Below are 55,971 nucleotides of genomic sequence, written 5' to 3' on the forward strand. Positions count from 1 at the left end.
GCTAAGCCTTGCCTGAATTCCTAACATACAGAAACAATGAGATAATGCAATAGCCAAGGGGTGAAAGCAACTCTTGTGTCCATCAAAGAATGAATGGGTAAACAAAATGTGATATATACATACAATGGAATATTATTATGCAGCCTTAAAGAGGAAGGACTTTTTTTTGTGTGTGTGTGGTACTCGGGCCTCTCACTGTTGTGGCCTCTCCCATTACGGAGCACAGGCTCCGGATGCGCAGGCTCAGTGGCCATGGCTCACGGGCCCAGCCGCTCTGCGACATGTGGGATCTTCCTGGACCGGGGCACGAACCTGTGTCCCCTGCATTGGCAGGCGGACTCTCAACGACTGTGCCACCAGGGAAGCCCAAGAAGGACATTTTGACATATGCTACAACATGGATGAATCTTGATTCAATTATGCTAAGTGAAATAAGTCAGACACACAAAATAAATACAGTATGATTCTAAATACTTATATGAGGTACTCAGAATAGTTAAATTTGTAGAGACAGAAAATATAATGGTAGTTGCCAGGGGCTGGAGGAGGGGGAAAATGGAATGTTGTTGTTTAATAGGACAGAGTTTCCATTTGGGAAGAAGAAAAAGCTCTAGAGGTGAATGGTGGTGATGGTTGCACAACAATGTGAATGTAATTAGTGTCACTGAATTGTACACTTAAAAATGGTTAAGGGGCTTCCCTGGTGGCGCAGTGGTTGAGAGTCCGCCTGCCGATGCAGGGGACACGGGTTTGTGCCCCGGTCCGGGAAGATCCCACATGCCGCGGAGCGGCTGGGCCCGTGAGCCATGGCCGCTGAGCCTGCGCGTCCGGAGCCTGTGCTCCGCAACGGGAGAGGCCACAACAGTGAGAGGCCCGCGTACTGCAAAAAAAAAAAAAAAAAAAAATGGTTAAGGTTTTTCAGTTTTTTGAGCTATTGTAAATGATATTATATTTTAAATTCCAGTGTGCACAGGCTCACTGCTAGCATAATGAAATACAACATTTTTTAATGGTTATCTTATATCCTGAGATCTCCTGACTCATTTTTTAATTGAGTGTGTGTGTGTATCCTGTAAGATTTTCTACATAGATAATCATATCATCTGCAAGTAGGGACAGTTTTATTTCTTTTTTTGTGATTTGTATGCCTTCTACTTCCTTTTCTTGCCTTGTTGCATTGGCTACAATTTCCAGAACTATGTAATATAAGAGCAGCACCACTGGCTATCCTTACCTTGTTCCCAATCTTAGGGGAAAGCATTTAGTCTTTCACCATTAAGTATGTTAGATGTAAGTTCTTGTAAACACTCTATCAAGTTGAAAAAGTCCAAAGTGCTGATGAAAGAAATCATAGAAGACGTAAATAGAGACATATTATGTTCATTAATTGAAAGATTCAACATAATAAAGATGTCAGTTCTCCCACAAATTGAAACATAAGTTTAACACAATTCCTATCAAAATCCCAGTAAAATATTTTGCAGATAGGCAATATTATTCTAAAATTTATATGGAAAAGCAAGGGAACTAGGATAGCTAAAGCAATTTTTTTAATGAAATCAAAAGTAGGAGGAACTCATCTATTTGATTTCATGATAATATATAACTACAATAATCAAGACTCTGTGGTATTATTGGAGAGATAGACATACAGATCAATGGGATAGAATAAAGGAACCAAAAATAGACCCACACAAATATACCCAACTCATTTATTTTACAAAGATGCAAAAACAATTCAATGGAGGAAAGGTAGCCTTTTAAACAAGTGATGGTGGAGTAATTGGACATCCAAAGGCAAGAAAAGAAAGTAGCAAGAAATGGAAGGGGAGGAGGGAGGAAAGAAGGAAAGAAAGAAACCTAGTCTTGCACCTTATACAAAAACTAATTCAAAATGGATCATAGCCAAAAGACTAAGAATATAATTAGAAAATAGGCAAAAGACATGAAGAGACATTTTGCCAAAGAGAATGTACAGGTCGCAACAGCACATGGAAAGGTGCTGTACATCACCAGCCATTAAGGGAGTGAAAATTACAACCACAGTAGTATATCACTACACATCTATCAGAAAGGCTAATGCAATAAACCTGAATCACACATACATTGTTGGTGAGAATGTGTAATGACAGAGCCACTCTGGAAAACTATTTGGCAGTTTCTTAAAAAACTAAAATACAAATACCATATGACTCAGTGATTGTACTCCTGGACATTTGACCCAGATAAATTAAAATTTATGTTCACACAAAAAACCTTATAGGAATGTTTATAACCAATTCCAATGCAAAAGTTTCCATACTATGTGGTTCCATTCATGTGACATTCTTGAAGTGGTAAAATTATAGAAAAGGAGAACAGGTTAGTGGTTCCCAGGGTATAAGGAGGGTACAAGGAGGAGGGAACTAGGTATGGCTATAAAAGGGCAACATGGGGGATCCTCGTGGTGATGGAAATATTCAGTATCTTGACTAGATCAATATCAAGATATTGTGATATTGTGCTATAGTTGTACAAGATGTTACCATTGGTGGAAATTGGGTAAAGGGTAAATGAGATTTCTCTGTATTATATCTTACAATTGCATATGAATCTACAATCATCTCAAAATTAAAGTTTATTTTTTTTAAGATTATATAATGACAAGCAAATGCAATTGCAAACTTGGGCTGGACACTGGATGGAAAATCAAACCAAAGTAACAGCTCTAAAGGATTATTGAGGTAGAACTGAGGAGATTTAAATATGGTTGTATGTTAGATAATATTTATCGTACAAGTTAAACTTCTGAGTGTGATAATAGCGTTGTGTTTATATAGGAACCTATATAACTGTCCTTGTTCTTAGTACACTGAATTATTTAGGGACAATATGATAATATGCAACTAGTTCTCAAGTAATTCCTAAATAAGTTTTTATTAAAAACTCTCAAATAACTAAGGGAGGTGGGGGAAGGAGGGAAAAAGAGATTGAGCAAGCCAGCCAGCCAACATGGAACATTCCTGAAAGATAAGCAAATAGACAAGAGTAATGATGAGGGAAACAGCCCCCATAATCAGTAGTTATGAACTCTGTCCCATACTAAGAATCTTTAATGTCCTATTTGCATAGACAGACACTATCTCCTTTTCTAGTCCTTTAGATAAATGCTGTAAACTTTTTATAAATCTTAAACATTTTACTGATCAGCTACTGTGACCTGTTTCAGTACCTTTAAATAGGCTTTTTCAAGTTTGCCAACTTATGTCTCCAAAGTATACCTTCCCCTCCTGTCTGGATGTCCTGGGGTCTCATCTTCCCCAGTGGAATGTCAGTAAGCTGCTAGGCAATTCCTAAAGGTGGCTTTAGATTGTACTCGTTAAAGTGTTGTGACGTTGATGAATGCAGGGATTGGGGTGTAGTGGTCCCCAGGTCTGAGCAATAAGCACTCTCCTCCTTCCAGAATGTAGTCATATAAATAGCAAGGCCATGTTTAAAAACTTTAAGTTAGTCATTTTTTTTCCTTCACAGTGGTTGCTTCAGGAAAGTAGAACTGAGTTTCAAAAATGTAAGGGGACATTTTTTGTTTTATATTTTTTACCTTCTGTAATGAATATTTTATCTTGTATGTGAGTTTTAATTTGTTTTTAAAGTTATTGGGGTATGTGTGTGTGTTCATTTGTTTTTTAAAATAATACACTAACCTAGAATCCTAAGGAGAATGAGTAAGATACATAGCAAGAACTAGATGGAACAAAAATTGACAGTCTTTCTGGGAACTCATTTGAAACAGAAGTCATAAATATCCATAGCCTTTGACCTACCAATTTCCATTGAAGAAACCCATCTTAAAGTAGTTTGAAATGTGGGCAAAGATTCATCCACAAAAGTTCACTGACACATTATAAAAGCAAATACTATAATAGAAATAATCTGATATTCAAACTTAGAGGAATAGTTAATTTATTATAGATGCAGGCATTTAGATAGGAAGCTGCACATTTTTTAATATTATCTTGAGGCATTTTTAATTAATTAGGAAATGCTTGAGGTAAGAAGTGAGATAAATATAAACTATTTTATGGGCAACAGAACTAAAGCTGATGAATCATTTCCAGTTTCCGACTGTGTTCCAATTTCGAATACTTTGTTTCCTCTTTGGAGTCTGTTATTTGGCACTTTCCTAATTTAGTTTTGAGGAATTTCCTATCAGAAAACAATGCCTTTCTGGTCATGGGCAAAATGATCTCTCGTTTATTGATTTCTAGTGTTGACCCTTTATATCCCTAGTTCACTGGTGCAGAAAACAAAAAATGCAAATGACCCTTAATAAATGCCTTGAGAAGAAATTACCACCACCATCCTCAAGAAACCATTTTGGAAATCTTCCAATGTGCACATGTAGAATCTTCAAAGATCATTATTAGTTTAACAGAATTCTTACATGTTGTACCCCCTACAGAAACTCCTTCAGGAAAGCCTAGAGGATTAACTATCATTCAGAACATGAAAATTACTTTGTTATAAGAAAGTAGTCAGTCCCATGTTATTCATCAAAACAATGTTTTATTTAGAAAATCCAGAAAGAAATATATTCTGTTCTGGCAGAAACTGAGGTGAAAGTATGATATTTTTGGTAGATGAAATGCTGAAATTTCAATTTGAAACTGAAAATTGTTTCGTCTTAACAATCACAAGCCATTAACAACAGCACCATATGAAAAGGGCAAACGTGGGCAAAGGCTTCAGGAACCTGGAATGTGTCCAGGTTCTATGTGATGAAAAACTTAGAGTGACAGCATTAACCCCCAAGCACACACACACCTCCCATTCCCTTTCATAGTAAAGCAGCTTTTAATTTACTTAATTTTGTCATTGTAATAATCCTCATTTAGGCTGTTTCCAACCTATAAAAGAATTGTATATTCTCCCCAAAGCATTTTTATTGAGTTATTTGCAACAAACTACATATTCTATAAAAACAATATTATTAACTGGGACTGGCTTTCCCTCTCCCCACGCTGTCTGCCCCACAAAGGACTATTTGACTCATACTGTATCTGAAAAAATGTTTGCAGTGAAAGAGATACAATTATGGAAAATAATACTGTTGCATAAAAGACACATTATTTCAACTTCAATTGTGGGCAATTCAGGGAAACTAAACATTTATTTATTTAACTGTCTTTTGGGGAAATTATATTATAAAATCTAATGAGGAACACTGGAAATATATCTCCTGTTCTTCCCACCAAGCAAGCTCATACCACAGTTCTGAACACTTCCTCTTTTGTGCCTCAGATTTTCTCTGCTTCCCGCTGCCTCTGTGAGAGTTTCTACACCTGGCAACAAGCAGGAACTCACACACAAGAGACTTTTGAACTGAAGAGCCTTCCTGAATGGTAATCCTCTATTTGTTTCAAAATGTAAATAAGCCAAACGCTTAACTATACATTTTTGATTTTGTGTTCCAGTGCCATGATTAAGGTTTTGGTTTTGTTTTGTTTTTTAAGGATCCTAATGTTCTGAAAGGTTTAACATTCTTCCATTCAAACATCAACCATGCAAAAATCTGACTGAGAAATTCATTCAATATGCAGATGTTGTATAGAAGCAGAGTTAAGCAGGAATGTTGTAATGTTAAAGTATAATTTTCAAAAACTTCAGCACAAGACTGCCACAGAAATCGAGAATGAACACATTCTAAGATTTTATACAGCCCATTAATTAATGAGAGAATTAGTAAGATGATAAAGCTGGTCCAAAGGAAGTTTGGAGAAACAGAGATATTAAAGTCAGTCAAAGGAATGCTGAAATTTACCAGCTTAATAGATACAAATTAGTTAATATCCCATAGTGCATTAACCTCAGGGGGTGTGTTTTTTTACTGGATGGAAATCTATGAGTTAATGTATAACCTCAGTGTCTGGTCTCTAATCAAATAGTAAATAGCAAAGTCAAACAGGAGAATTCTCAGACATAATTAATTATTAGGCAGACATGTTAAACAATGACACTGTTGCCTTCCTCTTACTTTATTTCAGGTTTTGGATGATTTTTCTTCATAGTAATGCTTTTTAAAGTGTTTAGAAGAGACTGTACCAAGAGAAATCATAAGGTATTGTTTACCTTGGTGAAATACTCTGACCCTTAGCTCTGTAAGTTCAAAAGCTGGTGTTTTTTCCACCCAGTGTGCCTATACACTAACTCAGCTCACAGGAAGCAAATCTACAAATCAGACAAAAGCAATTTGTTTTCATTAAAAATATAACTCATGAATAGATCAGATTCTTATATTCTATAGCTGGTACATTCTTTCCCCCAAGGAAAGCAGTAAATTGGGTCCACTTACCATCTCAATGTTGCTTGATGATCTCTAGTGAAACTAGCTAGGAAAATCTAGCTGCAATGCAGTGGAAATGTCCCCACCCTCCTTATTTTCCCAAATGAAGGGTGGAAAAACATCTCCTCCTTTCTCCAAGAGCAGGAAAAATGAGTATGGCCACAGAAAGTCTAGGTTCTTGCTTGGGATTTGGGAAGAGGGTGGAGAGGAATGGTGAGTACTTTTACTCCTTGCCAGTGGGTAGGCTTTACCAAAGAAAACTCTGCTATGGACAATATTGGGAAATTCCATAGATTCCAAGGTAGGTTCCAAAACTAAGCTTCTGCCTCCTAGTGGTTCAGAGTCTGCTCTCAACCTAGATAGTGAAATGAGCCAAAGGCATAATCCCAAATCCTGTTACTAGCGTCTGCAGTCTCCCCAGGAACCTCTTCATATACACTCACATGTCCACACGCCTCACTCATCTTCCTTTATTGCCCATCTCCTTCATTTCTCATCACCCATGCCCTCCTCTGCTCTGAGAACTTTCCCTTATTTTGGTGGAGCGGGGTGGGAGGAGAGAGGGAGAAACGGTGGAGGAGGCTGCCCTGAAACTTATTGTACTCGGAGTATATTCCAAGACCGGAACCCTCTGTTGGGTAACCTTCCTTCCTGTGCTCCTCTGGCTTCACTTACCTACTGTTAGTGACCATGAAATCATTCAATAGGTAAATTGCTTTTGCAACTCAACGATTAATGACATCAGGATGTCTCCAAAACTCCTGCCTTTGAACATGGATAGCTAAGCGGAGATTTTGATCCAGGACACTTCCTCCCCCAAACTGAATGTACATGGGAGATGCCAGACTGGATCTCTTTGACCTTTTCTAGGCTCCATCATATCTAATGCCTCCTCTGACTGACTCAGTCTTTCTTGGTCTGTAAGTTTATCCAAGGTTAACATATTTACTTTCTTGCCCTTCCTGCTTCTGGTGTGAGAAAGTTTCTGACCCTAGAGTGTTTTGTAAGATGATATAGTCCATTGCATACTCTTAGGTTGGCATATGTAAATTTTTTTATGATAAGTTTAAATAATTGTGAAAGATGTAATTCTACCATAGTGTATATTTTACAAGTCTGTACATATTTTTTGACAAAACTCTGCACATTTAGCTCATTCAAGTCTCATTCCATTTATGGGGAAATCTACTACACAACCTAATTAATAAAGCCAGTCCTTATTGACAAACCATTTCAACCAATCAGATTCACTCTCCATCAGTTTTCAATCAAAATAAATCTAATAATATGCATCATGAAAACCATCTCATTTATGAATTTTAACTCTAAAATAGACATATCAGATATCCACATAGATGGGTGGATGGACAAATGGATGGATGTGAAAGAAAGGAAGGAAGGAAGGAAGGAAAGGAGAGAGAGAAATGATAGAGCACTGAGACTTCTTTTGAGTTTGTTACCTAAATAAAATAAGATTGAATCACTTAGAATATTTCTTACTGAATCTGTCCTTGTTCACGAAGAAATTCTCTCTTGCCAGCTATGAATTCTTTAATTGGTTCCTTTGGAACGCTGGAGACAACCTAGCCTAGGAAGTCACATTCTGTCATTTTCACAGCATCCTATTGGTTGTACCCTATTCATTGTGCAAGGAGTTCACATATGGGCATAAATAGCATCTTCAAGGCTGACTGCCAAACATACATGAGGGTTGTTCAATAAATATAGTTTGAACTAAAGAACTGTGTTCTACTTTTATCATTTAAAACTTAGAGAGCTGTCGTTTTTCTAAATGGGGGAAAATCTCTTACCCTCCCACCCCTACCTGGGACAGCCTACAAGGTGAACCTTATTTCAGTTTTCAAATAGAGTGTGAAAAACAGCAACCCAGAAATGATACCATGATGATATTTTTGCCCACTTTGAATACTTATATAGGACACTGGAAAATATTTGAAATTAGTGACATTTCAGGAAACAGAGGTACTGTGGTTGCTGTACATATCAGATAACCCTACTGGTCAGAATATTCAGTTCCTTCCGCCTGTATAGAGCTTCCTAGTTTACAAAGAGTTTTCACATGTATGATCTCATTTGAACTAATAAAGTCTCTGAGAAGGAGACAGGATGGATTTTATTCCAACTTTACAGATGAGGATACTTGACCAGGTCCAATTTTAATAAGAGGCAGAGCCAAGAGGAAAACTTTGTTTTCTGATTCCTAGTCCAGTAGGGGTGTGAACGATCAGAAGAGACTTTAAGGAGGAATTTGCATAGGATAGGCTGGGTTGTGCGGCAGAAAAGACAGCCCTAACATCTCAATGGCTCGAAACAACAGAGATCTGTTTCCTGCTCGTATAAGTCCAATGAAGGTGGATTGACTTTCCAAGGCAACTGCCCTCCATACAGAAACTTAGCGATCCAGCCTCTTACAGCTGCCCCATGGTTGTCACGTGGGGAAGAGGGTCTTTCAATGAAAATCAAAAGCTTTGGTCTTAAAATGACACACACCCCTTCCCCTGAACAGCCTGTGGGTAAGAACTAGTCATATGGCACCATCTGACTGCAAGGGGACAGGGTAGTGTAAGTCTCCTGCGTGCCCAGGGCATGCGTGAGCGCCAACACCCTCTACCAGTATAAACAGGGAAGAATAAATAGGATCTGTAGAAGTGGGAGGAAGCCCCTCAAGGACACGTGTGAAAATGGTGAAATACACACACAACACCTAATCTTTCTGAAAGCCCAGTGCTGGGTTCTCTCACGTACATTTTTATTAGTTGATGCTGACAACAGCCTGGAAGGTAAATATTATCCCCTAGTTCATGGTTTAGGAAACGGAAGTTCGTAGAAGTTACAAAACTTGCCCCAGAGCACATATTAATACGTGGAGGAAAGTCTACCTCCCTTGTTCTTCTTTTTCTCCATCTCTTAGTTTTATATAATGATCTCTTCACCATCACATAGGGGATTTATTTTTACAGGGCCCTGGGAATCAGTGGAAAGGGATGCACAAGAGCTGGCAATTCTACTGGCAATGTTTTATTTATTGAACTGGGTGGTGAGCACACAGATGTGTGTATAATTCTTTTTACATCTTAACTATTTCAAAATACTTTTTAAAAAGGGGGGGCAGAGTGAGTTTGAAAACTTGTGACAGTTTCTTATCTTAAAAACATACGTATTTTTTAACGAATATCAGCAGCCAGAAAGCAGGAAATACAGTATTGTTAACATTTATTGAGCACATACTATGTCCTGGTTTTAAATAATGTATTAACATGTACTAATTTATGTTTCCCTTCCAACAATGCTACCAGTGAGGTAGGTACTATCGTTATCCTTATTTTAATGAGATGAAAAAATTGAAGTCAGATTAAGTAAATTATTTAAAGTCAAATAATTTATAAAGGGGAAAAACTAGATTGGAATGAAGTACTCTGGTTTCAGGACATGTACATATGAAACCCAACACCCTGTAATACCTCCCCCAAGAGGTGAAGGATGAGTCAGATTTGCAGAGGTGGGCCAAAATCTTTCACGCATCTTCTTGTTACAATCCTTAGAGGTTTGCATGCAGTTAAACAGGGAATTAAAAATAGCTTTCTTGTGACGTTGACAGAAAAAGAGATCATGTGTTTGGCAGCAGTTTCAAAGAAATATTTAAATATATGGGTTTGACTGCCTTGGACTGGTTGAAGGGGAAGGACCAGGTGATAAAAGAGGGCTCTACGTATCATGTAAACTTCCTTGGCAAGGAGGGTGGAGTTAGGGAGGGAGTGAAGACTTTTCGAAGGTCAAGTAATCTCGCCGAGTTGGGGTTTTTCTCCTGCTCGGATTGGGAAACTATAAAAACACAGTTTGGGATTACTGCTGTTGCTGCTGCTCACTAGATCACAGTTACTCCGGGACAGATCTCACTTCAGGATTGCTGGGTAAGGAATTCCCAGGTGGGATTCGCACCCAAGTGAGGCGGAAGCGCAGCGGGAGAGCTCTAGATTGACAGCTGGACCTGCCCGCGCCTGCGCCGCAGCGCGCGCCCGTGGAGGACCGCCGCCAGGGGGCGCCCACGCCCGGCTGGGCCGCTCTGTCTCCTCCCCTGCCCGCTCCCGGCCCGTCGCTCCCCGGGGCGAGCAGAGAAGGCGGAAGTAGGGGCGTCCGCGGATGGGGCTCGGGCTCCCGCGGGAGGCAGTAACGGCGGCCTTCAGATCAAGAGACTGGCGTCCTGGCCCCCTCGGCTTGGAGTGCGGTGCCTTTCTCTCCTGGCGTCTTGGCTGAGTGGAGTGCTGCGGCCGGGCGTAGTCGGCGGCCCAGGGGACCGGAGCGGTAAGTCTCCTTCTGACGGCTCCCGGCGGTGGCGGCCTCTCTCCCCACGGGCTGGGATGCCTCCTCCTCTCCTGTTTCTCACTTGGGGACGCCGCCCCTGGCCCCTAGCTTCCCACGGGTTGGGGACGCCGCCTCCTGTCCCCTGGATTCCCACAGGTTGGGGACGCCGCCCCCTGTCCCCTCACCTCTGCTCCGCCGGCCGGTGGGGACCACCTCCCCGGCTCACTCCATCCCCCAGCTGGAATCTCGCGCCAACTGTCTCGGCCCGACTTCCCCCACCCCGCGCATTCCCCTTCCCAGAAAAGGAAATCGCCTCCTGTATTTTCCCGTCGCTCGTATGTTACCGGCTTAAAAAAATCCCTTTTAGGTTCTCAGCGACTCCCTCTGTCACTGTCATGGGAGAGATATTTTTGGGTTCCCTGTTGAACTCGGTAGACGTCCCAGGCAGCAAGTTTTTTTTTTTAAAGAAAAGGTTCAGCTGACACGAATGTTTCCTCCCCCGCCCTTGCACGCGGCAGTTCTAGCGATTGTTCCAGACGCTGGGTTGATAAAGCTGTTCCTAGTATTTGGCTTCAGGGGAACTCCAGCTGAGTTAGGACTGTCTTGAATGTGAACAGAAAGCACCTACAAATTTTAGGAGCTTCATTCAACGTATAGTATTTGCGTGTTTTCTCTGGTTTCTCGGGAGTGTAAATCACTAAATGTCTTGCTACACAGGCATAGAAACAAGAAAAACTTGAAATTCTGAGTGTTGGCCTTGTGAACCTGACCACTGGTATTTTATCCATTCCCCTGTGATTACTAGGGAAGGGAGAAGGGGCTTTTCTGCTGTTGATGTGGGAGTGGGGTGAGGACGCTGTGGCTTCTTTTGTGACTCTAGGAAGGAATGTGTCTCGGGCCCTTGTTACCCATGTGATGATCAGAGTTTCAACCTGCACGCACTATATACATCACAGTATTTAAGAATTGTAACTTGAAGTCTTTTCTGTGACAAATTTGGATACGTGATGCTGATAAATTTTTGGCCACTTAGATTTTGAAAGAAGTTCACATCTTTGCCTCCTGGAGGAGAACAAATCATGCCTAGGCAGGGGAATGTCTCCTCAAATTTGTGTTCAAAAATAAGGCATAGCAGTTGACTCCTTTGCAGCACCTTGGCCACTGCAGCCCTTTTGCAGGTCTTTGCAATTTTAAGAATAGATCTTAAGGATTTGGTAAATAGTTCTTGTTTCTAAAGCTAGTAGCAAATTAAAGGTAATTTCTCAGTGTTTTGTATTATGCGGTTTTACTTTAAAACTTAAAATTGACCAGTTCAGGACATAACTTACTGATTTCTTTAGCTTGGTACGTTTCTCTCATTAGCATCTGTTGATCTTAAAGGAACAAAGTTTTGTGTATCGCCCTACTCCCCCTCCCACAAGATATTTAACAGTATACTCTTTGGAGCATAATATGTAACCCCATACTAATAGGTGAATTTAAGCCATGATTTCTTATAAGGCTATTTTTGATATTCATTTTGCAGTCAAAATAAGTTGGCAGTGGTTACATCCCACAATATTTAATTAAGGCAGTGCTTACTGTACTAGATTCACAATTACAAAGAGGGAATTACAGTCATGAAGCTCTTAATGTATTAAGGAACCATTTAACCTTTGTGCTGTCTCTTCTATTAATTCATATAGAAAGCCACATGAATTCTGAATGTTAGAATAGAAAAGAGGCCAAAGAAATCTTTGAAGGTAAGAATATCTGTTTACTCTTATTTATTTTAGCTTATGTAAAGCCAAGCGTACCTCTGTAGCATCTCATGAAGTGGATACCTAAGGCACCATATGAAGTTAAAAAAAAATACTAATAAAGCATAGTATTTTCTACACGGTTGCCAGATCGTCATCATCTTCCTTTTTAAAAAAATAAATTTATTTATTTATTTTTGGCTGCATTGGGTCTTCGTTGCTGCACGCGGGCTTTCTCTAGTTGTAGCCAGCGGGGGCTACTCTTCATTGCGGTGCACGGACTTCTCATTGCGGTGGCTTCTCTTGTTGCCGAGCACAGGCTCTAGGTGCGCAGGCTTCAGTAGTTGTGGCTCGCGGGCTAAATAGTTGTGGCTTGTGGGCTCTAGAGCGCAGGCTCAGTAGTTGTGGCCCATGGGCTTAGTTGCTCTGCAGCATGTGGGATCTTCCCCGACCAGCGCTCGAACCTGTGTCCCCTGCATTGGCAGGTGGATTCTCAACCACTGCGCCACCAGGGAAGCCCCCAGATCGTCTTCTATAGCTGACACTAAGCACTTTTTGGTTTTTTTTCTTGATGTCAATTAAAATAGTTACTCACTGTAGTTAAGAAAGTGATTTTCAATTAAGTCATCACGGTCCCTAAAAGTAAAGGGAAAAAATGTTTTAACTTGCCAAAAAGAAAGAGTAAACCTAAAAATACTGAATGGCACTCAGAATGCTGCTTTAGCTTAATTTTCCCTTTGTAGTATAGTTACATGGGACTACATACTGTAGACAGAGTGACTACCTAAAAAAGTTTATTTGAAAGATGTAAAGCTTCTGTATTACTTCTTAAAGCATGAAAAATAATGGCATCTATATTTTTAAGAGTGCTCACTTTCATATCTTGACACTGCATTCCTGCAGTGGAATTCCTTTTAAGGAATTGTGACTGATTGGACAGATTTTCTTAGTAACACATTTGCTATAAAAGGTCTCTAAATCTAAAGACCTTCAAGTCTTTTGGACTGGATAGCAAGAGGGCAGTGTATCAACTATCCAATAAACTGAATTGTTAACTGGACATGGGCAGCAAAGGTAGACTTAGCTCAGGGACTTTTGCTTTTGTCTCCTGGCTAGCATTTTGATATATGCTGTACAACCAAACAAATATTAATTTCTCAAAAGTGATTTTACTTTAAAAAATTAAATGGTTAAAGTTTCAAAAGGTAACTATACCTAGAATTATCAAAGGTATATAAAATGTGTTCTCTCATACTTACTCTGCTTTGGGGAGTGGGAATTATAAAGCCTTTGATATTGGATATCAAAACATATCATATTGGATAACCAGCATCTATCAGAAACTATAAAAAGTTATATACTTTTTGACCTAATAATTCTACTTCTAAGAAATTTAACTAAGGTAGTAATTGAACACAAAAATGTATATGGGAAGAAAAATAACAAAGGATATAAACCCTAGTATAGCATTACAGTGTTATCTGTCAACAGATTTGGAGGGTATAACAGGGGCCTTATACCCCATCCTGGAGCACAGGCGTAATAACTAGTTCTGCTCTTTGCCATTATCTTGCCATCCCTTCCTTCTTATCAACTTGTTATGAGTCTTCCACAGGATTCTTCATTAGTTATAACAAGGCTTTGCAAACTGTTTTTAACTTTTCAAAAATATTATTGAAACTAAAAAAGTAGAACAAAACGTGAGTTTTTCTTTACTGATTTTTTGGAATTCTGTCAACCCAACCTGATAACACTGGACAGCTCGTGTTTAACAAAAGCTGTGGTCAGCTTCTTAGTCTAGTGTAATAAAAATAAATGGAAAGATTTTAAGTTCAGCTTTATAGACAAAGTTATCAAAACATAGACAAACATAGGATAGTACAAATTGCACAGGCTCTGGGTGAAGTAGTCTTGGGTTCTGATTCTAACTCTGTTTCTTATTAGTTGGGTAATCCTTGGCAAGTTACTTAGCCTTTTAAAGCTTCAGAGTTTCCACTTTGATAACGGGGGGGTGGGGGGGTGGGGTGGGCAATAAAACTGTTAAATAAAATAACTCTATAGAGCTACACATAATAACAACTCATTTTTACTTCCAGGCACAGTTCTAAGTGCTTTGCACATATTAACACATTTAATCCTCTCGGTAATTCTGAGGTGGATTCTTTTGTTACCTCCATTTACAGATGAGGAAACTGAAGCACAGAAAGGTTATATAGTTTGCCCAGGTCATACACCAAATGATGGAGACAAGAGTTAAACCCAGATCATCCGATTCCAGCATCTAAGCTCTTCACCACTTCATGATACTGCCTCTCCAGCCAGAACAGTGCTTCATCCTTTGTAGGTGATCATCAAATGCTACTCAAAATCTTTTTGAGAAGAAGAAAAAGGTATCTATAGTGGTAAAAAATAGAGGATTACTCTCTTAACCCCCTATTTGACATGGTGGCAGCCAGGATTTTTATATAAAAATGAGACAGGCGCGGGATACATTGTCTACCATATTGGCTGGAGGCTTACATTCTATTTTCTAGAACTCTAGTTGATGCTTGAAAAACAGGTTTGAACTGCATGAGTCCACTTATACATGGATTTTTTCCAATAAATACTACAGCACTACATTATCAGAGGTTGGTTCAATCAGTGGATATAGAACCACAGACACAGAGGGCAAACTGTAACGTTATATGTGGATTTTTGACTGCGTGGGTGTCGGCACCCCTAACCCCTGTGTTCAAGGGTCAACTGTATATCTGGCACATAGTGGGAATTTTCTTTACGTGTAATTACCTACAAGAGAGACCTGGTTAATTAGGCTGTGAACTGCTTTTAGACCTTAGCTTCTCACTTGTAAATTCTGGTAATGGTTTAGAATTTGAAAGCATCCCACCTACCGTGAAAGCAATAGTTTTCCATAGGCAAACAAAACCTCACTTGTTTTTCCAGTCATTAGTGATGAAACATAGTCACTTGACATGACTGAAGGCACGAGGACATACAGATATACTTTTTCAATTCCGTTCTTTCTGTGTAATAGAAATTGCCACACTGAACATTTGGAGGTACAGTTGACCCCTTGAACAACACAGGTTTGAACTACACAGGTCCACTTAAACGCAGATTTTTTTCAGTAAAGGATCTGTGGTTATTGACTCCGAGGATGTGGAACTTTGGGAACAGAGGGCCAACTCGGATTTTCCATTGCGTGGGTGTCAGCGTCCCTAACACCTGCCTTGTTCAGGGCTCAACTGTAGTCAATAGAGTTTTAGATCTAGAAGAAGAAACTGAGATCCAAATGGCTAGTTGCCCAAAATCACATATCTAATAGTTTCTCATGATCATCTGATCCCTTATGCATTGCTCCTCCTCACACTGCCTGCTGGTCGAGCTGTTCTCTTCAGCTCTGGATACTTGAAGGAAGTTCAGCAGCAGCTGCCTAATGAACACCTGTTAGGTGAAAGGGCTTGTGCTGAGTACTGAGGAAATGAAAATTCTTGAAACTCCAGTCATAGAAACAGATATTTAAACAGATAATTATGCTAATTATTACAGTTGAGGTATGTTTCTTCTTTTAACCTTATATTCCAACCATCCTTCTACTAGATCATGAACTCCTTAACTTGTAAAATAGTAGTCATGAAGCAAAGCTGAAAAAACTTTGAACGTTTTCTGTAAATCATATTAACAGAGCTAATGTTTATCAGCTAAAAGGTGGCTTGCATAGATAGCTATGATACGTGTGTGTGTGTGTGTGTGTGTGTGTGAAGGCATTTTTTGTCTTGCTATTTCTTCAGAGCAGTCGATAATCACGTTACAATGAGTCTGCTACACTGTGAAAACAGCTGTGGATCCAGCCAGTCTGAGAGCGACTGCTGTGCTGCCATGGCCGCCAGCTCCTGTGGTGCTGCAGCAAAAGATGACAGTGTGAGTGGAACTGCCAGCACAGTGAATCTTTCCAGCTCTTTTATGGAAGAGATCCAGGGATATGATGTGGAATTTGACCCACCCCTGGAAAGCAAGTATGAATGCCCCATCTGCTTGATGGCATTACGGGAAGCAGTGCAAACACCATGCGGCCACAGGTTCTGCAAAGCCTGCATCATCAAATCAATAAGGTACGTGAGCATAAGATGAACCTATAACAACCAAATAGAACATAATTACATAGAACACAGGGCATCCCAAGAATAGTCTTATACATAAAAAGCTACTTCAGGAAAAAGAACACTGGACAGAAAACTGAGAAATTTACATTCTTATTCCAGTTCCTGCTGTAGTATGAAAGGTAATTACTATGTCCTCCCCTCCTTTGACCCTCAGATAAATAAACAATAAGTAGCTACTTCTACTTAAAGCAGTTGTATTGTAGACTAGGGTGTGTCTCTAAGCTTTAAGAAAATAATTTAAAATAATGTACCTTAAATGATGATCCTAGTAGAATATGATAATCTCAACCATACAAATAATACTGACTTTATGAGTAATCATTGTTCTCATTTTAGCCACATTAAATTTTGTCTGCTACCTGCTGCCTATGGACAACTGTAAAATAACCAGTATTTTTAAAGAAAGTATTGATTGATGGCTCTGCCTTCATAATATATCCAAAATTCAATCCCTGCCTCACCCTGTTCTGAATCACCATCAGCTCTCTCACGGGCCTCCCTCTTTCCACCCTTGTCTTCTTCCAGGCTGTTCTCCATATAGCAGCCAGAATGAACCTGGTAAACTAAGTAAGCTGATGTCATCTCTGCTCAGAGCATTGCAGCAGGTCATCGGGGAGTAAAAGCCAAAGCCCTTGTAAGGCCTTATATGATAGGTCCATAAATTTTCTGATCATCTCTCTATTAGGCTCCCCTCCCCTCTACCAATTCACTCTTTGCTGTTCCTTGAACTTGTCAAGCATGCTCTTGGGGAGTTGGCTTCAGCTCTTCTCTCTGCATCTTACTTCAGCTAACTGCTTAGTCAGTGCCCTTTACTCCCTCCAGTGTGTCTCAGATCTCACCTTCTCGTAGGTACCTTGGCTACCCTGTTTATACCGCAGCGTGCCTTCCCCCACCTCTCCCCACACTCTCTGTCTCCCTTACCTACCTTTCTTTTTTTCTTTAACACTTTTCATATTTAAAAATACAGATAATTTGTGTGTTTATTGTCTGCTTGCTCACCTGGAGTATAAGCTCCTTGAGAGCAGGGGTTGAGATCTATTTTAGTTCTTGATATTTCCTAAGTCCCGGAAATAGCACCTGATACATAGTAGGTGCTCAGTAAATCATGATTGCATCAACTGAACGAAAGTATATGGGGTTTCCACAAATGATTAAAATTCATCTCCTAAGAAGTAGATACATTTTACTATAATTCAAAAGTTAGATGGGAATATTTTTAGGTGACTAAGGAGTTCTATACAGGACAAAAAAATGGAAGAAGTGGGGGAATTTTAGGTTCTTCAACTAATAAGCATCTAGTCATATTGGTGAAATCATTTTTAAGTAGGTTAACTGGCTATTCACTCATCTTGTAAGTTTTTTTCTTTCGACTTTTTTTTTTTTTTTTTTTTTTTGCGGTACGTGGGCCTCTCACTGCTGTGGCCTCTCCCATTGCGGAGCACAGGCTCCGGACGCGCAGGCTCAGCGGCCATGGCTCATGGGCCTAGCCGCTCTGCGGCATGTGGGATCCTCCCAGACTGGGGCACGAACCCGTGTCCCCCGCATCGGCAGACGGATAGACTCTCATCCACTGTGCCACCAGGGAAGCCCCTTCTTTCGACTTTTAAATTAACTTTTTTTTTTTTTCTTGTGACATCTTTGGTTTGGTATCAGGGTAATGCTGGCCTCATAAAATGAGTTTGGAAGTGTTCCTTCCTCTTCTGTTTTTTAGAAGGGTTTGAGAAGGATTGGTATTAATTCTTCTTTAAATGTTTGATAGAATTCACCGGTGAAGCCATCTGGTTCTGGACTTTTGTTTGTTGGGAGGTTTTTTTTTTTTTTTTTTTGCGGTACACGGGCCTCTCACTGTTGTGGCCTCTCCCATTGCAGAGCACAGGCTCAGCGGCCATGGCTCACGGGCCCAGCCGCTCTGTGGCATGTGGGATCTCCCCGGACAGGGGCATGAACCCGTGTCCCCTGCATCGGCAGGCAGACTCTCAACCACTGCGCCACCAGGGAAGCCCTGTTGGGAGGTTTTTGATTACTGATTCACTCTCCTTACTAGTAATGTAGTCTGTTCAGATTTTCTGTTTCTTTCTGGTTCAGTCTTGGTAGGTTGTATGTTTCTGGGAATTTATCCATTTCTTTTAGGTTGTCAAATCTGTTGCCATATAATTGTTCATAGTAGTCTCTTTTGATTCTTTGTATCTGTGGTATCAGTTGTGATGTCTCCTCTTTCATTTCTGATTTTATTTGAGTCCTCTCTTTTTTTTTTTCTTGTTAGTCTAGCTAAACTTTTCTATAAAATTTGAATTTGTGGTAACTACATCCATACTTGGGAATTGGCTTAATTTAAGTTACAAGGGAGCATGTGTCTTGTTTCAAGTTGGGGGAAAAATATGTTCTCAGTGGTGAATTGGCAATATCTCTTTAGGGTTGGTTTTCTCATCCTCCACACTATTGGCATTTTGAGCCAGATACTTCTTTGTTGTGGAAGAATGTCCTGGTGTTGTAGGATGCTTAACAGCATTCCTGGCCTCTGCTCACTGGATGGTGAAATAGCCCCACTTCCGCAGTTGTGAGACCCAGAGTGTCTCCAGACGTTGCCAGATGTCCCCTAGGGTCAAAATTGCCCTAGTTGAGACCACTGGTTTAGGGTATACATGAGAGCAGTGTTAAAGGCTCACCTTTTTGTTTGTCTATAATGATTTTCAATTTATATTGTATTTAGGTAGAAATAGGACCATATTATGGATCATTGATTTTCCTGTAGGTGGAGGTGTACAGAAAAACCCAAGTGTCACCCATGCTCAGGAAGGTAGCTAATCTTTAGCAGTTTTTTAATAGCAAGATATTCATGAAAGTAGTGGAACAGTGGTCTGAAAAGGAAGTAAAACCTACAAAAGGAAGTGTGAGGCTTTTTTTTTTTCTATCTCCCCCTAAGCTAGAAATGACCACTTACTTCAACTTTAATGTTCTTAAAGGAGTGGCTCGGAAATTTCTCATCGGTTATAGTCATTCAGAGAATCAAAAGGCAGCATCTCAATCCAATTCCATTTTCCTTTGGAGTGATTGCTAATGCGGTAGATAATGGTTTCCAGTTTACTTTGAAAGTTTCTTATTTTCTCTTAGATATCCATCACTTACGTTTGGGGAATATATTTCAATAAACTTGTTTACGTCCCTGGTTCTCAAAAAATATTCGACAGTAGAATAACATCATGCAGTGTGAGAGAAGCCTTATAAAGATTGACTATCTTGGTCACCTTTTAGTTCTAAGGCATTTGACAGCAGACTCCCACTTTCAGCACCTTTACGTGCACAAGAACCACCACTGTTGCTTTACACATAGGAGGTGTGCAACAGATGTTTGAGTGATTGACGCTCTGTAGCCTATCTGACCTGCCACATTTTGTGAGTGAAGATTGAAACATCCCAAAAAGTTAAAGGGGAATGACAGACACCCAAGCTTCCTGGGGATAGTTTTTCCCATTGTAAGATAGAATAAACCATTGGGAAGCAGGACATAGAGGTCCTTTAACTCCTGATTGCATTGTATGTACCCTAGACATAAAAATAAAGGAAACCTTTGTTGCCCATGAGCCAGTGTTGATGACTGTTCAAAGTAAGCCTTAAAATGTGGCCTCGTGGGGCTACTTACTGCTAATTGGTTAATTTTTACTTATGACTAATAACTATAGACATGTTATTAGTATATTCTGAGCAGCATATAATTAGTTACATCTCCCTAGTATGTTGAATAGCTGCTGATAGAACAGAGACCTGCTAGACTGCCAAAATTCCCATCCTTAACTTTCACTTCATTTGTTCAAAATATGATTTTATTCAATTAATTTCTCATTTTTTGGTTGAAATCTATCCCACAATCTAAAATCCCATACTAGTTTTTGATAGATAATCCATATGGTGCTGGTTGTATCCGTTTCATAAAAGCATGGTTCATAAACTGTCTATAAAAGGACAGTTTATTTTAGTGATATTATACAATATAATGTGTTAAGTTATTTTCTATAGGAAATAAGTGGAGAATTTATATGTGGTGAATTAAAGTTGTGTGTATTTTCTAATGTGAATGAATTAAAGTTATGTGTATTTTCTAATGTGAATGTTTGTTTAAATCTACCAAATATATGTATTTTTTTCGTTTCTTTTAGGGATGCAGGTCACAAATGTCCAGTTGACAATGAAATACTGCTGGAAAATCAACTATTTCCTGACAATTTTGCAAAACGAGAGATTCTTTCTCTGATGGTGAGGTGTCCAAATGAAGGTTGTCTGCACAAGATGGAACTGAGGCATCTTGAGGTATTAAAGTTATTTTCTAGCTGTTAGCATATAGGCAGGGAAGTTCCTAGAGAATGGGAACTTTGCTGTGTCCATCTGGATATTGCCAGTGCCTAGCATATAGTGATTGGTTAGCAAATTCTTGCTGAATTAATACCAACCCTTTCCCTTTCATTATTGAGTGTAAATATAAGTAGAAACCAGAAATTTCTTTTTCCATCTACTCTGGCTTTGCCCCAGTGATGATAAAAAATAAATCAGTATTCTATAAGTTTTTTGGGTGAGCATTATCTGCAATAAAACTGAAGAGTATTTTAAATACAAGTGTCACATTTTAATTCCATAGCTTCATTTCTCTCATTTTGAAATAAGCAGCAAGTCACATGTAGCCATCATCTTAGCGCCATCATCTTAGCACCCTCATACTTTTTTCTCTGGTTTTCTAAATTATTCATTTTATTATGAACTATAATATAGTTCTCCTATAGCTTGAGATTAACTGAAGCCACGAGATAAAATAATTTGCTTTTAAATTAATCAATCCTTAGTGTGGTGGTTTTACAAGAAGTTAAATATTGCTTATGTTCCATTTGAAATTAAGCATTTAAAATATATTTGTAACTTGCCCCCTTTACTTAGCTCCTTTTGGAGGAGCGACCTTTTCGACACTACTAAATTGATAATGAGAAAATCTGACTTCTTTCCAACTTTCTTCCCTAATTGGATACATGAACCTGAAAAGTCACATCCTTTGTATAAACTTTCAATTCACAACCATTCTTTGAAAAAAACCCATTAAAGCCTTCATATTGTGGTTCTGTGGTGTGTACTAGACAAAGTAGGTTCAGTGGACAATTCTATAGAAGAGAACAGTATATTCTTAGAAGAGATTATGTTTAGATTTCTTAAGGATTGGCAAATACTAATTGATAATTTTTTTCCATCATAGGATCATCAAGCACATTGTGAGTTTGCTCTTATGAATTGTCCCCAATGCCAACGTCCCTTCCAAAAATGCCAACTTAATATTCACATTGTCAAGGAGTGTCCAAGGAGACAGGTTTCTTGTGTAAACTGTGCTGTATCGATGGCATTTGAAGATAAAGAGGCATGTACTAACTTGGATTTGTTAATTCCACTATTATTTTTTTTTAACGTACAGTGGAGGGGGTTAGCTGTAGATGAAGATGTTAATTCAGTTCTGAGTCTGTATTATAAGTTGTGAGAAGACTGATTTTTAAGAAAGTTCAATAAACCATTCTAGTAAATGAGTGTAGAGTTTATATTTTCATCTCTTTCTGAGAAAGCATTGTTTCTACTGCTTACCACAGTAGTAGATCTACAAGTAACAAGTTTTTAGGAAAGGTATATGCTGATCTGTTTCCCTATGTGATATTTTAATGACCAGTCTTGGATTAGAGACAAATAAATAAAATAATTACTGTGTAAGACTTATATTTTTCTCTTTAAAAAAGAGAATGAGTTGTTAAAACTTTTAGGAGATTAAATTAAATCCTACAAAGTGTGTTCCTTTGGTGATAATTCATCAAACACATATGATGAATTCACTTTTCTGTACTTATGTTATACTTCAATTAAAACATTTATTTTTAAAAAGAAACTTTATGGCCCTTGACAGCATCATGATCATAGAATATTTTTCCCATTTATAAACTGGGATGTAGAGAGATTAAGTAATTTTATATTAATATTATCAATGGCAAAGCTAGCACTGAGATCCTAGATCCTGGATCCGTATCCTATGTCCCTTTTACTAAAATAGTGTACATACAATTTATGTTCTTTTGTAACTATTAAGATACTTCCTTAAACTGTATTTCTTACAAATTTATCTTGTTAATTTTCCCTACTTTCTTATGAGATCAAGCATATTATGCTCATTAAGTTGATGAATTATTCAAAAATATGTCAGCTAACTTGTTAAAAAGTCTGAGGCATAATTAGAGCAAATTGGTGTCTTCTTAAACTTCAGTAAATTAAATGGACCTAACCAGAAGGGTTAATTATTTCTTAAAATTTTTTGTATTCTAGAAAACAAGGCTCACCTTTCTGGGGCCTTTGAGAACATGGGCCTCCTGCCCTAATCATGCTTCTGTTCCTTACCCTCCTGATAAGAGTTTTAATTGAACCATGCTGCTGCTGGAAGTTTTTGGAAAGGTGTCTTTGGAGAATTATAATGTTGTTAAATGATGCCCAAACAGTCACAGATGCATCTTTTGTATACTATCATATTCTTTTAAAGAGCTGGAGGGTGAGATGAATCTCATTACTACACTGGCAAAGGGAGAGAAAATAACCTTTATAGATTATTCTCACATTTTTGTTTTACACACATCAAAAAAAATAGGTTGGTGTTACCTTTTCAGGTTTTCTCACTTTTTTTCTTATATTTCTTTAATAAAATTTAGATTCATGACCAGAACTGTCCTTTGGCAAATGTCATCTGTGAATACTGCAACACCATGCTCATCAGAGAACAGGTATAATGATTCCCTTTCATAAATCAGTGTTTCCATAAATAGGTTAAAGAAGTGAATTAGGTTTTTAATTGAAAATTTAAATCAATAAGGCAAAATGAACACAGGTTGAAGAAGAATTAAAACTATGTGAATTTTAAATGCAAATCAGAATCACGATGAGGTATCACCTCACACACTATCATCAAAAAGTCTACAAATAACATTCTGGAGAGGGTGTGGGGAAAAGAGAACCCTCCTTCACTGTTGGTGGGAATGTAAATTGGTGCAGCCACTATGGAAAACAGTATGGAGTTTCCTTAAGAAACTAAAAATAGAACTACCATATGATCCAGCAATCTCACTCATGGGCATATATCCCCAAAAGATGAAAACTCTTAATTTGAGAAGGTACACGGGGAATTCCCTGGCGGTCTGGTGGTTAGGACTCTGCGCTTTCACTGCCGAGGGCCCAGGTTCAGTTCCTCGTCGGGGAACTGAGATCCTGCAAGCTGCATGGCATGGCCAAAAAAAAGAGAAAAGGTACATGCACCCCAGTGTTTATAGCAGCATTATTTATAATAACCAAGACTTGGAAACAACCGATTGGTTTAAGAAGATATGATATATATAGATAATAGAATATTACTCAGCCATAAAAAAATGAAATACTTCCATTTGCAGCAACATGGATGGACCTAGAGAATATTATACTAAGTGAAGTAAGTCAAAGACAATTCCTTTATGTTACCACTTATATATGGAATCTAAAAAATACAAATGAATTTTATATACAAAACAAATAGACTCACAGACATAGAAAACAAACTTAGAGTTACTAAAGGGGAAAGGGAAGTGGGGAGGGATAAATTAGTATAGATTAACAGATACCAACTACTATACATAAAATAGATAAGCAACAAGGATATACATAGCACAGTAGGGAACTATATTCAATACCTTGTAACAACCTATAATGGAAAGTAATCTGAAAAATATAAATATATACATAGCTGAATCACTTTGCTACGTACTTGAAACTAACACAATATTGTAAATCTATATTTCAATTTCAAGAAAACTGAATTTTTTCAAGTAAATTAATATAATGAATAATTTCAGAAAGAACAAAATACTCAGCCCTGAGTACTTAAAATTCCTAAGTCATTAATATAATACCTGTGTTTATGTATATTCATAGAAGTTCCAAAGCCAAGTAATTTTTAGATAAAAATAATTTAAAATGCTCACTTAAACACTAGAAACTTTATAAGAAATATCAGTACATCTTTAGACTCTGTGAAATAAGGATCTTAGGTATCCAGAAGCCAGTTGAAAGAGTAAAAACAATGAAATAGAAGGAAACAAGTCTATTCAGTAGCAGGATGTTATTTGTAGCCATGTCCCCAAGGCATGTTGGGAGATTTTGAGATTTCCAGGATCTGTAGCCCCTCTGTTCAGTTGCCTGTAGACCACTGATGGGGCATCATCAGAAGTAGTAGTTATATTAGAAAACTATTCTTTTTTTTATTAATAGAGAAAGGAAAATTCCATCTGATTGCTATCTTCTGACATTTGGAGGGTTTACCCACAAAATATGAATATTAGTCACTAAATATTTATACACTCATGAAATCGGCAAACCCGGAGATCATAATTGATTACCTTACTAAGTAGGAACAAGCAAAACCTGTCCCTCAACTAAACTTTTCCATTCATTTGTTAACAGAGTCCTTTAGTTTTTTTTCCAACAGGGCCTTAATTTGAAGGTGTAAGTAACTTTTTGCTTGTGAAGTCTCACCTCCCGGGTTTTTCTTTTTGCTCTGTTTTAATACTTAAAGGAAACCACACAGCACATCTAAAATCCAGCAAAAGTAAAACTTAATGTAGGAAAAAAACCCTAGGTTTAGAGTCAGAAAACCTAGATTTTAACCCTGACTGTGCCACTAACTTGCCCACTGATCTCTGACAAGAAAGTGGACATTCTAGATCAGGGATCAGCAAACCAGCCCACCAGCCAAATCTGGCTGCTGCCTGCTTTCTTAAATAAGTTTTATTGGAACACAGCCATGCCCATGTGTTGTATGTGGCTGGTTTTGTGCCACAATGGTAGAGCTGAGTACTTGGGACAGAGTCCATAGGGCTTACAAGGCTGAAAATATTTACTATATGACCCTTCACAAAAAATTTTATTGACCACTATTCTAGATTATGTGAAATGAAGGACTGGATTAAATGGTCTCTGATGTTGTTTCTGTTTGAAATATCTATGATTACAGCTAAACTAAATTTCTAAAGGAAATTTAGTACCACTTTCAAAGAACATGATTCTACATAATGGATCTTACCTTAAAGAATGTTTTTTAGAGTTCCCAAATCAAAGCCTGAGACTTTCTTTAAAACTTTCATTAAAGTGCTTAAGATATCTTTTAACATCTGTGTCTCTCCATTGTAGTCAAAGCATGCGCAGGTTAACAAAAAGTAAGAAGATTTATGAAAGGTGGTCATGAGGGAGAGACAGGGTGCAGTCAGTGGCTCTAACGTATACAGTTTATTGAATAGGGATTCCGTGGCCTGGACCACAGTGAGAGTCTTAGTTGGGTCATGGTTGACATCAGAAGGTACTTTTTCTTTAAAATGCCGCTAGAGGGTGCCAGTTCCCCGGCAATAGGAATAAATTCATTTTCTTGAAATGAATTTTGAGTGATTTGGGGGCATGGTATGAGACGTTGATATTTCCTTTCTTTGTGACTTTTGGAAGTAAATATTATTTTTTTAAGTTGATAAAATACATTTTATGTTGATGCAAAGCCAGTCTAAATCAGCTAAGTCTAAATTATAAAATAAGCTTAACAGAGCTGCAAAACAATTTTTATATATATGCATTAGCCAATCTAAATCCAGCCAGGTATTGCTTTGAAGAGGCCCTTAGATACCTGGAGTTAATTTGAAAATGAAGAAAAAATTGCTTAAGAACATCATATTGCAGTTCCTGTTCAAGACAGCTATGTATTGGATTGGCCAAAAAGTTCATTCGTGTTTTCCACAAAATGTTTGGAAAAACCCGAACGAACTTTTTGGCCAACCCAATATGATGCCTGTGAACTCACCTCCTCCCAAGAGTCTACAGCTACACACGGAACAACTTCCTCTTATAAAAACCTAAAGGCTGGCTGAGTAATAACTACACATTAGGCAAATGAGAAGAAAATCACATCAAAGTGGGTAGGAAAGGCTAGGAAACAATCCCACCATATACCCACAAGCAGGAAGGAACTCAAACCCTGGAGCTTCTCCCTGAGGACTGAAGGGTCCAAACCCACTCCTCAGGCATTTCAACTTTTAAGACATACACTGGAGAGATAAGCTCCCCAAATATCTAACTCTGAAAACTAACAGGGCTCATGTTCCTAGACCCACCAGACTCTAGTGATCTTGGAAGCTGCTCTTCTTTTTTTTTCTTTTTAGCATCTTTATTGGAGTATAATTGCTTTACAATGGTGTGTTAGTTTCTGCTTTGTAACAAAGTGAATCAGCTATACATATACATATCTCCCCATATCTCCTCCCTCTTGCGTCTCCCTCCCACCCTCCCTATACCACCCCTCTAGGTGGTCACAAAGCAGCAACCTCATCTCCCTGTGCTATGCAGCTGCTTCCCACTAGCTATCTGGTAGTGTGTATACATCAATGTTACTCTCTCACTTTGTCCCAGCTTTCCCTTCCCCCTCCCCATGTCCTCAAGTCCATTCTCTGTGTCTGCATCTTTATTCCTGTCCTGCCCCTAGGTTCTTCAGAACCTTTTTTTTTTTTTAACTCCATGTATATGTGTTAGCATTACAGTATTTTTGTTTTTCACTTTCTGACTTCACTCTCTATGACAGACTCTAGGCCCATCCACCTCACTACAAATAACTCAATTTTCTTTCTTTTTATGGCTGAGTAATATTCCATTGTATATATGTGCCACATCTTCTTTATCCATTCATCTCAATGGACACAGGTAGCTTCCACATCCTGGCTATTGTAAATAGAGCTGCAGTGAACATTGTGGTACATGCATCTTTCTGAATTGTGGTTTTCTCAGGATATATGCCCAGTAGTGGGATTGCTGGGTCGTATGGTAGTTCTATTTTTAGTTTTTTAAGGAACCTCCATACTGTTCTCCATAGTGGCTGTATCAATTTACATTCCCACCAACAGTGCAAGAGGGTTCCCTTTTCTCCACACCCTCTCCAGCATTTATCGTTTCCAGATTTTTTGATGATGGCCATTCTGAACAGTGTGAGATGATACCTCATTGTAGTTTTGATTTGAATTTCTCTAATGATTAGTGATGTTGAGCATACTTTCATGTGTTGGCAATCTGTATATCTTCTTTGGAGAAATGTCTATTTAGGTCTTCTGCCCATTTGTGGATTGGGTTGTTTGTTTCTTTGATATTGAGCTGCATGAGCTGCTTGTAAATTTTGGAGATTAATCCTCTGTCAGTTGCTTCATTTGCAAATATTCTCTCCCATTCTGATGGTTGTCTTTTCATCTTGTTTATGGTTTCCTTTGCTGTGCAAAAGTTTTTAAGTTTCATTAGGTCCCATTTTGTTTTTATTTCCATTTCTCTAGGAGGTGGGTCAAGAAGGATCTTGCTGTGATTTATGTCATAGAGTTTTCTTCCTATGTTTTCCTCTAAGAGTTTTATAGTGTCTGGCCTTACATTTAGGTCTTTAATCCATTTTGAGTTTATTTTTGTGTATGGCGTTAGGGACTGTTCTAATTTCATTGTTTTACATATAGCTGTCCAGTTTTCCCAGCACCACTTATTGAATAGGCTGTTTTTTCTCCATTGTGTATTCTTGCCTCCTTTATCAAAAATAAGGTGACCATGTGTGCATGGTTTTGTCTCTGGGCTTTCGATCCTGTTCCACTGATGTATATTTCTGTTTTTCTGCCAGTACCATACTGTCTTGATTACTGTAGCTTTGTAGTATAGTCTGAAGTCAGGGAACCTGATTCCTCCAGCTCCGATTTTCTTTCTCAAGATTACTTTGGCTCTTTGGGGTCTTTAGTGTATCCATACAAATTGTGAAATTTTTTGTTCTAGTTCTGTGAAAAATGCCATTGGTAGTTTGTTAGGGATTGCATTGAATCTGTAGATTGCTTTGGGTAGTAGAGTCATTTTCACAATGTTGATTCTTCCAATCCAAGAACATGGTATATCTCTCCATCTGTTTACATCATTTTTAATTTCTTTCATCAGTGTCTTACAGTTTTCTGCATACAGGTCTTTTGTCTCCTTAGGTAGGTTTATTCCTAGGTATTTTATTCTTTTTGTTGCAGTGGTGAATGGGAGTGTTTCCTTAATTTCTCTTTCAGATTTTTCATCATTAGTGTATAGGAATGCAAGACATTTCTGTGCATTAATTTTGTATCCTGCTACTTTACCAAATTCATTGATTAGCTCTCGTAGTTTTCTGGTAGCATCTTTAGGATCCTCTGTGTATACTATCATGTCATCTGCAAACAGTGACAGCTTTACTTCTTCTTTTCTGATTTGGATTCCTCTTATTTCTTTTTCTTCTCTGATTGCTGTGGCTAAAACTTCCATAACTATGTTGAATAATAGTGGTGAGAATGGACAACCTTGTCTTGTTCTGGATCTTAGAGGGAGTGGTTTCAGTTTTTCCCCATTGAGAATGATGTTGGCTGTGGGTTTGTCATATATGGCCTTTATAGTGTTGAGGTAGGTTCCCTCTATGCCTACTTTCTGGAGGGTTTTTATCATAAATGGGTGTTGAATTTTGTCACAAGCTTCTTCTACATCTATTGAAATGATTATATGGTTTTTATCCTTCAGTTTGTTAATATGGTTTATCACAGTGATTTGTGTATACTGAAGAATCCTTGCATTCCTGGGATAAACCCCACTTGATCATGGTGTATGATCCTTTTAATGTGCTGTTGGATTCTGTTTGCTAGTATTTTGTTGAGGATTTTTGCATCTATGTTCATCAGTGATATTGGCCTGTAGTTTTCTTTCTTTGTGACATCTTTGTCTGGTTTTGGTATCAGGGTGATGGTGGCCTCATAGAATGAGATTGGGAGTGTTCCTCCCTCTGCTATATTTTGGAAGAGTTTGAGAAGGATAGGTGTTAGCTCTTCTCTAAATGTTTGATAGAATTCTCCCGTGAAGCCATCTGGTCCTGGGCTTTTGTTTGTTGGAAGAGTTTTAATCACAGTCTCAATTTCAGTGCTTGTGATTGGTCTGTTTATAATTTCTATTTCTTCGTGGTTCAGTCTCAGAAGGTTGTGCTTTTCTAAGAATTGGTCCATTTCTTCCAGGTTGTCCATTTTATTGGCATATAGTTACTTGTAATTATCTCTCATGATGCTTTGTATTTCTTCAGTGTCAGCTGTTACTTCTCCTTTTTCATTTCTAATTCTATTGATTTGAGTTGTCTCCCTTTTTTTCTTGATGAGTCTGGCTAATGGTTTATCAATTTCATTTATTTTCTCAAAGAACCAGCTTTTAGTTTTATTGATCTTTGCTATTGTCTCCTTCATTTCTTTTTCATTTATTTCTGATCTCATCTTTATGATTTGTTTCCTTGTGCTGACTTTGGGGTTTTTTTGTTCTTCTTTCTCTAATTGCTTTAGGTGTAAGGTTAGGTTGTTTATTTGAGATATTTCTTGAGGAAGGATTGTATTGCTATAAACTTCCCTCTCAGAATTGCTTTTTCTACATCCCATAGGTTTTGTTTTCATTGTCATTTGTTTCTAGGTATTTTTTGATTTCCTCTTTGATTTCTTCAGTGATCTGTTGGTTATTAAGTAGTGTACTGTTTAGCCTCCATGTGTTTGTATTTTTTACAGATTTTTTCCTGTAATTGATATCTAGTCTCATAGTGTGTGGTCGGAAAAGATACTTGATATGATTTCAATTTTCTTAAATTTACCAAGGCTTGATTTGTGACCCAAGATAATGATCTATCCTGGAGGATGTTCCATGAGCACTTGAGAAGAAAGTGTATTCTGTTGTTTTTGAATGGAATGTCCTATAAATATCAATTAAGTCCATCTTGTTTAATGTATCATTTAAAGCTTGTGTTTCCTTATTTATTTTCATTTTGGATGATCTGTCCATTGGTGAAAGTGGGGTGTTAAAGTTCCCTACTGTGATTGTGTTACTGCCAATTTCCTCTTTAATGGCTGTTAACATTTGCCTTATGTATTGAGGTGGTCCTGTGTTGGGTGCATAAATTTTACAGTTGTTATATCTTCTTGGATTGATCCCTTGATCATTATGTAGTGTAGTTCTTTGTCTCTTGTAACAGTCTTTATTTTAAAGTCTGTTTTTTCTGATATGAGAATTGCTGCTCCAGCTTTCTTTTGATTTCCATTTACATGGAATATCTTTTTCCCTCCCCTCACTTTCAGTCTGTATGTGTCCCTAGGTCTGAAGTGGGTCTCTTGTAGACAGCATATATACAGGTCTTCTTTTTGTATCCATACAGCCAGTCTGTGTCTTTTGCTTGGAGTATTCAGTCCATTTACATTTAAGGTAGTTATCGATATGTATGTTCCTATTACCATTTTCTTAATTGTTTTGGGTTTGTTATTGTAGGTCTTTTCCTTCTCTTGTGTTTCCTGCCTAGAGAAGTTCCTTTAACATTTGCTGTAAAGCTGGTTTGATGGTGCTGAATTCTCTTAGCTTTTGCTTGTCTGTAAAGGTTTTAATATCTCTGTCGAATCTGAATGAGATCCTTGCTGGGTAGAGTAATCTTGTTTGTAGGTTTTTCCCTTTCATCACTTCAAATATGTCCTGCCACTCCCTTCTGGCTTGCAGAGTTTCTGTTGAAAGATCAGCTGTTAACCTTATGGGGATTCCCTTGTATGTTATTTGTTGTTTTTCCCTTGCTGCTTTTAATATTTTTACTTTGTATTTAATTTTTGATAGTTTGATGAATATGTGTGTTGGCGTGTTTCTCCTTGGATTTGTCCTGTATGGGACTCTCTGCTCTTCCTGGACTTGATTAACTATTTCCTTTCCCATATTAGGGAAGTTTTCAACTATAATCTCTTCAAATATTTTCTCAGTGCCTGTTTCTTTCTCTGCTTCTGGGACCCCTATAATTCGAATGTTGGTGTGTTTAATGTTGTCCCAGAGGTCTCTAAGACTGTCCTCAATTCTTTTCATTCTTTTTCTTTATTCTGATCTGCAGTAGTTATTTCCACTATTTTATCTTCCAGGTCACTTATCTGTACTTCTGCCTCAGTTATTCTGCTATTGATTCCTTCTAGAGAATTTTTAATTTCATTTATTGTGTTGTTCATCATTGTTTGTTTGCTGTTTAGTTCTTGCAGGTCTTTGTTAAACGTTTCTTGTATTTTCTCCATTCTATTTCCAAGATTTTGGATCATGTTTACTATCATTACTCTGAATTCTTTTTCAGGTAGACTGCTTATTTCCTCTTCATTTGTTTGGTCTGGTGGGTTTTTACCTTGCTCCTTCATCTGCTGTGTGTTTCTCTGTCTTCTCATTTTGCTTAACTAACTGTGTTTGGGGTCTCCTTTTTGAAGGCTGCAGGTTTGTAGTTCCCGTTGTTTTTGGTGTCTGTCCCCAGTGGCTAAACTTGGTTCAGTGGGTTGTGTAGGCTTCCTGGTGGAGGGGACTGGTGCCTGTGTTCTGGTGGATGAGGCTAGATCTTGTCTTTCTGGTGGGCAGGACCACGTCCAGGGGTGTGTTTTGGGGTGCCTGTGACCTTTTTATGATTTTAGGCAGCCTCTCTGCTAATGGGTGGGGTTGTGTTTCTGTCTTGCTAGTTGTTTGTCATGGGGTGTCCAGCACTGTAGCTTGCTGGTCATTGAGTCGAGCTGGGTCTTAGCATTCAGATGGAGATCCCTGGGAGAGCTTTCGCCGTTTGATATGACATGGAACCAGGAGGTCTCTGGTGGACCAGTGTCCTTAACTTGGCTCTCCCACTTCAGAGACACAGGCCTGACACCCGGCCCGAGCACCAAGACCCTGTCAGCCACAGAGCTGTTCTCCCAGGTACCAAGCTGATCCTCTCACATTCATTTTACACTGAATCAGGCTTTTTCAGATGCCAATCTGATCATCTCATTCTTCAGCTGCAGATATTTCAGTGACATCTTATTGTTCCTAATTATTCTTTCCAGTGGTGGACCAACAGTGGGGCAGGGAGAGTAGTTTGTCCAAGCTAAAATCCAGCTGGAGGATGTCCGTAAATATGATTTTAATCTTCGTGGGCTAACTGGTTTGTGTTGCAACTATTCACTCAGCCATTGTAACAAAATCAGCCACAGACAGTATATGATTTTGTTTAGATGAAGTGTAACTCTTCATTTCAAGTGTGATCTTGTCAAACTGGACTATGATATGCAGGGGAAAACATTTTTCAACCTTTGTTTTGGTTTTCAGATGCCTAATCATTATGATCTAGACTGTCCTACAGCCCCAGTTCCATGCACATTCAGTACTTTTGGTTGCCATGAAAAGGTAAGGTTTTTTTTTTCTTTTAATTCTTGAATATAGATCAAGAAAATTAAGTTATATGGTGTAGTGGAGGATACCAGTGGGATTGGAGATGGCCAACACACATTGTTTATGTGGTCTTAAGCTCCAAGAAATTGGGACTCAGAATATTAATTTTGGGAAGTAGTTGGTGATGATAATGGGAGGTGTGATTGGTATCATATAGAGTGTACAGGAAAGAGAAGTAGAACAGGAAAGGAGCCATGAATGAACAGTCTCAGACGTTGATGAAACAGACAAGGAGAAGTTATTGTTATGATCTCCAAAATTAGTTTCAAGACCTTGTGATCAGTTGTGTCAAACGTCTGAGGGGGAGCATTGTTTATGATAAGTTGATCTTTCTGGAGAGTGCGATTACACTTCGGCTTTTCCACTGTGCCTTTTCATCTGACTTTTTTACAGTAAGTATGTGTTTAATAATTTAAAAAATAAAATGAGCAAATACTGTATAGTATGGTTACACTTTGTGAGAAAATTCTGTATTTGTCTGCCTAGAGACAAAGACTTAAAGGAAATGTATCAAAATGTTAATGGTAGTTAGGTGAGATAATAGGTAACTTATTTTCTTTTTGATCATCTACACTTCCTATTTTTCTGTAATATACATGAATTACCCTTACAATAAAAATTGTTATATGATTTTTTTTTCATATAACAGGCTATTCTTGATGATGTTAGAAGAGTATGAAGACAGGGAAGATTCCACTTTGCAACAGATTTGTAAAAATAAGTGAGGGATTGGGGGCAGGCAGTGCAGGTGGACTCCTCTTGGTTATAAAAGGAGAAGGGAGAAAATGATACTAGCTAGAGGGAGATACAAGATCAACAGAGAGGTTTGCCCCTTTTTTTAAACAGGAAAGACTTTACTAATTCTATTCTGAGGGGAAGGGTTAAGATGAGAGAATGTTTGAAGATAAAGGAGAAAGGGGATAGCTAAGGAGAAAGGGGATAGCTAAGCAGAATCTCTGAGGTTTTGAAAAGGGGCAGGTGCCAGTTAGAGCCCAGGTGAAGCATTAATCTAGGACAAGAGGAGAGTCAGCTCTGAATCAGAAAAGAAGGACGAGTATAGATCCTGATACTTTTACAGGTGGGAGGGAGGTTTTTTTCTGAGTCCCTGAATGAGTATTCAGCAGATAGCCTCTCGGTTTTTCAGGGAATTAGGAGGCAAGATCATCTTACTGGATCGAGAATCTGATGAAGTCAAAGAAAGTTGTAGGGGATTGAGGGAAGTGATGACATGACTTAAAATCCTTTTATTTGGCTTGGCTAGGTCCCTTTCCTGGTGCTCACGTCTCTGTTCCTAACCTAAGGCCTGTGCATGATTTTCAGATGCAGAGGAATCACTTGGCACGCCACCTGCAAGAGGATACCCAGTCGCACATGAGAATGATGGCCCAGGCTGTTCAGACTTTAAGCCTTGCGATAGCTCCCGCACCTCAGCGTGGCATGCTGCCATGTGATTCTACCTCTCTGCCCCGGGTTTCCTCTGGGTGTCACTCAGAGGTCCAGAATTTCCAAGAAACCATTCAACAGTTAGAGGGTCGCCTTGTAAGACAAGACCATCAAATCCGGGAGCTGACTGCAAAAATGGAAACTCAGAGCACATATGTAAATGAGCTAAAACGAACTATTCGAACCCTTGAGGACAAAGTTGCTGAAATAGAAGCACAGCAGTGCAATGGAATTTACATCTGGAAGATTGGCAATTTTGGGATGCACTTGAAATCTCAAGAAGAGGAGAAACCTGTTGTCATTCACAGCCCCGGATTCTACACAGGCAAACCCGGCTACAAACTGTGCATGCGCCTGCACCTGCAGCTACCGACTGCGCAGCGCTGTGCCAACTACATATCCCTCTTTGTCCACACAATGCAAGGAGAGTATGACAGCCACCTCCCTTGGCCCTTCCAGGGTACGATACGCCTTACCATCCTTGATCAGTCTGAAGCACCTGTAAGGCAAAACCATGAAGAGATAATGGATGCCAAACCAGAGCTGCTTGCCTTCCAGAGACCCACAATCCCACGGAACCCCAAAGGGTTTGGCTATGTGACTTTTATGCATCTGGAAGCCTTAAGACAAAGAACCTTCATCAAGGACGACACGTTATTAGTACGCTGTGAGGTCTCCACCCGCTTCGATGTGGGCAGTCTTCGGAGGGAGGGTTTTCAGCCACGAAGTACTGACTTGGGGATATAGCATCCCCTCATTTGTTTAAGAAACAAAACAACAGAAAAAACATCTGGAGAAAACTTGCCCTGTTTTCAATAACATACAAACAAAAAAAGCAATGGGGAAGATATACCCACCAGTGAATGTGGTTAGAGAGGTCACTTGCCACTTTCCTGTTAAAAATATCTGAAGCAGGGCTTCCCTGGTGGCGCGGTGGTTGAGAATCCGCCTGCCGATGTAGGGGACACAGGTTCGTGCCCCGGTCTGGGAGGATCCCACATGCCGCGGAGCGGCTGGGCCCGTGAGCCATGGCCGCTGAGCCTGCGCGTCCGGAGCCTGTGCTCCACAACGGGAGAGGCCGCAACAGTGAGGCCCGCGTACCGCAAAAGAAAAAAAAAAAGTCGAAAGAAAAAAACTTACAAGATGAGTGACTAGCCAGCTAACCTACTTAAAAATGATTTCACCAGTATGACTAGATGCTTATTAGTTGAAGAACCTAAAATTCCCCCACTTCTTCCATTTTTTTGTCCTGTATAGAACTCCTTAGTCACCTAAAAATATTCCCATCTAACTTTTGAATTATAGTAAAAAAATATATATATATCTGAAGCAGTTTTCTCAGGAACGTACGTGTTCCATGCCTTTTAAAAATTGTTACACTCAAAGTGCCTGTGGCCTACTGCAGCAGTTGTTTGTCTAATAGGATATCTCTTTTTTTTTTTTTTTTTTTTTGCCGTATGCGGGCCTCTCCCATTGCGGAGCACAGGCTCTGGACGTGCAGGCTCAGCGGCCATGGCTCACGGGCCCAGCCGCCCCGCGGCATGTGGGATCTTCCCAGACCGGGGCATGAACCCGTGTCCCCTGCATCGGCAGGTGGACTCTCAACCACTGCACCACCATGGAAGCCCTCTTTGTTTTATTTTCATGGGCTCTTGCTCCAGGGGGGTTTATTGTCAAACCCAGGGTTGGAGTAGTAAAGCTCAAACCTTTTAATAATAATGGACGTTCCATAAAATTTCCACGTATTCTTATAGTGTTAGATGCAATATATTAAACTTGAGAATCACTACCGCCTCATGCTGGTGCCAGCAAGAAGAATTATTACTCTTGAGTTCTCATTTTATTTGACCTCCTATAGATTTCAGAGGATTTGAACCATAATCCTTGGAAAGTTTAAGTTCTCATTAACCCTGTTTTTTCCGCCTACAGGGTGTTATTAAGGATATTCAGGGACTAGTTTAAACCCTAAATATAACCTTACTTACTAAGTGTGGATGTGTTGTTTGTTGAATAATTCTTGTTTTATTGTACCTTGCTTGCTTATTTCCTTGAGACTACAAAGTAGCATCTTGTCCAGAGTTTAGAACTCTGAGAACCATGTGGAAACCAGCTGCTGGGTGTTATGCTATAAATCCCTTTTGTCTATTCCAGGCAGAGTGAATTCCACAGCCCTACCTATGTTCTCTGTTGCCTAATGGTTGTAGGACAAGGAGATGCACACACATAATCACCAACAAAAATTTAAAATGGCTCAACTAGTCAACCAATAGGGCAGCTCATTGGTGGTGAGAAAAGCTATTTGAGCCAGAAATTTTCAGCTCTTTTGAACACCTTCTGGTTTAGTTCAATTAATGGAAGAAAATTGTTGTCCTAAATGCAGAATTTCTTAATACTTGGGAGATCATTGGTGTACCTGAGAGGTCACCAAACCAAGGTTGGAAGTCATAGTGATTATATCAGGACTTGGCTGGAGTGGGTAGCTTTAGTCCAACAGTTCATACCTGAGGAGGATCATGTCGAATGTATTGAAGTGGCCAGTTCCTAACAGGGAGAGGTGGGTTTTGTGCCACTAGATATTTGTTAAAAGCTTATAGACACTAAAGATTATGGTGAAATGTAGTTCTCAGGGAGTCCCACAACTAGTACAGGCTCTTGTGAAGAATCTGAGAGGAGCCATACACCATGATGTTTACACGAGATTGTTTAAAGTTGTCTGAGGTAGTCCTGCAACTCCAGAGAGGCCAAATCAGAGCCCCTGACCGGTGTTCAGGATCAGCCTTCATTTCAAGAGGAATCCAAGAGACTGTGCAAAGGAATGGTCTCGGTTCCGGGCAGACCCAACAAGTGGCACTCTGACCTTTCCCTTTACTTTTCTTTCTACTCTCCTTACCCACCCCACATCCAGGCACCTGCTCTGGTGGGTTTATTCTATAAAGTGGGGGAAAAAAAGGTCATACAGGAACCCTGTTCCCAGTGCCACCATCAGCGGCAGCTACCTGTCACTAGCTCACAGTTTGCTTGCTGGCAGTTTGTGCTCCGTGGCCCCTGAACTCTCCAGCCAGCTCCCGAGGATCACTGCAGCACGGCCCTCTAGGTGAGGAGCCCGGCACTGCTGCTGCTGTTCCTGTGATGGTTTTCCAAAAATAAATAGCTGTCCAGTTCCGTGTAAAAAATAAATGGCAGTTACTCTTGTATAGGAAAAAAAAGCCTGAAGGAAATATACTAAACTCTTTTTGATGACTTATTTTCTTCTTTGTGCTTTCTTACATGTTTTATATTTTTTTACAATAAACATGTCCTTTTCTTGGAGAAAAAAATGTTGCCACAAACATTCAACCCTCACAGAGAAGGAAATAGTATTTAAAAGCTTCCTGGTCAAATTTCTATTAAAAGCTTGGCTGTGCATTAGGTACTGAGGCGAGCCATTTCCTGCTTTGGTTATGTTATTTTTTTCTACTAACTTGGGAGCCTTAATCCAAACAAAAACAGTTTTCTGCCTCACTTCAACTTTTAGCTTCAGGTTTCCCTGAAGGAGTTGGATTAGCTGTTTCTAAGGTCCATGTCAACCATAAAATTCTGTTTTAAGAAATGAAGTGCTAGCCAGCAGAAAGTTGGCAATATCTACAAGAGGATTTTGCCAGTAGAAAAATTGCTTTAACTTATTTTTTTTTGCTGACATAATACTTCAATTTAGTATCAGTTTAGGGTCTCCTTTTAATTTGAACAATTTTTTTAACCCCCAACATTTGGCATTTTGTAATAAACCTGCCACTTATTTTATACTGGTCGTTCATTGTGAATATAGAATAAAAGTAATGGTCAAACTATCCACATAGAAACTTTTGGTGACTTCATCTCAGAATCCACTCTTAGCTGGAAAGTGGCTCTCCTGTTCATTTTTCAAACCTCCTGCCCCACTCTGAAACATGCTGGTTTCACCCAGTTGGCTAACAAGTATTTGAGCTGTGTATTTATGTTTTATTAACCTTTTAACATTTATCTTTGGACATTGCTTTTAGACATTGTTAAATTAAAAATAAATTGTTTTTTCTTTTCCCAGAGGTGTCCAACCCAGTGTTGGATGAAACTTGCTGCGGGTCATACCCTTTGTTATTGGAAAACAAAGTCAGGATGTTGTGGTAGTTTGGTAGTTTTTTTACTGTCCGTTAGCGGTTGCAGCAATGACAGTTTCTGACTATACTACAAAATGATTAAACTTTTATTGGGGGGAATAAAAGTAGAATAGAAAAAAGTGAAATAGGATGAAAATTGAGGGTTTTTTCCCCTAAAGATGGACTAACAGATGTTGAATGATCTCTAGCAATTAGTTTTTGTGGCAGGTATAAAATTATAAAATTGTCCCCCATTGCTGTTTTTATACCATAAGTCTTAGATAAACTAAGAGCATGTTTATGAATTATGCAGTTAGAGTACGTTCTCATCAAAAAGGAGCAGTTGCTTGTCATTCCTTTATCCAGGGAATCCTCAAGTCTCTGGTGACCAGAAACCATTTTTAATTATTAGAGAGGTTTTTCTAACTTCAGGCTTTGAAATAGCTTTCCTTAATTCAGTCACTGCTGTTCTTGTTTTGCCTCAGTTAAATTCTACTCACTGTTTTATGAGAAATACCATCAGGTGTTTTTGGTGATGCCTAGTTCATAGAACCTAAGCAGTGCAGTGCCTTGAGGAAATGAAAAAGGGACAATAAATAGTCATTTGTGTTTTCCTTTGAAATACATTTTTAAAAAAATTCCCGGGTGCATATATATGATAAACTGTAGTTAGTTTCACAGTTGCTATTGTAGAGTCTGTAGAATGGAGTTGGCACTTCCAAATTCCTAGTATCCAAAAAGGTGATCTGATGAAATCAAATCAGATGCATCTCTGCAGATCATGATGTTCAATCACAGCCCTCACTTTTAGTCAAAGGCAAACACCTGCAAGGAGATGCCCAGTTGCTTCGCTAAGATGTGGTCTCTCAAAGGGAGAACCTCCTCTTGATAGAGCTTCCCTGTCTCTGCTGACGAATTGCATTTATCCCAGCTTTCTTCCAGATAGATTTCAGGATAAAAGCTAAATAGAAAGCCACCGGGAAGGAGGGCAGATGGATTTCTGTATTCCAAGGAAGAGATGCTATCAGTGGCCCTGAGGGGAGCATCAACTGAGCGGCAGGGGCAAGGTTCCATCCATAGCTGAAACCCCAGACTTAGCACAGTGCCTGGTACACAGCACACACTCAAATATTAACAATGAACATTTAGTGAAAATACTGGTTGAGGTGCACCACTTTTTGGCAGGTTATTTGTCATGTGAGTTTTCGGTGATAAGGAATAAATGTTACTTTTATTTTGCTTTTTTCCCCCAGCACTTTATTATGAAATTTTCCAAACATGCAGAATTGTTGCAAGAATTGTACAGTGGCCATCTACCACCTGGAATCCACAAATAGCATTTTGTTACATTTGCCTTATCACTTCAGAGATGCTCCTTTTAATGAGACTTCTTAAGTTTGGTTTCTCTTTAAAAATCGCACTGCTAAGATAATTGAACACCTTTAATTGAGTTGTCTTAAGCTCCTCGGGGAAACATGACATTTGCTTTATAGCTAAAATTGTAGTCCTTACTTTAAGCTAGTTTTAAACTTGTAAATCTGTCATGCTGAATTTCAATCTTATTTATTTTGCCTGAAGGGATGTTTTTTATAATAGAATTATTTGAAAGTCCTTGATCAATTATACAGAATATTCTAATGTTATTTCCACACTTGATTAATTATCCAATTAATTTCTCTGGTGAGAGTGCAATTTTGGCCCCATTTTGCTTATACAGCATTCCAGGATTATGTTCCCAGAGGGCTTGAAGAGGCAGGATAATTTAGCGTATAAACCAGTAAATTAGGAGCTAAGAGATTTAGATTTTATTCCTGACTGACCACAGGCAAATCACTTCTCTTTGTGTCCATTTATCTACTTGTAAAGTGGGGACTAGAATTTGAAATTTAGATATTATTAAGTAATGGGTAACATTTATTAATGCTTGGATCTATTAAGAAAGACACTTTACTTAAAAAAAAAAAAGAAAAAATACACTGTGAATCCTGGGAGGCTCTCATAATTCTCTAACTGTATGACAAGCTACGGAATGAACTCTGACTTTTGAAAAATTGAATCATGGGAAATGGTCAAAGTGTCTTATCAAAAACCAGCTGTTGCTTAGAACTTACTATTGCCACAGAATTTGTGTTTTCCTAATCCATCTGAACTCTGAAAATAATGTGTTTTGTGTGTGTGGGGGGGTGAATACAAAGATGGGAGGAGGCCGACATTCAACACAGAAAGATAGAAAATCAGTGTTCAGTTTAAGAACAGGTTGTGTGGAAGGGCCGGGCTTAACGCAGTCATCCCGATTCACTGCCACACCCTCCTCTGCTCCCCGAGCATCAACCCACACCACACACAGCACCATCCCTGCTCCTGCCAGCCCGGCCTCAGGTGGTCTCCATCAGGTCGATGTGATGAAATTACAGGGTCGGCCAAGGGCTAAGCAGGGTCTGTGTTCTCCATTTAGCAGATGAGTGTGCTCTGTTCTTTCTAAGCCCAGGTGATGAATGTAGATTCACGTTTATTTCCAAAGGCACTTAGAGTTTTTACCGTAGATAGCATCTTAGTAGTGGTTGCAAAGATATGACCAAAACAGTGCTCCTTGATTGGGATCTTGTTGAATATTAATTTAGATGAAAACAAATGCCAGACTGACACACCTAACCCCTCCTGTCTATTGTTACAATGCAGCTTATCTAGCGTGGAGATAATGCTTATTCTTCACAGTCATTGGTTACAATATTAGAATTTTCTTAAATGAAAGGAAATTGGTTAGTGGTTACTTCATATCAATTTTGGGGAACAATTTAAGTTTTGCTTATGATTTTCAGAGGCATAAGCAAGAAGTGACTCAGGTCAAGTTAGCCTTGCTTGTCTTGCAAAATAAGCTAAATTAAGCTTTTCTTGTATGACCAAACCGGTTGTGTCTGCTCAGGGAGTTTTCAAGTGTGGTCTTCATTTGTGTTTAACAACACGTCTTACTTCTAGTCCATTCTTACGGGTGTCTGTTACGCTGTTGTCACATTTTCAAAATTAACTTTTGTAATTAAGGGACCAGCAGGAATAGGATTACTTTATAAAGTGACAGTTGTAGCGTTGACAGAAAATGAGGCATAATCACAAAATGTTTGCTTGGTCTGGGTAGGGATTTGTACATTTTAATCCAAAAGTGGGTCAGCAAGTCTGATCTTCACAGAATTTATACTGCTGAAAGATAAATAATAAAACTGCGCTGAAAAGTAGATCTCAAACTCCTGAAAAATCATCCTTCCCCTCCTTACCCCACCTTCCTACTGGCTGCTCTATCCTGACTGGCAGGCAGGGGTTGATTTAAAAATAGCTTATGGGCTTCCCTGGTGGCGCAGTGGTTGAGAGTCCGCCTGCCGATGCAGGGGACATGGGTTCGTGCCCCGGTCCGGGAAGATCCCACATGCCGCGGAGCGCCTGGGCCCGTGAGCCATGGCCGCTGAGCCTGCGTGTCCGGAGCCTGTGCTCCGCAACAGGAGAGGCCACAGCAGTGAGAGGCCCGCGTACCGCAAAAAAAAAAAAAAATAGTGAGCTTCTGTCTGAGGACGTCTGGCCTCTTTGTCTCAATCCCAGGTTCCTTTCCCCCGGCTGCTCATTTCTCTTGAGGTGTCTAAAGTAGATGAAGCCCCACCAAAAGTGCTTAAAGATGGTAACCAGTCGTTCCCTTTAGACTAGTTAGGAACCTGAAAGTACAATTTTTTCCAATCTAATCTGAAATTCCTTTGGAGCCATTGTGAAAGGAGAGGAAAGAAGGCAGGTTTATTGAATACAACTAGACCGATAGAACAGAAATCGACTGTTTATTAATGCTTTTAGGATCAGTTTTGCAATCTTTTTTTTCTCACTACCCACAGTAAATTAGATAGAGATAAATGAATAAATAATATGTACACCAACTCACCTGACATGAAAGGTTTCTGAAACACTTGCTTTTACTACACCTGATCCGTTCTGACATTTTCTGTTCTTTCTTCACTTTTAAAATGTAGCCCCCAGAACACAAACGACTTTAACAGAATGCAGCTTGCCTCATGAGTCAAGATCTGAGGGTTTTAAATAGCCCAGAAGGCTAGAGGCCAAATTCATTCACACACGCACATGCACACGCACACACGTGTCCACTGGGGTTAGCGGGGCCTTCCAGCCTGTGCCTTGCTCTTGTTCCATCCACCCCAACCCTGCAGCCTCGCCTCTCAGGGCCTGGTTCTGATGCTCCTGCCTCCCTCTCCTCTCAGCCTGAGGGAACCTCATGGTTCCGTAGAAGGAAAAGTCCACTTCCTGTTTCTCCAAGATTCAGGTCCTCTCCTGCGCCACTGCTCCTCTGAATTCTTCTATGGACTAAAGCTTTACTAGAACAAAACCCAGAAAGATTTACAAAATCCTCAGTTGTTGCCTTTTGTTTTGCTTTTGCCATATACCTCCCTCCCCTGAGGCAAAGAGGTGGCATGCTACCTGAAAGAGGCAGGTGGGGTACGGGGAGAGGAGGGGAGGATTTCTTAATATCTCAAAGAGTTACTGGCAACACTGAGTGTCTTCTGAATCAGACTATGAGCTTTCAAGGAAAGGAATCAGATGGGAATCAGAGGTCTCTAATATGATCCTGGCCTTTGTTAAAGGATAATTTTCAAAAAAGAGTCAAATTACGGTTCTCATACAGATATCAAATGAGCATGTGTTAAAGATTTTCTCTAACTCTTAATGAGGGAAGCAGGCAGATGCTATAACCGTCCAAATGAGAACCCAAAGAACAGACACACCTAGAGACCAGGAACATTTACGTGAATGTCCAAATGGAAGCAAACCCAGCTTCTTCCTTGGTGTGGGGTGGGGGGGGGCGGGAAGTCAAGCAAATCTCTCCCCACAGGATATAATTTCCGTTTCTAGAAACAAGAATCATTTTGCATTGCTCTCGGTTATCTACAGGACAGAGCTGTAAAGTAGCTTCCTTAGAATGAGACTCTGATAACCCTGAAGGGTGTGCTTTGGACTAGACAGTGCATAGTGTTCCATTAGAGCACAAAATGCCCCTGCACCCTGCACTAACAAGAATTCACTGCAGTGTGTGAATGATGATTAAACACATCTGTGGGGCCCATTCCTGCCTAGAATTGGACTACTCCAACTGATGTGAGATGACAGCGGGTTCTAGCTTCTACAAAACTCCGAACTGGAAGACAGGCCTGAGTAGAGCAAAGCCAGCTGGAGCCTCACTTGGCAGTAGGGGGCAGCAAAGCTTCATCCCTAAAGCAAGCAACCTTCAGAAGGAAATCTGTAAAATAGGATTAGCCTGGAGTCCTTGCACTTTTAAGGAGTCCATAAATTCCCCTAGATTATATGCAAAAAGTTGTACTTTGTGGCTTTTTAGGGGAAGAGAGTCCTTAATTTTTTTTGCTTTAAGTCTGATGCATGCTACAAAGCACTTTCCCCCATATTAGAAATTACACGCCCCAACTATCATATTCATAGGTTGGTTGCCAAATTAGCTTCAAATTAGAAACACCTGAGGAATTATTAGGTCGACCCATACAAAATCACCTTTTTCTGTAAGGTCGATCAAGAGTTGAGTATCAGCAATTTCTCGAGGTTCAACTTATGTATTCGGATTCCTGGTCACCCCCACTCCTCTGCCCCTGTTCTGATATAGCCAATGGGTGGATGAACATTTGAGATCAACTGCCATCTCCAAGTTGAAGTTTAGGAAAATGGACTGTTGGGCTCCAGCACATCCCAAGGCCTCAACCTTTAACCCCAGTCATCTTTGTCCTCACTGAACAGAGAGAATCAAGTCAGCATCAGTACCATCGCCACCACGCAGTTCACTGGGGGCTTTGGCAAGGTGTCTGGGCCTGAGGACCATCAGCCTCAGAATCTTCTGGGGTGCTTATTAAAATGCATATCATTGGGCCCTGGCCAAACCCCCAGAATTAGACTTTTTGAGCAGCGGGCTGGGGAATCTGCATTCTAAACAGGCTCTCCAGGTGACTCTTCACAGATGGAAGGAGAGAGTATGATCTGAGGTCTCCCAGCTATATCAAAGCATAATTGTTAAGATGGTAAAATCATGGCTCTCATTCAAATATAGAATATGTCAAAGGTTTTGTTCAGCTCATTAATTTATGATGGAACCATTAGACGGTAAAGCTGATTCCAAGAGCATCTGGGTAAAAAGAGTTTATATAATCTACCAGGAAAAGCATTTTCAAAACAACAAAAAAAGAATGTTAGAATAAAATGGCTAGGTTACAGAAAAAAACTGGTTAATGTCTTGCAAGCTAATAAAGCCATAACCTTTGGGGTTATCTTTCCTACCAAATAGAAAAATACAAATTAACATGTAACTTTGCAGTATCTGGGCTATGATCAAATAATAAATAGCAAAGTCAAACAGAGAAATATTCTCCCAGAAAATTAAATAATCCTTGGGCAACTTGTTAAATAATTCCCCAGTGTGACTCTGAAAGGACATACAGACCAACTTTTTGCCTTATTTTCAAGTTTCGGTTAATTCTATTTTGCAGTGAATAAAGACAGTAGAACATAGAACGTGTGGACTCCACACCTCTGGGTGAAAAAATTCAGGCTGGAGCAGATATATTCAAAAACAAGAACCAGTTAATTCAAGGGAGGAGAAAACTGACAGATACTCAGAATTCATGTATAACCTCCCTGGATTTATTTTAGACACTAGCTACAATCACTTCCTCCTGCTTTGAAAGTGATTTGTCATTTTTGTAGTTACTTGGCTTACAAACTAGTCATTCCCTAATAATTTCTCTTAGAAGTTTATCTTATAAGTTGGCTGAAGTTTTATGGGGTTTTTTAAATTAATTAATTAATTTATTTGTTTTTGGCTGTGTTGGGTCTTTGTTTCTGTGCGAGGGTTTTCTCCGGTTGCGGCGAGCGGGGACCACTCTTCATCGCGGTGCGCGGGCCGCTCACTGTCGCGGCCTCTCGTTGCCTCTCGTTGCGGAGCACAGGCTCCAGATGCCCAGGCTTAGTAGTTGTGGCTCAGGGACCCAGTTGCTCCGTGGCATGTGGGATCCTCCCAGACCAGGGCTCTAACCCGTGTCCCCTGCATCAGCAGGCAGACTCTCAACCACTGCGCCACCAGGGAAGCCCCTGGCTGAGGTTTTCAACGTTGTTCTTTTGTTTTTCATCTAAAAATTCAGGTACTTAATTTTTTTAAACATCAGAAATATCCTCTATTTTTATGAAACAGTTGTCCATCTGGGAGATTAAACTTTGACCATTAAGAAACATGAACTGAAATAGAAAAACCATGGGTCCCAGCCCAACCTCAGTATTTTCTCATAGCTTTTTTTTTTTTGCCTTTAGAGAGAGAGTTTAGGAATGAATCTCTCTGTTGTAGATAAACATCTGAAGTTCAGCAACTTCTTCATTTCAGTTCAGTTCAGTTCCTTCTACTAATTTCAAGTAAAATTAAAATTTGGTAGTTCTTGTAAAGTAGTCTTTCAACCGTTTATGTCCAAGTGAGATTACAGATTTTTTTTTCTTTTTCGTACTTTTCTGTATTTTTCCTTTTTCTAAACCATGTCTTTTTTTTTTTTTTTTTTTTTTTTTTGGTGGTACGCGGGCCTCTCACTGCTGTGGCCTCTCCCGTTGTGGAGCGCAGGCTCCGGACACGCAGGTCCAACAGTCACTGCTCACGGGCCCAGCCGCTCTGCGGCATGTGGGATCCTCCTGGTCCAGGGCACGAACACGCATCCCCTGCATCAGCAGGCGGACTCTCAACCACTGCGCCACCAGGGAAGCCCTAAACCATGTCTTTTTTATTAAATTAATTTTATTTTTAAAAACTCACTTCATTGATCAAATTTGCCACTCTAAGTTATTGATATAACAGCATCTACCATTTATTGGCTCTTTAAATTTTGGAAAATAAAAGTTTTATTGAGATACGTTTTACTTATCACAGACCCTACCAGTTTCTAGATATTTACACAGCAATATTCATAGCAGTATTATTCACAATAGTCAAAAGATGGAAATAACACAAATGGCCATTAAGGGATTAATGAATAAACAAAATGTGGTACATACATACACTGGAATATTTCTCAGCCTTAAAAAGGAAAGACAGGGCTTCCCTGGTGGCGCAGTGGTTGAGAGTCTGCCTGCTGATGCAGGGGACACGGGTTCGTGCCCTGGTCCGGGAGGATCCCACATGCCGCGGAGCAGCTGGGCCCGTGAGCCATGGCCACTGAGCCTGCACATCCGGAGCCTGTGCTCCGCAACGGGAGAGGCCACAACAGTGAGAGGCCCGCGTACCACAAAAAAAAGAAAAAAAAAAAAAAGGAAGGACATTTTGACACATGCTACAACATAGATGAACTTTGAAAAAATTATCCTAAGCAAAATAAGCCAGTCACAGAAGGATAAAGATTGTATGATTCCACTTACATCAGGAGCCTAGAACAAATTCATAGAGATAGAAAGTAGAGTGGTGGCTGCCAGGGGCTGGGGGAGGGAAATGGGGAATAATTGTTTAATGGGGACAGAGTTTCAGCTGGGGAAGATGAAAATGGTCCGGAGATGGATGCTGGTGATGGTTGTACAACAATGTGAAGGTACTTAATGCCACTGATCTATACACCTAAAAAAGATTAAAATAACAAATTTTATGTATATTTTACCACAATAAAAGAAAAGAAAAATGCAGTTTCAGGTGTGCAGTTCAAATGACTTTTAGTAACTTCACCAAGTGGTGCAACCATCATCATAAATCAGTTTTAGGACATTTTCCTCCCTGCAGTAAGACCCCTGATGCCTGTGTATCGTTAACCCCCACTCCCATTCCCCACCCCAGGCAACCATTAAACTGCCTTCTGTCTCTATAAATGTGCCTTTTCTGGACATTTCATATAAATGCAGTCATACAGTGTATGGTCTCCTATGTCTGTCTCTTTCACTTAGCATGACATTTTTGAAGTCTGTCCATGATGTAGCCTGTGTAAGTAGTTTACTCCTTTTTTGTTGCCAAGTAGAACTTCACTGTGTGGATATATCTCGTTTTGTCTCGCCATTCGTCAATCGACAGATGTTGTGGTTTCCAGTTTTTGACCATTACACAGAAGGCTGCTATGAACACTAATGATTTTACCTAACCCAGAGACAGCCTGGACCTTTTCTATGCCATCTGTATGCATGCATGTGTGTGTATGTAAGTATGTGTATATGTGTGTGCATGCACATATATATTTTTTTTTTCCTCTAATCTTTCAAGGTAGGCATAATTAGTTGCATTTTGTGGAAGAAAAGAGAGGTTAAGTAACTTGTCAAAGGTCACCAGCTAGTCTTGCTGGGCATAGAAAAAGGTCTGTCTGACTGCAGTGGAGCAGGACAGAGGAGAAAGATTGAAACTACAGATAGTGGCCCTGGTTTCCCTGTGGAGTTAATTCTCTTCCTGTGCTCACCACCTCTCTGGGGGCAATTTGGGGGGCCGAGCCTCAGGGCAGCTCTCACACACTGGTGGGGAGCCTCAAGAGGGACTTTCCCTCCAGTGGAACAACTTCCCTATGGAAAATCAGGGGCTTCAAGGGGCCACCCAGCAAGCTCTCACTTTTCTCAATGACTGTAATTTGTTTTAGTAATTTAGATTACATTTTCCAAAGAGTAGAAGAAGAGTTTATCATAGTGGTTAAAAGCAAGGCCTCTGGAGCTGGACTACCCTAGGTCCACATTCTGGTGTGGCCCCTTATTAGCTCTGTGGCCTTGGACAAGTTACTTATCCTCTCTGTGCCCCAGCTTCCTTATGGGTAAAATGAATAATAATGTGTCTACTTCACTGTGTAGTTACGAGGTTTAAATGAGACAGTATAAAAAGAGCAAGGGTTACACTAGCACCAAGTCATAGTAAGCTCTGAGTAAGTATTAGATGTTGTTATTATAATTACTTGCTACAGAATTATCCTTAGGGGGATCCCAGAAGCTTGGAAGACACCTAGGGCCCCTACATCATCCTGGTTGTCCATCACCTGAGCACATTAGGCCCCAAACTTCAGCCTGTTTTCTCTGTAGGCTTTTCCAGTTGCACCTGCCCAGGAAGAAAGAGGACTGGCAGCTGATGACAATACTCCCTGAGAGGAAATGCCCCCTCGTAGCTCAAGGGCAGAGAGACCTCAGCCCCAGGCTGCCCACTTTAGGAGACGCTTCATTTCATGGTTTCCTTCAGGTTCCTCCCTCCCACCCTCATGATAGGCCCATCCCTCCCTCCCTCCTCCTCCCTCCCCCTCCCTCCCTCCTCCTCCCTTCCCCTCCCTCCCTCCCTCTCTCTCCCTCTCTCTCTCTAGGCTCCCCCAGCCCCTTCTGCATGAGCCTGCCACCCGTCCTCCCCTCCAGGCATCGTAGCATTTGGGGGAAGACCAGTGCTAGAGATGAGTTGGGAAGGATTATTTGGGGTTTTCCTGCTCTGGTTCCCACTACCCACATATGCATGGATTCAGAGACGAGTCTCTCCTTTTCCCTGAAAACTGCTGAGCCTCCCCTTAAATTCCAAGGGAAGGATTTAACAGTTAAATTTGAAACCATGTGAGATGGCACTCCTTAGCAGCAGCCTATTGACTGAATCAAGGATGGACACATGATTCTTGAACTAGACCAGATTCTTGAGAATTTGGACTGAGAAATTCAAAGAACTCAGGCCGCAGTAGTCATGAACTGGAAGGTCTCTGTACCTTTCAGGGATCATGTGCATAAAAGAGTAGAATATTTATACAGAAGTGTGTGTGTGTGTGAGTGTGTGTGTGTGTGTGTAGGAGTCGAACAGACTGTCTTAGGATCTTAGTTCTTGAAGGGTTCTCAGTCCAGAATTCCAGGAATCCCCACAGAATTATCTTCCCCTTAGGTTACAATGTACTCCTGTGCTTTCAGGGGCCTCTCCAACTAGTTCAGGCGAGCATACCACAAGCAATATGGTACTTAGAAAGCAGAGCAGTGATTAAAATCTCTTTGGCAAGAGGTCAGACCAAACTAGATTTAAATCTTGCCTCTATGATTTTCTGGTTATGTGATCTTAGGAAAATTGCTCAATCCTTTGAGCTTCAATTTCCTCATCTAATGAGGATGATAAATTTTACTTCATAAAATTTCTCAGAGGATTACACAAAACAACAAATGTAAAATACTAGTCTGGTGCATGGCATATAGTTGATGACCAATAAATGATAACTTATGTATTATAATATATATCTCTCTTTTGAATTGACCTTTTATCATGAAATTTGCACGATTCTAAACTAGCAAGGCCAAATTTCTTTTGCTAACATTTATGTGGTATATGCTTCCAACCTTTTATTTTCAATCATTCTCTGTTCTAAGATTTAAAGTGTGTCTCTTATAAACAGCATATTGTTACTTTTTAATCTGGTCTGACCTTCTCTGCCTTTTCATTGGCGTGTTTAGTTCATTTACATTTGATGTAATTTCTGATATCATTGTAGTTTAGTCTACCATCTTGCTACTGGGCATGACCCTTACTCCCAGAATGTGGCCTTTCTTGGGCCTCAACCAAAAGCCTAGGATGTCTGCCAAAGCCCCTCCACTTTGGTGGGACTTGAACCTCTGTCTCCTCAGCATTCTGCAACAGCTGAAATCTGTTCAGCTCTTTAGGGTCCCAGTTGCTGTTTTCTGCTGGGTTTCTTGGAGTTCTCACTGCATGATCAACTTAGGAGTGAGCCAACAACTTGAGGGGACCTAGTATGCAGATTTCCCCTTTAGTCCTCTCCATCATTCTCCCTTCAAGTTGCAGCTACTCTGGCAACGTGAACCTCTGATCTCAGCACAGTAAGACTGCTGCTTGCTGCTGTCACCCACTCCCTCTTACTCCCACCTCTATCAGTGATTTTGGGAAAAACCCTTTGGAAAAACCAGGATGAATGTGAAGTTTTGCCTCATTTGTTTCCCTTAGGGATCATAGCAGTTCAGATCCTGCCTGCACTGGGTGCTCTCCAATTCCTTTGAACAGTTGCTTTATATATTTTTATCCAGGTTTTATAATTATTTTGGCAAAAAGATTCATCTGATACAAGCCATTCCCCTATGGCCAGAACCAGAAGCCGTATGTTATTTCCACCTATTGAGCCCTTCTTCTCAAAACTGCCTTGGAGTGGGCAGCAAAAGTTTCTGTTGGCAGGCAATTGACTTGATCCTAGTTCAGTTTACAGAGAATGGAATGACCTCATAACTTGGACCCCAGACAAAGCTATCTGAGATATATAACTGATATCAGACTGAAGTTAGGTATTTGTTAAAAGTTATGTGTTCCTGAGAATATGAAAGAATTCAGGAGGCTGTTAGGTTCAAGATATTTACATTGCTTAGTATTCTTCTCAAAGGTGATTAGACTTAGGCCAGAAAAACCAAGGAAATTAAGAACCAATTTAATGAGTGACTTGGTGAGAAGGGCATACTTCTGAAGGTAGACTGAAGAAGTAGGCAATTGTCTTACACTTCTTTTAGGTTTTGAAGTCATTGACTAAACAATCATAAATAGCACCCAGTCTCTTGGGGATGCTGACAAGAATCCAGTACAATTTGCTCATAATTTCAAGAATGCTGAGGAACAATCACCAAAATTACTTGAAATACTACGGTTTCCTTAGGTGGAGGTGAGAAGAATCACTCTGCATGTCTGCAGGTCTGAGTCTCACGTCCAAAGGAAATTTCTGGTAATGCATAGCCTTGGTTAGCTGGGATGGTTACTGTCTTCTTTAGCAGGCATGTAGTTTTCAACCCTGGTTCATCAGCCTGGGTCTAGTCAGGGGCAAAAGCCACATCCATCATTTTAACAGCATTTAATAGGAAGAATTATTAATCAGGTATTGAACAAGTAAAACGGCAAAGAGTGGACACCGAGGAATCACAGAAGTAACTACAGGAGGCAACGACCACCCTTAGAAGGAAGAGCTGGGGATGACTGAGATGTAAAGGGTTGGAGGATGGCCGCTGAGAGCGGGGCTGCAGACATCTGAGGGGGGCCCAGGCCAGCGGTGTTGCTGTCTCTGAGCAGGAATGTTGAGGCGGGTTCTCGGGGGGGAGGAAGACCTGCAAACTGGAGGTAGCTACTGCCGCTGGACTCAACTGTCAGTGCAATGCTGACAGGACAGGAAGCAGAGACTCCACCAGCCTCCCAGGCTCCCTCTAGCGGCCCCCACTGGCAGAGCTAACAGGGACACAGCTAACAATCAGATGTGTTATGTGCAGGATCCCAGCCCCAGAATCCCCAAATATAGAAAAGTCTCGAAGCTGAGACAATAGCTTATCAACCACCACACCAGGAAGATTGAGGCTTAAGTGGAGAAAGATTTAAAAGAAACAAAACTATAGCTCTAATATTTTTATGTTAGAAAGGAAACTGCGTGTTTGGTATTTTAGACACGTGATATTTAAGAGAGTAAGGTCCGTTAGAATGATAGTTTTATAATTCCACTTTAAAATGTATAATTGAGTAATTAATTTAGACTTGCAATTTTTTTATGGTGACATCTAAGTTTAAGTAGAGTATGAAAACATTTAAAGTTTCCCTTATTTATAAGTTTAATTTATTAGTTTCTATAAGAATTTAGGATTGGGGAACATTTTGCATGCTGTCAGAAAAACTGAAGTACTTTAAAAAGAAATTAATATATTAAATTTATAAATGCATTTAAAAGCGTTTCAAGTGCTGAGCTAAGCTTGTAAATAGGACCAAGCATTATGCAGAAGTCTCCTCCAAAGTTATTGCTACGATCTGCTAGACTTACAAATAGAATAATAAAATTTGTAGGATAATAAAATTAAAAGGCTGAAAAAGTTTAACTTGTATCTTAAATTGAATATTGATTCTAAAGACAAAATTATTAATTGTATTATTTATTAAATGATTACTAATTATTAAACTTATTAAAATAGTATTTTAAAGGCAAAATTAAACTCATTAATAAAAATATCCATTGAAATCTTTCCTGCATAAGAAATCCACTTTCCTGGGTCCCTCTCCCCACTCTCTACTCTCAGGTTTTCTAGAAATAGCTAGAGAAGAGCAAGAGAGGCAGCTTTGTTTCTCTGCTTTTCTGGAAACCCTGAAACCATCTCACCTTGCAGCAGGCAAAGGAGATTATGCCCCTGGCTTATCTGTTTTGCTTTCTCATTTTCTAAAGCTGGGATACCCCATGGAATAGATAGAGATGACCACTGGATTTGAGGTGAAAGAACCTGGGGTTGAGTCCCAGCTCCATTGCTTAAAGAACCCAAGCCTCAGTTTCCCCATCAGCAAAATGAGGGGACACCTGCCTTGCAAGGTTGCCACGAGGATCAGCACGGTGCGGGGCACACCAGGGTGGCAGCATTGGAACCTCCCCTGTGCTGGATCCTGAGGGCAGGGGGCTTAGGACAAGGAGGTTCTTGCCTGAGCACAGGGGCCTAGGCTGCTCCCTCTTACTTTGTGGCAGGAGGGTTTCTTCAAGGAGATGGCCCTGCGACAAACAAGGGCTTTCTCCCTCAGGCACAAGGTCCAGGCTCCAAAGGAATTTCTCACCACAGACAGAAAGGGGAAAGGCCAAGAAAGAGGTGGCTGGCTCAGGAGCAAGGTAGCAGCCCTGTGGACAGGGGTAGCTGTCCACAGGGCCACGGCAGCCACTGGCTGCAGCAGGAGGGGGCAGGGATACAGGGACGGACTCAGACCTGCCTCCAACCCCTGCCTTGCTCACAGGGTCACCTGGCCACGCAGCCTCAGTTGGAACATCCCTAGAGAGCATCATGGGGAAGGTCCCCACGGAGGAAGAAAGGAAAGGGGATGAAGGTGCTTTCTATAAATACCTGGGAGGGAGGGGGTCAGATCAGAGTTATCACCACTCCATTAATTCATTCAGTGCGCAAGACTTGGATCCGTCTCTGTATTGCTAGGCTCCAGGCATGCAAACAGAAATCCTACACATCCTCACCTTCCTAGGACAGTACCTGAGAGTGTGTAGAGGCTTCTACCTGGATGAGGGAGAAGGACCAGCAGGGGCAAGGTGGAGGGTGTGGAGGTGGAAGGCAGCTTCCTGGGATAACGGACAGTCAGGGAGCAATGAAGGAGGCGGGAAAGGCAGATGGGGATCAGCTTGGAAAGTCAAGTTCAGGTGTGTGGATTTTATTGGAAGCCAGGGAGAAGTTTTAAGCAGGGATTGCATTTTAGAAAGATCAGTTGGGGGGTGTCCATAGGGTGAAATGGAATCTGGAGACCAATACAGGGAGCACCAAGTCATAGAAGTGCATTCAAGGGATGATGTGGGCCTGACAGGCATATGAGATGGGAAATAAGATTTGAGTGAGGGACTCCAGAATCATGGTCACCATGGGAGTCTGGGCCAGTGGGTAGAAATCAGGCTTAAAGGCCCCTGGGCTAGGTGGGCCAGTCTCCCTGGAGACCAGCACCCACCCGCTCGACACTGCCTCATCTTCTCGGGGTCCCCAGCATACCAGGTGGCTGGCCTTTCTCCCACTGACACATCAGCAGAGGGGGCAGGAGAGGGCTTGCCCACAGAAATCTTGAGAGAAAGATTATCCAGGTGGGCCAATGGAATCACAAGTGTCTTTAAAAGTGGAAGAGGGAGGCAGAACGGAGGCTGGCATGAAGGATTCAACCCATTGTTGCTGGTGTTGAAGATGAAGAGGCCACGAGCCAAGGAGTATGGGTGGCCTCTAGAAGCAGGCAAAGGCGAGGAAATGGATTCTCCCTCAGAGCCTCCAGAAAGGAATGCAGCCCTGCCAACACCTTGACTTTTAGCCCAATGAGACCCAGGTCAGACTTCCAGCCTACAGAACTGTGAGATTATAAGTGTTCGCCGTTTTAAGCCACTTATTCGTGGTAATTTATTATGGCAGCGAGTGGGAACAAAAGCAGGTTGTAAAGCCAGCTGCAACTAAGAGAGACCTTCTCTAGCCACCTGACCTAGGGTCACCTTCGCATCACCCTCTAGTCACTGCATTTTGCCATTTTATGTCATCCAGTGTTGTTCATTTTTTGAAATGCCTGTGTTGACCCGATTGCCAGCCTTCCCGCATTCAATGGTAAGCTCCAAGAGAGCAGGCACGCAGGTTATCCATCCATCACTGCATCCCCACCACACACAAGTGCCTACAAAGCAGTGGCAGTTCCACAAATATTTGGCTGGAAGATGAGTGGCTGGCTGAGTGAATACAGGTGGTGCACCAATGGCATGACATCTACCAAGGCAGAACGCTCAGTGTTCATAGTTCATACTTCCAGCCTCTGAAGGCACAATAAAAAGTGTGAACGCTCTCCTTGACCTCCTCCAGGATCTTCAATCGGTTCAGGTCACACCTCTCTGAAGCCTCTTACAAAGGCTTCAGAGGTCTCAAGCTAACACTGCTGCAGCCCTCCCAGGAAAATACTGGGGTGGCCAAAAAGTTCGTTCGGGTTTTCCATAGGCTCATATGGCAAAACCTGAATGAACTTTTTGGCCAACCCAATGTATGTAGAGAGCAAAATATTATACATTGCCTCTGTGGGATATATGTATATGTATAACTGATTCACTCTGCTGTACACCTGAAACTAACACAACATTGTAAATCAACTATACTCCAATAAAAAATTTAAAAAATAAATAAATTGCCTCTGCCCAACAGAACCGAAGGGGCATATATGAGGAGACGGTTTACAAGTAAATACGGTAAGTGCCCCCTCAGGTCAAACACTCAGGAAAGAGACCAAGCTGGCTTCAGAAGAGCCTTGCCTTCTCAGACTTTGTTCGGTGTTTTCCAAGCTCCTTTGCAGACAGGCTGTTCCTCCAGGAAATGACTTGCCAATCCAGACAAGGATGGCAAGGCAAGCCAAGCCCAGGGGAGACTGGCTGAGGTCAGGCTGCTGCCTAACCCTGGGGTGGGGGCAACAGGAAACGGAACATGGCGCCAGGGAAGGCAGGCTCCTCACACAGGGAGTGTGAGGACAGGAGGCAGAAAAGATCAAACGGACGCTCTGCGCTTGCAAATTCAATCAAGACACGCAGCCTGGGAACAGGGCAGCATGTACAAAATGATGTTTATTGAATCCATTTTGGAAACGGACAGCATGAAAGGTTTTTGGTTTCGAGCCCACTCGGAGTTTAAGAGTCATGATCATTTCCTGTCATTAAACCTCAGCCACCGGAAGATCCTAGCTTAAATAACGAAAACGAATCTTCATCTTGTGAAGGGGAGAAAAAGTGGTTTAAAACACTATGGTTGGACTTCCCTGGTGGCACAGTGGTTAAGAATCCGCCTGCCAATGCAGGGGACACGGGTTCAAGCCCTCGTCCGGGAAGATCCCACGTGCCGTGCAGCAACTAAGCCCGTGCGCCACAGCTACTGAGCCCGCATGCCACAACTATTGAGACCGGCGCACCTAGAGCCCGTGCTCCACAACAAGAGAAGCCACCACAATGAGAAGCCCGCACACCACAATGAAGAGTAGCCCCCGCTCGCCACAACTAGAGAAAGCCCGCGCACAGCAGCAAAGACCCAACGCAGCCAAAAATAATAATAAAATT

General features: G+C 40.4%; 1 protein-coding gene across 1 annotated transcript; it reads left to right on the forward strand.

The window, feature by feature from the left end:
- The first annotated feature begins 16,185 nt into the window (after positions 1-16,185).
- On the forward strand, positions 16,186-35,818 carry TRAF6 (TNF receptor associated factor 6). The gene is made up of 6 exons (XM_079709290.1): positions 16,186-16,499; positions 20,705-20,855; positions 21,784-21,942; positions 23,264-23,335; positions 32,748-32,825; positions 34,191-35,818. Exons 1-6 carry the CDS (start codon positions 16,201-16,203, stop codon positions 35,058-35,060), a joined length of 1,629 nt encoding a protein of 542 aa, XP_079565416.1. The 5' UTR covers positions 16,186-16,200; the 3' UTR covers positions 35,061-35,818.
- Positions 35,819-55,971: the final 20,153 nt, after the last annotated feature.

Source organism: Hyperoodon ampullatus, assembly GCF_949752795.1.
Source record: "Hyperoodon ampullatus genome assembly, chromosome: 7".
NCBI classification, from domain to species: domain Eukaryota; kingdom Metazoa; phylum Chordata; class Mammalia; order Artiodactyla; family Ziphiidae; genus Hyperoodon; species Hyperoodon ampullatus.

Excerpts from the sequence above, each read along its gene's own strand:
- TRAF6 (XM_079709290.1), top strand. The coding sequence starts at position 16,201 with ATGAGTCTGCTACACTGTGAAAACAGCTGTGGATCCAGCCAGTCTGAG. Across the intron at positions 16,500-20,704 it reads TGCATCATCAAATCAATAAG|GGATGCAGGTCACAAATGTC; the intron begins GTACGTGAGCAT and ends CGTTTCTTTTAG. Across the intron at positions 20,856-21,783 it reads TGGAACTGAGGCATCTTGAG|GATCATCAAGCACATTGTGA; the intron begins GTATTAAAGTTA and ends TTTCCATCATAG.